This window comes from Helicoverpa armigera, chromosome 21 (assembly GCF_030705265.1).
Source record: "Helicoverpa armigera isolate CAAS_96S chromosome 21, ASM3070526v1, whole genome shotgun sequence".
NCBI classification, from domain to species: domain Eukaryota; kingdom Metazoa; phylum Arthropoda; class Insecta; order Lepidoptera; family Noctuidae; genus Helicoverpa; species Helicoverpa armigera.
Window position 1 is genome coordinate 2,221,657 of NC_087140.1, and position 72,089 is coordinate 2,293,745.

At 34.0% G+C, this 72,089-nt stretch overlaps 5 protein-coding genes across 5 annotated transcripts; 4 read left to right on the forward strand and 1 right to left on the reverse strand.

Moving 5' to 3' along the window:
• The first annotated feature begins 443 nt into the window (after positions 1 to 443).
• On the forward strand, positions 444 to 8,856 carry LOC110375916 (uncharacterized). The gene is made up of 3 exons (XM_021334215.3): positions 444 to 653; positions 727 to 982; positions 7,723 to 8,856. The coding sequence occupies exons 1-3, from the start codon at positions 504 to 506 to the stop codon at positions 8,043 to 8,045; spliced, it is 729 nt and encodes a 242-aa protein (XP_021189890.1). The 5' UTR covers positions 444 to 503; the 3' UTR covers positions 8,046 to 8,856.
• A 7,174-nt stretch (positions 8,857 to 16,030) lies between these two features.
• LOC110375920 (uncharacterized) lies at positions 16,031 to 20,037 on the forward strand. Its single transcript, XM_021334220.3, has 3 exons — positions 16,031 to 16,200; positions 16,616 to 16,871; positions 19,232 to 20,037. The coding sequence occupies exons 1-3, from the start codon at positions 16,066 to 16,068 to the stop codon at positions 19,546 to 19,548; spliced, it is 708 nt and encodes a 235-aa protein (XP_021189895.1). The 5' UTR covers positions 16,031 to 16,065; the 3' UTR covers positions 19,549 to 20,037.
• An 11,568-nt stretch (positions 20,038 to 31,605) lies between these two features.
• On the forward strand, positions 31,606 to 33,714 carry LOC110375917 (uncharacterized). Its single transcript, XM_021334217.3, has 3 exons — positions 31,606 to 31,821; positions 32,226 to 32,478; positions 33,256 to 33,714. The coding sequence occupies exons 1-3, from the start codon at positions 31,687 to 31,689 to the stop codon at positions 33,588 to 33,590; spliced, it is 723 nt and encodes a 240-aa protein (XP_021189892.1). The 5' UTR covers positions 31,606 to 31,686; the 3' UTR covers positions 33,591 to 33,714.
• Positions 33,715 to 35,557: 1,843 nt separating this feature from the next.
• On the forward strand, positions 35,558 to 38,030 carry LOC110375915 (uncharacterized). Its single transcript, XM_021334214.3, has 3 exons — positions 35,558 to 35,749; positions 36,401 to 36,659; positions 37,024 to 38,030. The coding sequence occupies exons 1-3, from the start codon at positions 35,615 to 35,617 to the stop codon at positions 37,380 to 37,382; spliced, it is 753 nt and encodes a 250-aa protein (XP_021189889.3). The 5' UTR covers positions 35,558 to 35,614; the 3' UTR covers positions 37,383 to 38,030.
• An 8,407-nt stretch (positions 38,031 to 46,437) lies between these two features.
• Positions 46,438 to 48,048, reverse strand: LOC110375914 (uncharacterized). The gene is made up of 3 exons (XM_021334213.3): positions 47,838 to 48,048; positions 47,268 to 47,523; positions 46,438 to 46,940 (listed from the first exon to the last, which is right to left on the reverse strand). The coding sequence occupies exons 1-3, from the start codon at positions 47,961 to 47,963 to the stop codon at positions 46,567 to 46,569; spliced, it is 756 nt and encodes a 251-aa protein (XP_021189888.1). The 5' UTR covers positions 47,964 to 48,048; the 3' UTR covers positions 46,438 to 46,566.
• Between the last annotated feature and the right edge of the window lie 24,041 nt (positions 48,049 to 72,089).

Below are 72,089 nucleotides of genomic sequence, written 5' to 3' on the forward strand. Positions count from 1 at the left end.
AACATACCTGTTGATCACAAACAACAAGCCAATTAGGGACCACACAGAAGTGAAAGAATGAATGATACAATCTCGACACAAATACTGGCTTTGTTTTCCCAAAAAAACTAAGATGATATCATACTTTAGCAGGAATTTAGGACAAACAATCAATTAAATAGTTACACCATACAAAAAAATATCTGGAATTTCTGTCAATTTTAAACAATTTTGCATCACGAAAGTATCAAAACCACGAATACCCCATAAGAAACACGAAACTGATCAACTGTCACCATGATCGGCAACCACACCCACACTACAACAAAAAACCACGTGCGTTCCCCGAAAACTGTCCGTAGTTACAACAAAAATAATTTCGTAGTACCAGTTTAATCGACCGACATTGAGTTCACTTTTCTTGACCGCCGAGTAGTGGGGTGAGATGCTTAAAACAGGCCGTCATATACAACAACGCTACACTTAGTGCCAAGCTTTCTGTAGGGGTAGTTTGATTCGCAGCCATGATACGATACATCGCAGTCCTAGTTATTTTCGCGGCGGCGCGGGCCATGCCTGCGCTCGACAAGGAGCCCAACGAAATCGGAGTATTCGGGTCAATATTAGGAGTTGTCAAAGAATGCGTTGATGGAGATACTTCTTTGTGTATAAAGGTGGGAACAGTGAAGTGATTAACGTGAAGTGATTTGAGTGACGTGTTACTAAGTTGTTATCTTTTGGTTGCAGGAGAAGACGTTGAAATATGTGGAGGCTGTAAACTCCGCGCGGGAGTTGGACCTTGCTGATGGAGTGGCGATACTTAGCAATGGATCCCCTCGGTCTGCCAGGGCCTTGGAGCCATTGTCCGAAGAGCCTAAGGCGAGAGAGGCCCAGATTGAATCCAGGCTGGTAGATTCTGCTGCCGATTTCTTGGAAAACCATGTGATCCAGTTCAAACTGCCCTCATCGACCGTTGAGGGTATGAAGAGGTCCCTTGAGGAAGGTAAGAAACTAAATCATTTTATAAGCTTATAAAGTAAACTTAAATGCACGTATAAAATTGTATGCGTAAACGTAATTACACGTTAGATGTTAGATAAACACGATTTGAATGAACGAAACAATTACGATGATTCATTTAAACCAACACAGTTAACGTAACTAATTGCTCGGAACAAAAGAAGCATAAATCAAATAAAACTAGGTGAGCGTTTGTAAATCAAATCTAAATCGAATGCAAATTAAATGTTATAAAACTTATGCTAATCAAAAATTATATAATAAGAACGAGTTATGGTATGGCTTTCGTTTTCTAAGTCCGTGAACTCGCGAAGATCAAACATACGGAAATGTTATGAAACAGGATGGAAATAAAAGAAATTGAGATGAAGTGACTCATCGATCCGAGACTAAAGTACTAACAATTTGCGGTTTTTATAATGATTAAATAGAGCAAAACAATTGTCTGTGCTTCTCTTAGTCACGTTTTGTCTTTGAATTTCACCGTTTTATTTTGCTTCTTAATTATTTAATTTCGATTTTACTTTTTCAATTTCAATATTGAATTATTCAACAAATCTAGAAATATTATAATAAAGGATATCGATGATCAATTTGCATTCTTCAAGAGAAATTACATACTTGCCGAATTATAAATTCCTATGACGACAATCTGGGTCAATTTTAATAAGAAATTCTTTATTTGTTTCTCGCTTTTCTATATCTATCTAAATGCCTTTTAATAAAACACCAAGCCAGAATATCATTTCCTGAGTAATTACGTTTTGCTAGTTGATTATCAGTATAACTGATTTTACTCGATAGTTAAGCAGTGTAGACTTTAAGTCTTTCAGCATTTGTTGCCTCTTAAACATCTGTTTTAAAATCACTTATATGTATTCTTGTAAGCTGGTGTTATTTTTAATGGTATTTTCTAATTTCAAGCAATTTAATAGAATTTACTGAACATGACTGAAAAAAGTCAATAGGTATTTGAGTTTGCTCTCAGATTACATCATATTATCAAATCTATAGGTAAATGTCTACTTCCGAGCTCTGCTTTTTATATCATTTCCTCCATACTTTTTAACACAATTTTATTCACTTAAATCAATATTTAATTCTTCATTACTTTCCAATTTGAAGACAATTATCACTTTACTATATTGGTCAATAAAATTCCAGTATTTCTAACCCGCTGTGACATTATATTGGAAAGTTTCAAGTAATGCTTAAATTCCCATGAATATAAAGTGTGTACATAAAATGAAGGCGACTGTACTTAGTACCAGTTCAAGTTATAGCTCGACTGTACCGTTACATATTACAAATGCAAGGTGGTACCAACAGGTATCAGGGTTGTCGCAAAGAATACAACTATTTGAAATATATAATTGATCCATTTAATTGTTTTGTAGTTGGTAATTCATACCAAGTTAGGTTTCCATTTTATAAGATCCTAATAGAGCATTTGTCTAAAAATATGTCTTTATCTAAAAATTAAATTAACAACAATCATATCAATTAATAACAATCATAGCTTTAATATTTGATCCACAAATGATAATTTAATCCTGATGCTACTTTCTCGTAAAGCAAGTCAGTCTTCTTCTTCTTCTTCTTCTTAGCGTTTATCCCGTCTTATTTTTGAAAATTGTGAGCGAAAGCTCTAAAATCCTCTCTGCCTTGAGAGCAATAAAAAAAACTAAATAAAAAAAGACTGTAATAATGATAGTGCTCAGACTTCACGCTTTAGATTCACATAATACTCAAACAAACTAAATGATTTCAGACGTAACAATGATGCAACAACCCTAACCACATGCATGTTAACAGTTAAATTTTGTAGACCATTCAGTTAATCTAAGTTATTGATATAAATAGAAAGCCTAGCCGGCCCATTAGTTACCGATGTTAAATTTCATGCTTTGTATTGTACGCATGAATAAATCTATTTAATTATAAACATGCAATATTGCTATTTCCTCATTTATACGTAAATTCATAGCTAACTGTGAAACGGTATGGAAAGATGCTCCACTTACGTGCGGTAGTTCCGATTGTGATTCCTGATTAGTTAAGTAGAGTAACATTAGAGCTATACTACTTCCTGATCGTGATTTGTGAAAATTGATGATTATTTTGCAAGCATGTGCGATTAGTTTAACTAGATATCATTAAAACTGTAAGGCTGCTTGAATTGCACAGATATTATCTCTAACGACCTTGTTTATAGCTTCATATGAGGCATTTACTGAATTCTTTCACGGACTGTTAGCATATCTTCTTCTATCTTCATCTTAGCTTACATTACCTACACTGTTGACTTCTTATCAAAATAACTTGACTGCATTCTTTTGAGCTTTTAAAGCCGAGCTTTCAACTTCTTCAACCATTTTCCCAGTCACTTCATCTTTATCACTACAATCTATGACTTGAAAATTGTCTAGCACAAAAGCTTAACGTAAAATTTCTCTATCTATTCATCCAGTCCCCTCTATAACATTATAAGTCTATAAAGATAGGAAAGTCTTGGCCTTCACGGATGTTACATGAATGCTCCTACTTATTCTCATGAATGAAACTTGAAGCGGGTGTGTTAAGTACCTTGTACATCTTCCTATGGAGTGTTGCGGTTGTATTCTGGTTTTGATTTGGTTTTTCTCTTGATCGTTCACTTGATATAATTATTTTTTATGCTCTTTTCTTGATTATGGTGATCAGTCATCAAAATTAACTTCATGTTTATCATCCTCTATTTAAAAATTAAATAGTGTTGACCGAATTCAAGAAGAGAAGGTATCAGCTATATTTACACCACGCGCTTTAAACCAAATATCAAACAAAGTGTCAACTACCGAATCAATTTCTTCACACTTGTAGAAGTCAACAAGAGAAGTCATTACGAAATCAGGCCATCACCATTCAAGGCTACTTCCTTCTAGCAAAAACATCACCCTACAAAAAAGGCCTTTTGTCAACAACATGTAGAAACTCGAAAGCGGCGCATTCCCTCTACGGCAATGGCTCGAAGTCCTGTCTATAAACCAGTTTAACGAGTCATCGAGAAATCGTGTAACTGGCACTCTTTGGCTCTTCTCCGAAGAAAGTTGCCTTTCCAATATTATGATATATGTTCTTACGACTTCAATTGATACTAATATGGTGTTATTAGTCAGGTTCGTGTTTTTAATTGCACTATCTCGGAAAATGACCATAAAATGCCTACATGATGGTTCATCGAATGCGTGCTCATCATATGCAATGCAAGCTTTATCATCAAGATCTTCTAAATAGATCCTGTATAGAGCTACATTATCTTACAAAGCATTATTAGCCTTCGCACCACAACTCTCGATTTAAAAACAAACATTACACTTACTCAAATACTTAGTAGTTGGGTCATATTCAAAAAAATTGTATATTAAAACGTCCAACAGAGTTATTCTTTTTTAAAGAATAGCTACTAGCTAATTACTCTTAAAACAGAATAAACATTTATTTCAGCATTATGAAAAACAAAAATAACGCCCCATAATCCTCAATGAATGATTAATTTTAAAAGAAAACTACAACGTAGAACATTTGTTTTCATATAAGCAATGCGTGTCCACATTCTTGGCGCGACATTTAGAAAACATTTTATTATTCAATATTAGTATTTTAACTGACAAATAATTGATTTCTTAGCAGAGCATTGTGGAACCTGAAGGAATTTGCTAAAATTATCATGAAATATAACACGCAGAATTCAGGAATAATTAATTAAAGCAAGTCTTGATTTCACTTCATTTCTGTTATTCCTGTCTGTTACATTAGTAATTTTAATATTTTTGTAGTAGTTATCAAAATTATTTTACCTAAAACATTAGCAACTGAACTGTCAAAAGAATCGACGAATCAAAAATGTTCGGTAATTTTGTTAAGCGCGACAAGCACGAAATATTGTGGTGCAGTGATTATTCGACAATTAAAAGTTACTTATTACTGTGAGACTTTTAAAGTATCGGTAAGTACTTTTACTGTTTTATAACTCAGCTTAGAATAAATGTGTATTGACACTATCACTGTACTATACAAGTTTCGTATAAAGTAAGAATTAGCATTGAAAAGAGATTTTTAGATTAGACACAAGCAATTTATTCATATCGGTTATCATATCGATTACTTTTTTCTGTGACGTAACAGATATGAACGGTTAAGGTTTGTTCACAGTGTACGTACCGAGATAAAAACGTATTTAATCAAACCTACCACTTTTCTTTTTATTTTATAATTTTATAAAGGTATCTTTACGAAAAGTCGACATGAACAGAGTAAATAAAAATCAATCCACTAATAAAATATAAAACTCGAAAATGTTTTCTATCGATATACATTTTTACAATCGATATTTGCAGGTAACATCATGTATTATAATGGGATAAGTTTGGGATAGTTACCTACCTACGAATGGCTTTAGTTCGGGTATAAGAATTGCTGTGGGGTTTGTTTTAGAATATTTAGTATTTATGTATTAAGGTTTTCTCTTCTTCACAGGCAATATGCCACTAACACCAGGTGGACGACAGCAAAATTATAGAGAACAATTCGAATACTACTATCTACTTATTTTCTTTTAAAAGTGCGTCGTTATATACTGACCCTAATAATTCGTCTCTGTTACTTTTCCGTTATAACAATATAGCTTTCCTATCTGTTTCATATCTGTTTTTTACAAATTTTTTGAAAACGACCCAGTTGCAATTTGAGACTTAAAGGAATTGAACTTGCGACACGCAATATTTCACACTGCTGCTCAACCACAACACACCATAAATCAATTTTACATCGATGAAAGTATAACTCATATAAATTACATTTATTATAACAAGAACGTTTTCATAATTTTACTCGCGTCATTTCAAGATATTGGTAGTCTCAAACTGGAGACTAAATTGAGTGACAATGGCATAGCAATATTTCCTTTAGAACTAGTAGTGAGAATTACTTCCATAGATACTTGTGTAACATGGAAAACGCATTTAGGATCTCACACCTTTTCACTCAGTCCGTTTTGTACTTAAATCGGTCAACAGGACGTAAAAGTAAAAGGAAATAAATAAACATGAACCTATTAACACGTTTCAGCAAACAATGATGAAGCTATTTTCAATCTGCCTTTGAATGTTATTAAAGCTTAACTTTCAGACATAGATGCAATACTCATAGACGCAAAACCAAGTGTATTGAATTTACAATAATATTTTTTGCTAAATGCCGAGTCACGGTCAAAAAAGATTGCCTTTATAAAATATATTGAAATCTTCAAACTGATTAAAATAAATTATGACAAAGTAAATTCTTGATAAGGAAAGTGAGAAGTCAAAATTAAGTGAAAACGATACCTCATTGAGATAATTGAGTTGATGGACGAAATGGAGATAATTAATCAGATAAAGAAACACTCTTGGATGATTATAAAAAAGGCTTGAAAGCCCTACATGAGTGATTGAGGGAAGTAGGTTACATGGGTGTCCGTAAGCAATGGGCCGGCAAAGTCACTGTGTCAATCATAAACTTGTTTTAGAAAGATTGTGTTCATTTGTACCTATCTTGTTTTAAAAAGCCCATCTATTAACTTGTCATTGGTATTATTTCTTTGAATAGCGGCTCTTTAGGAGTAAATGATATGGTTAAAGGGATGAGGTCGTCTGAAAGTAATCTTTGATTTCAAATATTGATCAGACTACCTTGTCTAACGTTTCCATTTCTTTTTGACTCTATTTTGAGTTTTTGATTTGTAACTGCTATATTTATTTTTTTTTGTCGTCTTTGTTTAAAATAGAAAAATCAATATTTTCCTGTGAATCCAAAACCAAATCTTATTATAAAACGTATAATGCATCGTAACATTATTTCAAATATCCTCTATTTACAATTTCAGTAAATCTATTAAGAGAGCTTTTAAAAACAATACATCAAATGGAAAACGTCACTAATGAAACAAGCCTATCGTACGGTGAAGTTGTAAGAAAGCTCAAGGCTTGTTAGTTTACGGTCAATGTCAGAGATGGCGACACCGTTCAAGGCTGCACTTGTGTGCGCAAGCGCAGCGAGCGTGGTGTAACTGCTTTAGTAAACAAACTTGCTGAACTTGAAATTGTGACTAAATAAACTGATATTTTGATATTGGCAACTGATATCAATGTAAAAAAAGAAAATGTAACTGATTTAAATAAGAATGAAACACTGATCAGTATTAGAATAGTTACTTAAATAAATATCAACGCTAAATTAGGAATGACAGATACATAAATAATTACATATCGATTAAAATGTTCTGTGAGACATAATTAAATTAGAAATAGTGGAAAATTTTTCATAACTCAATAAGCTTGAATTCCCATCCGTCGAAAACATGTGGGCCATCCGAGCCAATGTTTACAAACTTTGTACTCATAGTTTGTGGGTAATGGACCTTGTAAACGATGCCAGCAATTTTGTTCAAATGTGAAAGCTGTTGTTTGTTTAATTTCAAGTATTTGAAGACGACTATTTTTATGCATCTTAATTTTTCTTACTATCTTTACTCTTTACGTTAGCTAGTTTTGACTCTAGTTCAATTGCTAATAATAATGCTACCAATAAAATATACGTCTAAGTATCTCTGTTTAAATCAAGTTACATGTAACATCTTTATGCAACTCGCCCAGTTCATGTCTTTAGCATCAAATACTAATTTAGTTCTATTGTTCATTCCAGCCCGTGGCAAGAAGAAGAAGATCAAGCAGCTCCTTCCCCTCCTCGCCCTCGCCAAGCTGAAGATCACCGCTCTCATCCCTCTGTTCTTGGGCATCATCGCCTTCGCTGCTGCCAAGGCTGTCCTCCTTGCCAAGATCTCACTCTTGGTAGCCGGTATCATTGCTCTCAAGAAGCTTTTGGCAAGCAAACACCATGAGACCAGCTATGAAGTAGTAGCCCACCCACACCATGAGGAACACTATGCCAGCAGTGGACATGGCTGGGGAAGATCCATCGATGATGGACAGGATCTAGCCTACTCAGCTCATGCTAAAACTGATTAAGTCTTTACACTTCCCCAAGGAGCAATTCTAAGTCCTTTGCGTTTTGTAACATAGTGTGAAATGGAATGTACTGAGTTTATTTATTGTAGTTTAAGGCGTATTTATTGATTTATTCTACGACGAATTTCCCTTTGTAAGGGATTTTTTTGATGCGATGTTTTGTTACTGTTTTCCCATAAAATGTTGTTCTAAGTTTGTATGGTCTTTTATGCTGTACTATATTAGTATTTTCACAACCTATACGGTATCCGTATTTGTGTATTTTGTACTTCAAAATGTTTTATTTTGTTCTATTTACTGTCTTAGATTTATTATCTAGTCCTTTCTTACTAAGTCCTTATATTTTAATTGTGTATAGATTTATTTGTTGACTCTTTATTTAATTAAGTATATTTAAGTTTATTTTGTGATATTATTTACTATATTTATCTACATTTGTTTGAGCCTCTTATCTTTATTCATATTATTATCTCATTTATTTATATATTTATTTATCTATGCAGCACTTACATACATATCACAGTATCATCTATTTACATAGTATCTACAAAATAGTATGTACAAAATGTATATATTTATCATACATATAATCGAGTATACCACCTTAAATATTATTATTAATTTAATGATTTATATCATCTAAATATATAATTATTCTGATATCGTCATTACGTATAACTTTGTGCCGCCTTGTCAGTACAAATACATACTTATTATATTCATTATATCTTCAGACATATTTTCATTATGACATAATAATATATTTTCTATTTCTCAAATGATTCGTACAAATAAAGAACTGAAAATGTTATTGTCTCCATCTATTTTCCTAACATATTATGTCCTTTCTTTCCTATTTCCTACCAAAAGCTGAAATAAGAACGTTAATAAGAAACGTCAACTTGACTTTTATAACATCAGTACGGCCAATGTCATGCTACATTCAGCTGTCTGGGTCTATCTGGTCAGCAATTAATATATTTGGGCTAACAACGTTGGATCCTTCATCATTAATTCATTTGAACTTAAATATTTATAATACTGTTATAGTACGTCAATGATTTCCTTATATTAGAAGTCCCACCTGAATATACTACAAATAAAATTGAATTAGGTACTGTAAATTGCAAACATAAACAGTCCAAAGTCCAATAAGAGCAGCAAACCAAAATAATTAAATTTTATAAAGAAACCAACGAAATAACAGTATAACGATGATAATCTTAACACAAAACATAATATTAAACAAAATACAAGCATCATTCCTAACCAATCTTCTCCCAGCAATCTTCAAATTAACCTTCGCTCTTTCCCATTAGATTATATCATAACCACTTATAACGCTAATAAACGAAAGAGAAATGACCATTAAACAGCAAGTAACTAACACTTTCATGCTATCCCTACTCAAATTAATTTCAATTTCTTTGAGTATGGTATCAATTTTACCAGTAATATGACTCTCAGTATCTCTAACAATGGGTGATTTTCTAACTATGGATTTCTATAACCCATCTCTACATGCGACTAGAGATTCGATTTTGACAACTGATCCATTACGTCTTTCAGTCTCTAGTCGCAAACTATCGATCGATAGGTTATAAAAATCGGCGAGAAACCTATCTCTATCTTCAACATGATTAATATCATCGTCACTTAAACTATGAGTATTTTGAAACAATACAAGTATAGGTATAATTATGTGTTCATGTGTAGCCAGTTACAAATTACTTAATAAATAAACTTTCTCTAATAGTTGCGTAATCGTTGGTAGATGGTGAAGATTTTTTTGATACATGTTTGGCATTATTATTAACTCCAAAGATGTTATTTAATTCGTGTTTATACTTAAACGTTTTTATGCTAGTTTTGCTGCTGTTATGATCTTTCATCTTTGATTTTAAGTTCTGCCTACTGAGATAATGGCTGCACTACCTACTGAAGTGTTATAAATAATTTTATATCAGGCTAAACCTTTTTGGTTTCAGGTAATTTAAATGTTTTATTATTAAAATTGATTGTGTCGACACAATAATAATCATATGGTTTTACAGTTATCATCTAGAATAAAATAAAAATAGTATTCAATTAAAACACTATAACAGACACTTTACATATCCAAGGAGCTGTGTCAGATAAAAATAATACGATAAACAAAAAAGTAAAAGTTGAGATCTCCATAGCAACAGCAAACAAATTACACAAAAACAAAATCCATTGATGAACTAAACACGCGAACAGATGAACCCAAAACAATACATAATATATCGCGTGAGAAGATCTTACATAAACAATTAAACGATTAGCTATAGGAGAAATTTCTATATTAATTAACGCAACGCTACATACAATACAAAAGGTTTTATAACTCCTGATAACTGTCCTGAATGGATCGATCGAAGACATGAATCCATCGTCATCATCCAACTTCTAATCGGCCGATAGTTTTGTCAGGCTCTTAAAGATATCATCCTCATCAACCTCCGAGCCTTTTTCCCAACTATGTTGGGGTCGGTTTCCAGTCTAACCGGATGTAGCTGAGTACCACTGCTTTACAAGGAGCGACTGCCCTATCTGACCCCCTCAACCCAGTTACGCGGGCAACCCAATACCCCTTGGTTAGACTGGTGTCAGACTTACTGGCTTCTGACTACCCGTAACGACTGCCAAGGATGTTCAATGACAGTCGAGACCTACAGTTTAACATGTCATCCGAAACACAGTCATTGGTGCCTAAGATATACTTAGAAAGTACATACAACCTTAGAAAAGTTGCATTGGTACTTGCCTGACCGGGAATCGAACCCACGCACTCATACTTGAGCAGGTGGTCCTTACCCATTAGGCCACCACGACTCCTACTTTAACCCATACAATTAATGTCAAATCATATCTGTAGTAAAAAATACTACAGATTAGAATATTGGGAGTGATCATAAATCAGTAGTTATAGATATCTTCCAGAACTAAAAAAGGGTTCCAAAAAATCAAAAATATTTTCAAAAAAGACACCATCAAAAGCCACTATTAAACACTTTTACTCGAACATCATAATAATGTAAATTTTCTTACGTAAGCATGGGTTTCGATTTAATTTATGCGAATGGGGAAAGAAAGTGGAGGCACGTGGTAGATGTGACTTGGTTAACTTGTATCTGTAGGGAATTACATGATATGGCAGACGTCGTGGCGATTTTGAGAATCACAATTAAATTACGTAAGATCGAAATTTTGATTCTATCGATCTTCGTTTGTTTCTCTCTTGCTTGTTTGTCGACGAAAACTCTTTTGACAGTTAACTTTAGGTCCACAGTATCTCCCTGATATAAAATATTCCATTAAAGACTAAGATCTAGTAATGACCTCCAAAAAATTTGAGAAACAATCTCTGGATCTAGAAGCATGATTTTTTTGTAAAAAATTTGATAGCTCATCGTCACCAACTACAATTCAGCTTTAAGTCAACTAGAAGTAAAGTTACTTACAGTAATTCATATCAATTGCAAATGCAAGTACGTATTTTAACGATAATCGTAAAAGTTTTACATAATCCATACTCACTAGACGGTGAGGCGTCTTACTACTTCCACACCCAAACAGGTCCTATAAAGCATAATTACCGAACATCCGACATAGATACAAGAAACGCCCGCGGCATCACTCGTTTAGAGCACACTGGGAACTAAACAGTCGGCCGACAGTTGAAGCCGATGATGGAACTTCTTTTAAAGAAAATCCTGATTCCAATCGAAGGTCTGATACCGGCTTAATACCTGATCCTTGTAATGTGCGTACTACTATTCATCTTCATACTGATTGATGAGACCAAACAAACTATCGGCCGACCAAAAGTTTGGAGTCTGAGCACGCTTACGCACAAACATTATTTATTGCAAATCCAACTATTGATTAGAAAGAAAGTTTGGGAAATAAAACGTGATTTAAACACGTGGGCCGATGAAGAAGTTAAGACGGTTGGACTATATTTTTTATGAATGAATGATGAAGTTAGTCAAGTAGAAGTTGGGTAACAGATGTGGGTAGTTTGCGTAACGTCAGTTCCGGTATGGTCAAGTGTGTAGCCTTTTATGGCGTAGATGACGGTGTGAATTTTAAAGCTCGGTTGCTGTTGTACGGCTTAATAGATTCCTTTGGAACTTAAGAGAAGTTTTATGTTAAGGAACTCAGGGTGAACACTGGACATATTCCATAAGCCACACACAAAGATATAATAATTCCACAAACGAATATAATAATTCAAAAGGAGTAAATTTAATATGAAGATAGACCACATAGGGGAATCGAAGGCAAAATTGTGGAAGAATTGTCATAAGAAATATAAATATTTAAATGTCCCCCGTTATACGGAAGCGAGATATCTGCTTATCATCATACAATGGCAGTAGCAATAAAAACTTGAAGAGAAAATGTTTTTATAACGTGTGAAACTAAACACTAGTCTAGCAGATTCATGGTTTTCACATATATGTACTGCTTTTTTGGGGTTCCGTATGATCCGTATCACAGATGGAAAATCATCAGGTGACCCATCTTTTTGTGACTCAGTCAGACTTTTATTGTCTAAAACCCCTTATGTTCCTTCTAAAGCTCTTTATGTACCACTGCCGTGTTAACTCTTTCGAACAGTCCTGTAATAAGTAAGCTAGAATCTACGTTTTTACAGTCACAAAATATACCATTGCATTCCCAGCTGCATATCAAAATAATTCACTTTTACTACTAAAAGGTAATTAAAACTCAGGAGGCTAGCTAGCTAGGCGCATCATAAATAGTCAATACCCTACGTGATATTGTGACAGTTTTAGCAAAAGGCTGGCAAACTGCCAGATAGGAAGGAAATGAATCCAATACTTCTTGCATCAATGATGCGGTCACATTTCTCTTTTATCATGTAGGTACTAAAGGTGTCGAATGGCAAGTTACATTATGCTTGAAAAATCATTTCATTAATCATCTTTAATTTCCATCATACAAAAGCTATGTTGAAGTGTTTCAATAATATTTTTAATAAATAGGCCTTCTTTTGAAACATGTATTGCTTGTAATTTTTCGGTAGTTCTGAATGTAACGCATAAAGCAAGCATTAATTTTCTTTCATCCCCATTTTTCTATTTGCTAAATCACTATACCTCAGTAGCAAGTAAACTATCTTTTGTATGATAGATATCATAGATTTAATCAAATATTAATCTTTATTAAAATCTATTATATTCAAAACCATAATGGTACAGAACCCAACAGGTTGGCGTGCGAAGACATAGGAGAACTTAACTCTTTTTATACGACACAACTTCAGTTCCCACCAGATACAGTAAAGTAAGTTCATGACCACGAAGCTATATTTAACGTCACAGCAACGGTGTTTGAGTGAAAAGAAAATTGTAAAGCAAATGTGGATATTTCAGAGTAATGTGATGATGATGATGATCCATAGCATTTGACATAAACTGTAGATATTATAATAAAGTGTTATAAAAACACAGGCGAACATTTAGATAAGGAGTTAGTCAAATAAAATCATAAAGCATTAAATAATTTAAGAAGCAATGTTCAAAACTCATAAAACCACAAAAAAATCGTTTAGTATATAATTCAAGCTAAAACATGAAAACTATAGCGTACCTATCTCTTACCCAAAATATGTCTAATCATCATAAAATAGTAGGTATACATTTCTCTCAGTAACACTAACAACTATTGCACACAACTACCTACATAACCCATACCATTGTTTCATTAGTACTGTCAACATCTATTAAAATACTCGCTAACGCATCAATGGATGATAAAGTATGTCCAACAACGGCCAACAAACATAGAATGACATGCACTTGATACACTTTCGTTTTTTTTCTCTCTATTCGAGACAACGTGACTTTGACATTCGAGACACCGTCGGAGATTTTTAATATACCTGAGAATAAAGAATAAAACTAGAATAGAAAAAGAAATTGTAAGGGATGAAACAGAATTAAATAAATAAAAACTAGTATAAGAATAATACTAATTTAATTTACAAATGCTAGTTAATTGATTAAATGATCTTACTTTAAAGGCTCATTAGAACAAAAATATTGAAATAACTTTACCAAAGAAAACACATAAAATATTAAATACTGATACTACAACAGTCGTTAACCAAGCTAGTAAATACATAGAAAGACATACAGACGGACTACAAAGTACACTGGAACAGGACCCAGAACGTACAAAAACTCATACATCATTAACGTCACCTACAACGGAGAAATTTCCCTTTACTCATTCAGTATGTGAACAGAAGTGATTAAGTCATTCTTTGTCCTAGCCAATACAGTACCTAGATAACAGAAAACCTTTGACTAAAAGTCTAACATCATTTTGAAATTTAACACGCTCAGAATAAGGATCAATTTTGAATGGTCACTTGAAATGTATCAGTAGATTGGGACAATAGACTCTCTCCGATTTGAATGTGATTGAATAGTTTGTCAATTGTTTCCTTTTGAGGGTGTAATGTTGAATATATTATGCAGTATTGTATTGTATGGCATTTTGATATCCTAGCACAGCTATTTATTTTAATAACAATATGTTTAAGTTCCAATATTAAAATCAAATAAAATCGTTAATTTGTTTGAGTACAATTTTGTCAGATCCTTACAAATAACTAAAGTATATGCATAAAGCCCTTTGTAGGGCAGCCCTATATATAATTTAGTATTAAGACGGGAAAATAGTTATAAGTTCCAATAATTTCCCTTAATTAATAATGTCTATCTAAAACTACTAATAAAATAACTAAACCACTAATATAAATAAAACTATGCCTAAACGTAACAATTATCTACACGCAATCTGACACAATTAAACACAAGAAAATATAATGATTTTCAAAAATGCTACAACAGCAGCTGTCGTCAACGCGCTTCACCGAGATATGAGCCAAAATGAAAGGAAGATCGAATTTGTAATGAATTAAAAAAATCTCAATGACGTAATTATTCATGAATCAAAGAAAGTCTACGCATTACGCAATGGCCACGAAGTTCAACCTAAATGAAATTAAAAGTGTTTTAAACAAAAGACATGATGCCAATGACTATGAGTACGCAGCATAATTCCGCACTTTAAATTCCAAATAGACATATCACCTCTGTCTTGAAGTACGTACAAACTTTCGCCCGTACTCACAACTGTGCCTATAAATGGACTATTAAACAATTTACCGCAGAATACAAATGGTTAAAAATATAGAAAATCAGACGATGATATAAGTATATTGATGGGTTTTAGAAAGCGATTTTGCAAAACCTTCAAAAGAACCGGAAATACGCGAGGTATTCCAAACATTTTGGACGCGGTTATTATTGTTAAAGGATTTCCGAATGATTCAAAAGTTATGAAATTCATTCAACAGGTTACACGTAACACACTTTTTAATTCTGAAGTATCACGAACCAAACTAATGATAAATGATTTCCTGAACATTAAATCATCTTTTACACCTATGTAAAAACGTACAAATGCAACAAAACTAACTACGTACTGAAAGGCGTAAAAATTCCTTCCCGTAGTTGTCGATCATTTATATTAGGAGTATGCCCTTTGACAGCTAAAAGATAATTATCTAGCATTTACATCAACACATACAAAAATCTCAGAACTATCATTAAACACTACATTTAATACAACTTGATTGACCAAGAACATTCGCCAATAATTCAAATATCTAATTTCCCGCCCAAAAAATTCTAAATACCGCCGAGCCTACTAATAAAAATTTAATAAAAAAATTAACGCCTAAGCCTGACCGTATTACCATGCCACCATAACACACATTTCGATGTAACCTGCCGAATACTTGCTAAAACATCAAGGCGTATATTTGTATTTCATCATAGGCCTCGAGACGGCAGACGGAGTGCGTGCCATATGGAAATACAGGGAGGGGGAACACAAAATAAAACTGACGCCCATACACTGATCTTTAGCAATTTGTGTTTAGCCATCGAGCAAGATGAAGGTAGTTGTGCTATTGTGTGCTGTGGCAGTCGCCGGGGCATTGCCCATGGCCAAGGAGGATGGAGCCGCCGAGAGATTCATCTCCGCTCTAAAGGATTGTCTGGATACAGATACTTCTTTGTGTCTCAAGGTGTGTTGTGAAGTGCAGTGAAGTGTTTCAGTGATCTGTGAACTCCCAAGGGTTGTTCGGGTTTACCGTGTCTAGTTTTGATGTTAACTCATGGACTTTGAAAAATAATGCGGTTTTATTAGTGTCGAAACTCGATAAAAATCTTTTAGCAGTTTTTTCGTCAATCTTGATGAATTTATTAACTAGTTTAATTTGCCAATTTGCTGAATTAAACGTTTAACTTATTATAGCAATAAATCTTCGAAGATGTTCGTTTAAAAAGACATAAATATCACTTCTTTATTTTTCATTGGTACCACAGTGATTTATCATCAAAATTAATGATACAAGACCACGCAACAAAATTCTAAATCAGTCCAATCTCACAAAATGGGTCACTTCAAACAAAATTCTAAGTCCTCCTTTTGTTTTGCAGGAAAAGGCAATGAGATTCACAGACAAACTGGCAGCCTCCTCAAGCCTAGAAGTCCTGGATGGAGTCAGCTTCAAGAACACCGGTGGCAACACCAGATCAGCTCGCAGCTACGAACCCCTGCCTGAGGAACCCAAAGCCAGGGAACTGAAGGTTGAAGAAAGGATCATGGAGAATGTTGTGGACTTCCTCGACAGCCATGTTCTTCAGCTCAGAATGCCCAAAGCCTTGGAAGACGATAACACCCTTGATGAGGAAGGTATGTAAAAGTCATTGCTTAAAACTTCTGTCCAACCACTTGATAGTAAATATATTTGTCGCCTTCAATAATTTTCTCCTCAGTAAAAGTACTAAAAATAAGAATTAATGTAATATTGATGCAGGGCAAATTAAAAAAAAAAGTAAAAATACTATCAAGAACGCGAAAATTGCTTTAACTGGAGTAAAAGTAGTAGTAGTAAATACAGTCGTAAAAGTAACTGCTTATTACTAAACTCTTAACCTAGAATATAATTACTATGTAGAAGTCATTAAAAACTGCGGAAGAAATAACTGTTTCCTATAGGCAGTAATAAATTAGAATTAAATAGCATCTCCAAAGTTAAACACGAAATAGGCTTGAAAGATATTATCAACGCTCAAACAAACTCAAAAACAGCAGATAATCATCTACATCTTGATTCAGCAGCAAATATTTGTGATTCTTAAGATACAGTTAAATGCATAGCAACAATAAAAGTATTAGTTACGGTACAAAGCGTACAAAATCTAACACATGGAGTACAATGTATGAAAATGTTCCCACGAACCGAGATAACATTAAGAGCAAATAATGTGTTAATTTGATACAGCAGTTAGTGCACTTTCTTGAGAAAATATTACATTTCTTTGCTGCTGGGATCAGTAGAGTTGAAACCTACTTTGATTTCAAAGAAGATGCTAACATTCCAAGCAAAAATCGCATCAAAATGAACAAAGTATTTCCAGTAAGCATAAAACTCAAAATCCAGTAAGCACAAAATCTAATTGTTATAAGTTCCTAAGGTCCCAATCATAAACTATTCATAGATTGTAAGCAGTCAAAGTATACAAAAAGCACGCTTGAAAGAGCATTGAATTCAATGAATGAGCTAGACTTTATTATAGTCTAAGTTTTTAGATATTCTCATTCAAGTACGTCTCTAGTGTTTTGTCAATAGAAGCTTTGCACATAGACGAAAGAGAATAAACAACCATATGTTTGCACTTTCTTTAAAATGCTATTTGTAAAGTCAAAGTAAGCCAGCACGTAGTTAAAATACTTGATGCCTCATTAACAAACTGCATTTCACGACATCACGATAAAACATAAAATTTTCAAAAAGATCATTGTCAAAAGTTGTTCTGTTAACAGTCATTCCATTTTCTTTCCTAATCTCATAATCGTCCCACTAGCAAATTAGTGTCAACTCTAAAACTTTCACTTAGTATTTCAAGTTTGTATTAAATCTCCTTCGAAGCTGTGGCTTACATAAGAATTTGCAAACACGCCCAAATGACCCGGCTTACTCACAAAGATGCGTCAAAACGTTTATGTGCGGTTTCCGTTTAACCGACTCCTCCTTTCTATTTAAATCAGTCGTTTATTAATATTGCATTGTATTCTGACTTTAATGTATTTCCGAAAATTACTTCACCACATGATTTATCTCTTCCCTCTTTTAGAAAACTATCATAATAATCATTAACGTAATCGATTTAGGAAATGTCGAATAAACCTTTTCTGATATCATAATTTATCACACAATAGTAATTGATGAATATTTTAACATATTCAGTAAAGGCTTGATCGAATGACATAACACCATTATCACTTCGATTTCGTTTTCACTCCGACCTGTTTATTTATGTAAGAGCTTGCTAGACCAGTTTCAATGTACTGGATAAGTTCAGTGTCTTTAAGATTTCTATCTGCAAATCGGCGTGTAACTTGAGACTATTGATCTGTCTAAGCCTGTCACTTATTATGTAATCATAGTGCTAATGAACTTTAGCATTAGTACGCACTTTAACACCTGCATTATTGAAAGTATGACTTACTTAATTACAGTTGTAGGTACCTGCCAATACGCCAACCGAAAGTCCAAAATTTTGGGAACCGTCGAAAATATGGAAATCATTCTCGCTTTTGACCTTTAAGTTCGTGACATACATGCAGTGACTTTCTCAAAGAAATTATAATTTTATTCAACTATGAATGCCAAAAGTTAAAGCAGCTTTCTTTTAATTGTCGTATCTACGTTTACAAAGGCTTGGTACTTAATATGTGGTGGGAAAAGTTTTTTGTACACAAGATTCTTCTGAGTTCGCTATGTGAAATTAAACGGTCCGTAATTCCTTTGTTAGACGGATTTGTTTTTGATATAATTAGTGACTTATGTGTGACTTTAACGGGATTAGAGAGTTATCATTGATTGTCTATTTCTTAGGTAGCTTACTGAACGTTACTGAGAGTTCTTTCCTTTTATAATTTACGATTAGTTTTCATTCATCGTTTTCAGATTAGGCAACTGCTCATTACTGTCTTACGTATTGTGTACCTCAGACTGTTTTACTCAAAATTCTTCTCCTTGATTCCAGGCCGTGGCAAGAAGAAGAAGAAGCTGAAGAAGCTCCTCCCCATCCTGGCCCTCATCAAGCTGAAGCTTGCTGCCCTCATCCCTCTGTTCCTTGGTATCATCGCCTTCGCAGTCTTCAAAGCCTACCTCCTCGGTAAAATCGCCTTCATCGCCGCTGCCTTCGGCGCCCTCAAGAAACTCCTCGAATCCAAGAAGAGCAGTGGCTGGTCAGAACCCGCTCATGAGGAAAGCCATGGTGGCTGGGAGTCCAGCGGCGGTTGGGGCAGGTCCCAAGATGGCCAAGACTTGGCCTATGGCGCCCATGTCAAACAGGCGTGAAATTAAATTATTTATTTAATTTATTCTAGGTAATATTAACTTATTAATCTCTACGTAATTCTTCTTCCTCTTCCTTGTATATATTGACCACCGTTCTATACACATGCTAAGTTTTTTTTTCTGTATATATCTTTTTGTTTATTTTAAGTTTCATCAAGACTGACGCTTTTAGTCTCTTCTTGTATTGTATATAAGTATTTTTATTTATTATGTTTAAGTATTCACTTTTCTTTTAAGTGAAGGTTGATAGTACATTTTTATTTTAAGTTTTCAGTTCCAAAGATATTTTATATATTTACTTTAATATTTTCTATTTTTTGTTGAGTCATATGTTTTTGCTGTATGTGTATGGGTATGTTTCGAGTCATATTTATTGCAAACCAATGTGTATTTAATGCGAAGAATGTTATCTGTTTGATTGTTGCGATGTTTTAATTTATTTTACGATGGATCCGAGTGAAAAATAATAAAGACAACCTTTAAAAAATTGTACTTGATTTATTTTATTTGTGTTTACCTTGTTCAGAATTCACTCTACAAAAAGAAATTAAATTAGTATTGATTTATCCAAATCAAAAAAGCTCATTAAAATGTTTGCGAATAATATTACCATGTTTATATTACCACCTTTTTTATCAAAAATTGCTTACCTACATCAGCGATGTAACCCGCATTCAGTGGGACTTACTCATACCTGGATAAACAGGCCATTATCTTCCTCGAAAGATAGTATACCTATGGTTAGGTGCTATGAAGAATATAAATCCGTACTCCATGGGCTTACCCAACACTGAAAATATTTTTCAAACCACAGTAACGGAAATTAGCGCGTTTAAATAAATTCTACATCAATACAGAATTAGTACAAACTGTAAAACCGGTCTTTTATATTTGATCGAATTTAATTCTAACAGCAATTTTTTTTTAATTCTTCTTCTTTCGTGTCGATGACATGTCTTATAGTGAGACTACACTTTGTCAGCCCAATTTTTTTAATGAAAACGTATCAAATCAATCGTTTCAACAAAATAATTAGTATTCTACAATACTATAGGACTAACAGTATAGATAGATCTGTAGTAAATCAGTCATAGTATTAATGAAAGTTATCGATTAATTCCGGTTCTAATAAACTTTCGTTTTCCTATTCTATTAGCAAATTAAAGTTTTAGCGAAGTTGCTGGTTTTATGATAGTCCTACTTTTTTATGAAACATTATTAATAGGAAACTAAATTAGTTGTCATAATATTTTTCCTTATTGATAGCTTCAGATAGCTTGATATTTTAATTTGTTACAATGATTTTTAATGAATAATAAACTATTCTATTTCATGGAGTTGATTATATTTTTAAGTTTTATTGTTACAGCCTTTTTATCGTCCCACTGCTGGGCACAGGCCTCCTCTGACACGGAGAAGGATTTATTGTATCTTTATTGTATTATACTCTGAAAAACCGCATATTTAAAAGCATATTTAGTACATTTAGACTTATCAATGTTTCAAGTTTGATTAGTTCATTTATCAAGACTATTGTCGTGATGACCGATATTTTCATTAATTTACAGAAAAACATATTATTATTACTATAACCTCATATATCAAATTCAGTTGAAAACATAAGTTTCGAGTTCAAAGTGTAAAAACCGACCGTGACTTAACATAGGCTTAAAAAAAAACAGAAAGTGTAAACTGTAATTATTCAACAAAAATTGTATACCGCTAACTTTCTCAATAATATGTGGTAATTAAGTGAAAATGTATAGGCGTTATGAGAATTTTATTGAATAATCGTGAGAAACTATCGGAATTGATAACATAAGTTGAATGTAAGGTATTCAAGAAGCTTTTGAATTAATTATTGAGATGTTATAATAATTAGTAAATATTTCTGAGAGAGATTATATGAATAAAATTTGTAATAATTATACAAGTGACGATACTAGGAAAAATTATTTTAGTGCATACCTAAGAATACAATTTTTTTTCATTACAATATCATTTGAAAATATATTTGACATCATTAAAATCAGTCCGAAGCCAGAAAGTCAAATGGTTGTCCGGGTAACAAGGTTGAGGAGACCAGCTCAGATCAATCAGCTGCATTCAGTTAGACTGGAATCCGACCCCAACATATTTGGGAAAAGGTTGGGCAGATGATGATCTTTCATACATCATTAATGAGAAACTACTGGAACATTCACCAGGAATATTGCAAAATTACTGGAACGTTCTAGACTTTATCTCGAGATAAATAGTAGGTATGTATTTAACAGCATTTACCTATCATTATATAGTTATGAGGCCAGTATGTCGATATGTCGTACTGAACTAATAAGGTTTTCCCACCATAGGAAGTATTGAATGAAGGTATTAATTGTTTTAATTGGTGAAATTACATGACGTTTGCGTCAATGTTGCTTTATATTTTCAATAGTAACAGAAAGGACTAATATATTTCTTAAGAAGAAGTAGATAACCTGAAACCAATTTCATCTATTTTTCTTAGTTCAAAAATTTCCTGAGGTTCGTGGCTAAGTAATTGACAGCTCAGGCTTGAAAAGGTTGCCGCTTCATTATTTCTGGGGCATCAGGAATGGAATCTACTTTGATGAAAAGCTGATCGTGATATTGAAGATACAGGGAAATGGATAAATGAGAGCAGAAAAGCTGGGGTACATAAAGACCGATAATCATTTATAAGCTTTTATAACTAGACCAGTTTTAATATCATAGCAAATTCTTTAGCTTTGTCATAATAATTAGTATCGATAAGATTAAAATCATTATAACTTTTGTCTCATCTAGTAAATCAAAGTATTACTTTGTGTGTCTGCATAGTTTGTACAGTGTGCACTCAACCGGATGTCAAGTGCAGTGCAATGTGCAACTTATTTACCTTCACAACGGTACTATTCTGGATATGTTTGTGGGATCGCTACGTAGAATTGTTGAAAAGTGTTTATGGATAACTATATTATTGATTTTTGCAAATTCCCTTTTATTATTGAACTAGCAGCTGTTTCATGGAGTTTCCCCCGAATCTATACGAAATACTTATACTTACCGAACGTAAATAACCTATATGTATTTTTGATACAGGTAATGTTCAACACTGCCATATTTATCATGCATAATTTTGATACAATGATACAATTTCTAGATAAATTAATGAACAAATATTGGAAATGGTATTTAAGAGGGTGGAACGGGGGTTAGCTAGTAAAAAATAAATGAAGTACTTTGTTTAAAGTACTTATTCGAGAACGTGACTGAAAACAAAAAACAAAAAATGAGCTTTTATTCGTCTTTCAGTACTCAACAAATATCTATCAGAATAGGCCCTCGACGCACGCACGACATACGTTTAGGATGTCTGAGTGGAAAGCCACGCGGATGTGTTTGCTTGTAGAAATCCTTAGCTTTTCACACGTATCGAGAATAAATTGCTCGCCCGTTTGTGGTCTAATAACTTCTTTAGTGAAGCATTCTCAAGAACTATTAAGTTAAGAATTTGTACTGAATTTCCCATAGGTGATTGAAGAGCTTTTATATAAAAAAATGCTTAATGAATAGCTTAAGTGTTGAATGGGTGCTTTCATTCATAATTAAGGTCCCAGATGATCATAGAACCTACGGTATTTTCTTCTTCTGAATAAAACGCATATACCTCATTATGAATATGCACTATAACTAAACATCTATTTGTAAATTAAATCAAAGAACCTAGGCTTTTACTAAAATTAAATGACATATGATTTGAGCTTTGATGAAGCTTCAAGTAAAACTTAGCACATATGACTTCATATGTGCTAAGTTTGAAATATAATAAAAAATGTGATTTTCTTTATCCTAAAATTACCCAAACTCCTTACAAAGACCAAATTCAACTTTCCACCCACCATTCAAGCCTATCTATTACATAAAGCAACGTGTGACGATCATTGAAGCAGGTGATTATATGATCATTATGTCCGATAACTACCGGTTAGATGCTGCATCTAGTCTGATGGTCATGGGAATTCAATTTCGTAATAAACTGGTCTTGTACGTCATGTTAGTTTTCTAAAAGGGTGAACAGGTGTGCCAAAAGATACTACTGTTGTCTGAAACTAGCGTTTGCGGTTTCTCTCGCGTCCCCAGGGAACTACTAAATATTATAGATAAAAAGTGGCATTTCTAAGTATATCTTAGATACCAATGGCTGATAAAAAGGTGAAGAAAAACATCTTGAGGAAACCTGGACTATAGTCTGAAATCACTAACCCGCATTGGGCAAGCGTGGTGATTAATGCTCAATCCTTCTCCGTCTAAGAGGAGGATTGTGCCCAGCAGTGGGACAATAAATGGCTGTAACAGTAACAGTATTCCTCTATAATATTCTTCCCAAGCTGTTTGAGGTCGGCGCAATTTTTTTGTCTCAATAATGCGCTCTCTATTTCTGTAAGAATTAGAGACGAAATCAAACGAAATCGGACGAGTTAGACACCAATGCCCATTGCAAAGGCAAAGGAAAGCATCTTAAAGAAATCTGGATTTTAAAGTCTGAAATCGTCAATACGCCTAGTGCAATCATGGTGATTAATGCTCATTCTTTCTCAGTTTCAGAAGAGATCTGTGCCCTGCAGCGGGGCAGTAAATAAAGGCTGATGGATCACCATCAGCATCAAAATCTTGACTCATCAGAGTCAAGATTTAAAGATATCGCATCATAAATTCTAAAGTCGACATCTACCAAAGATATTCAGATGTCATTTGAACATCTGAAGCCAGTCCACCTTATTATAAAACATGGTTTTAAAAAGTACCAGCTTTTGTACCACCTTTAAACCACTGTCCCGAACAAAAAATGGTGGACTAAACCTATAACTAAGGCGGGTACTTCGCATTACCACGTTTTATAATAAGGTGGGATGAGTCTGACAACCAGTCTTACCTAGGGGTATCGGGTTGCCCGGGTAACTGGGCTGAGAAGTTCAGATAGGCAGTCGCTCCTTGTAAAGCACTGGTACTCAGCTACATTCGGTGAGACTAGAGACGACGCTAAAATTGTTTAATGATTATTTAGATACATTGAATCACCGTGAGAATAAACTGGCTTCATAGGCGGATCCTTATCACGTCACAAAGCTATTTCATAAAATTATGTATAAGAAACATCATATATACAATTTAATTAAACACACGTGTGTATTTTATTAGTCCACGCATTTCACTTTCACTTCAAAATCTAATTTATTGCTCTGATAATACGATGTAATTTAGTTATACATATTAATATGCCTAGTTTTGACTAATTAAGATTGAAAATTTAGAAACGCAGTCGGCTATTTTAGGAAGTGATATAAATTCTTTGCTTTGCTATAATTTTTAATTAATTAGATTTATTATATCAGTATATATTTTTGATATATGTGTTTCAGAATTTATTTTATAATTTTAGCAATCAAAGTAGGTACGATATCATAAAAGATTATGTAAGTGAAATTTAAAACACGTAAGTCTGCATATTGTTTCCTATTGCTACAGATTTTGAACACTAATTACCAGTTTGGTAATTATTTACTCTTTCCTACAAATTAGTTCTGTGATTAATTGCTACTTAACACACACGTGCAACTTTGAAATATGATTGTGACGTAACACCTTCATTTTTGCAATGTATCTGTTACGGGTAAAGCTAGAAGGTGGAGTAAACCTAGGTTTACCCGGGTTGACTTAGTATTACCCAAGCTTCTTGGGTAAACCCAGTACCCAGTACCCAGTCAGAGTTGGGTAGACCTAGGTGAGCATGGGTAAACCCCGAATTAAAATTTATTTTACTTATTATTCGGGCTTTACCCAAGAAGCTTGGGTAATACTAAGTCAACCCGGGTAAACCTAGGTTTACTCCACCTTCTAGCATTACCCGTAACATATCTAAATAAACTTGCTGTTTTATATTCTTTTCCAGGAACCATAATTGATGAACATTGTCATCATCTGCCTAGTCTTTTTCGAACAAAGTTTTGGTCTGGTTGTCTGGTTGACTTTCAGTATGCCTAAATGCAGCTGAGTGTCTGATCTCCTCAACCTAATTAAGCTGATAAAATTATTATACCACTAAGTAAGACTGCCTATTAAAGGTACCTATTTCTAATCTACAACAATTGCCAAAGATACACAAATTATAGACGGGACATACAAATAAGCATGCCTTCAGCATCTACGGCCCGACCACGAGCTCTGGTCATTCTACTCGGCTGTCACTAAGCCACAACGTCCTCAACTTTTTACTGCATATTTAATTCATTTTTGAGACTCACACACACTTAAGTATGTGCAACTTTGAAGTACCTGCGTGAAGTCACGCCTTTAAAAAAATGTTTTACGACATTCTTCAAATTACCTCTTTTTATTATTAATATCCTCTTCCGTCCAACGAGTATATGTGATGCGTATCACGTGTTGGTAATATGTAATCGTTACAAAGTTTCGGTTCACGCTTACATTTCCTGCGACAAGTCAGGTGGTACTCAAGGTGCGGCCGCGAAAGTGTGGCCGCGCCTTAATTTTGACGTCGATTCTCACTGGTGTGTTATTTTGTGCGATTTTTTTTTATTAATGTTGATGATATAGTAGTAATTTAAAAAATATTATTATATTGACATAAACTACTGCTACTGCGAACTACAGTAAATATCGTAATAGGAATATAGAAGTATATAAACAATATAAGCCCTCACATTTGCAACGCCTGAAAAAGGCCGTCAAGCTGTTCTTACCATCAATTATAAACCTCTGTTAAATTATGCGTTTTACGTAGGATTTTTATTAGTGTTATGCGATGTAATAGAAATTATATTAATATATTATGCTGTATTAAAATTAGACTAATGAATATTTCTGACGTCAAGGATCTATAGTAATTAATTAACACAGTAGATTAATTAATAAATTAAGAAAAGACGATTTTATTGTTAAAATTAGTATACAGACGTCATCAGACAAACTTTCTAATTAAGAAACATATTGTTATAAATACATCCGTTTTTCAAATTGGATAATATACATATTAATTATGTGATAGAAAACTTTCGATCCCTTTTACTAATACCATGAAGTCAGAGGTCTCACAAAGCATGCTAATGTGGCAAGTTAATTATATCACTGAAATAAAAAAGAAACTTGATAAATGGTTGAATAAAAATTAAGACACAATCATGTAATGTAGTAACTAATTCAGACTAATTTTTGCATACCATCCGGTTTGTCCATCCACGCTCAAAGTTAAGTTACACATTAGATCATACTTTTTAAAACCAGTATCTATTAGTGGATTGATTGAACATTCTTAAAACGGCTACTTGATCAATAAATTATTTGAACCACTAGGAATACATTAATTATATCCCAATCTATAGCATAGCCATGTATTATTGATTTTTTGGCACTATTAACACATGTTTTATATGTTCTATTGTACGTAAACTGTTGCGTCATATTTTCACGCTCAAATTAAATTCAAAATTATCTATATCATACATTAAGACTTCCTAATACTTCCGAACACAACACTATAATAACTCGCACAAAAACCTCAAAATTATTCCAGATTATTCGAAAGTCTCGACCAAAAATTTCGCTCCGTGTGGACCGAGGCTCTCAAAATACCGTTATTCTCAAGGTCGGGCGGTTCGGCCTGATCGCAAGTGCTTCTGAGTCACGGCACTTTCATCTTGATAGCTTGGTTAAGTAAGGATCTTCAGGAGTTTGTTACGTGAATTTATTGGAGTTTTTTGATAGTGGGTCATTCGTTTGAAATAATAGTGCATTTCCGTAGTTGTAGGGTGAATAGCTTCCAGATTTGTAGAAAAGTTAGAGTGAGTTAAAGTTCTGGAATGCAATGGCAATTGGAACACGTGAGGTTATATGTCTCTGCGGACTTATTTTCTGACTTTAAGGCACCTATTCGGAATTGATTTGAGGGCAGTCCAATAATGTTTTCTGCATCCATTTCTTTTAATCGGCCGCCATATTACCGTGCTTCCTTTGCAACTCTTTTCACCATTTATTCATAGTTAAAGCACTCTTTATTGTTTCACCCCTTTCTCATCTCATCCCAAAGGATCTTCAAATATTAGTTACCAAAAAGGTTTCCTTGAAGTATTTAAAAACTACTAGAGATTATTACTACTTGCAAGATTATTAAGCAAGTAAATTAATTGGTTGCTATCCGGATGGTTAAAATTACAAACAGGTGTTTTCGTGAGAATTCTCGAGTTAAGTTTTATTACTTCCGTTGCTACAACATGCAAGTAAGCAAAGTAAGAAAGATTACTTTAGGAATGTTGACAATGGTACTCACCATCACTACAATATTGTAATTGATAATATCTCAAATGTGTACAAGGATACTTATGTGGAAACATTTGAAAATATTATTAATTGCAGGATCCTTTACAATCTACCTGTGCATATATCAGTTAAAGTATTCAATTGTAATCTTATCCATCTCTTGTAATTAACAAACATGAATTTTCTCAGTGACCATATCAATAAATCATTCTTCACATCAGTCGGCACAAAGCATCATCATCAAAGGGAACTTTAACATTCTTTTCATTCACAATGAAATCAAAAGATTTGTCACCCGAGCTTACGCATAAGTTCCGTCGAGACATCTTATTATGTAGAAAGTGGCTATTGGACATATTGGAACTAAAGGGCGTTGGCACACATACTATGTGACCTCTTTGAGGCCTGTGACACTTTGTGTGATGTGGGTGTTCAGAAATAACTCATAACTACTATAGGTATAGAAACTTGACGGTCAGTGACGAATAAAGGTCTAGAAGATAAGTCTGATGATGTTGAAAATGGCAGCGAACGAGTACTTACAAAGAGTCAAATAATCATTGTGAAAACTACTGGAATATTTTTGTTCTCTTAAAAATTGATTTGGTATTAAGACCAGAAATTGAAAACAAAATACAAAATAATCGACACAAAACTAAATAATTCATGAAAAAAGTTTGATAGATTGAATACATGAGTTATAACTGGTAGGTACCCAAGATGGATGAGTAAAATCATGCCTATGTCAAGAATAAATAATAAAGGCCTAAGAATGACCACTGAGAGAGGATTGTCTAAAATAAACCAAGTTAGTACAAGAAAAATATTTCAAGAGCTATTCAGAAAGATGCTAACACTTAATACAGCAAAGGTATAAGGTAACGCTGAAGTCATTTTGGTAATTTTATCTGTTGAGTCACATGCAGGATCTGTCATTTACATCACAACAAAGGTTGGCACATCACATATATTTGAAACACTCCCCAGTTACCAATCGGGGAAGTATTTAGGACACTTTCTATTATCATACATGTCATTTACTGGTATGTACCTACGCATACCTATAAACTTAGCCAAGAATGTTTGTTTTGTTTTCTAAGAACGGTTTTAAGAAGAAACGAGGGCCATAAAAATTCCAGATCAAATAACGCTTGTACATAGACGCATTTTTAATTATGACTTACAGACTATAAGATCAGTTGTAACATACCTACATACTAGATAATATGAAACTTATTCGTGACAAAATACTTAGTACACGCCTGTTTTTGATAAAAACAGCTAGTAACAGATCTTTTCAACAAGGTATAGTCACTTGCTCAAGAGACTTTTCTTGAAATTATTACTATGTAAATGTTTGCCTTCCAAGAATGAAAATAATTCCAATTTTTTTTTTATAACCCTTGAACCACCAATCCTGATACCTTATCGGAGAAATCTAATTGACGACGATGATGATGATGAAATGAAATAAAACTAAGATAATGGTATGCAACTAACTCACAACTAGGTAGTAGAGGTACAATCAGAGTGCAGTTACAAATGTGAGGCCAGAACTAACATGTTTAACTGGTTATTCTTTGGGTGGCCTCAAATATCACCAACGGAATCTTGTGATAGTTCTTGAGGTATTTTGTTTACCCCCTTAAATTATGCTCTGACCTGCACACGTATATTATCATGAGTTTTATTTTGCTAGGGTACTAGTGAAGAATTAATATTTGCTTTTCATTTTATTTTTTGGTCAACCGAAGAAATAACTTGTGGATCATCTTCTTAGAAACAAGAAGTTTTTATGTATTCTGCCTTTTATCTCTATCTATCTCTGTCTCCAAGAGTGTCTTAGCAGTCACCTTTTTGCTTGCTAAAATATTGGAAGTTGATAAGCAACATAGGGTCAAATAATTTTAAATCCTACTAAAGCTTTCGATACAGTCGAACATTTTAAAAATAGGTACTAGATCACAAAACAATTTTGAAGTCACATTATAATATATCTAGACTCTAAACAAACTCATTATTCAATTGAACGTTCCATTGACCCCTTCCTTAACGGCAGTTAAAATACTGTCCATACAGAATTTGAATAAGATCATCGATGTATACATCACTTATCTTCATAAAACTTTGCTTAAATAAGAATCTTCTTCGTTATAAGCAACTTTAATTCTTAAACATTCTGCTTCCTCCTGCCCTGTTCCCAATTTTATTTGGGGTCGGCACAATATGTCATCCTCTTCCATTTTCCCTGTCACTCGTCATACTGACATTCACTCCCTTCCTATTCATGTCATCTTTCAGGCAATCCATCCATCTTTTCTTACTCTAAAAGATTGTGACGATGATAATACTGAATTATTAATACTCTCATCGTCATCTCCTTCAACTTCGCCTTACGGTATACTACAAATTTCATTCACATCACATACCATACATACATCCACCCATACATACACATTAGCAACTAGTAACACGACTTTTTCTCCGCAGGTCTTACAAGCGTCTCGTGAACCGTTGAATTTAAGAAATACTTCACATGTATGTACTTTCACTTGTGTAAAGATGTTACGTCATTAGTACACTTGAGCTCAATTATTTAATCGTTTTATAATAATTGTGACCTAGACATTTTGTTGCTATGCGTAGCTTCTTCCTTTGATTTTGCACTCTCGTCATCTTTTTATTTATTTTGATGTTTTTTCGTAACTTTAGCTTCATGCGTAACTTCATTTAACTCTCCAGTAACCTTATTAGTGTTTTCTTCTCTTATATCTTTTTTGGATTTTGTCTCATCATTGTTGATTGCCTTGATTTATTTATTGGCTCCTTTACATTCTATTTAACTCTTTGTGTTCGATAAATTACAGTGACAGCTAGTTATCAATATCCAATAAATTAAAATATTGTAAAGTATAATTCATTCATACATTTATCAATTTCTATTTTCATTCATGTAAATAAAAATGGTAATTTTGGCATTACTACGTCAGTCCAAGTGACATAAAAACCAATTTAAATTAACCAAGTTATTGCAAAATCGGTGTTTATTTTTAACACATCAATAAAATGCATAATTTTAATATTATTATCACACATGATTGGTTTCAGTTAAAACATGTCATCGGACGTAGAGCACGACAAAAATGCTTGTATGAAAAATAGTAAAAGTGGTCATTTATAATTCCATAAAATATACGAAAAGAGTAGAAAATTCGTAAATCTTAGGCCGGCCCCCAAAACGACAGAAAGTTTCTTGTCGGGTCTCTAAGCTTTCCGGTTTGTGATACGACCTCGAAAACTAAAGTATTAAAAAATAGCCACATATCAAATTAGATAGAGTTCATGCGAGAGCGAACAATGAATTTCACTTAAAACAATATTTTATTACAACATGATAAAATTTAACATTACAACGTGTTTTTAGAAATTACGACATTCATTTTCACCTACGCTTATGGACTTACGAAAAGTCAAACAATCACACTTTTTCTTTCGTTTTAATTTGCACTCCTCATAACGTATGAACGCGTATTTTAGATGTCGTAAACGCAAACTTCGCTTTCTAACATCCAATATTTATTTTTCTACTTATCCTGACGTCTGAGCTTAAACGATCTACGAGCCATCAGTTAGCACACGTCTTCAAACAGTACGCACACACTTTACGTCATATTGTCAAAAAATTGTAGTGGGGAGGCGAAGGATAAAATCCATCAGTTTTTTGGGAAATCATCATAAGTTTGCCAACGTTGGCACTTGAAGTACAAGCATCCAGTGAATTTGGAATTAAATAAATTAAATATGTGGAAGAAAATTGCTTTGTTAGCCATTTTGGCTTCAGTGAAGTGTAACCCAGTGCATGAAAATGGTATTGCGGAAAATTTAGTGGGTGCTGTCAAAGAGTGCATTGAAACCGATACTTCGTTATGTCTGAAGGTGAATATTGTGAACCAAGTGCTGTGCAGTGTCAGTGAGCTGAATCACAAATGAGTCTGGTCTTATAATCATGAGGCTCATTGAATTTTCAGTTAAAACCATTAACATAACGAGTGGTCATTCAACGTGGATCTGTAGTAAAATAATTTCTTTGGAACACAGGATTTTTAAGTGTTCAATTCAGTTAAAAAGCGACATCCATTGTATTCGTTGAATAATACTATAGATATTATTTTTCAAAATCGCCTCCATTTAAAAAAAATATTTCTCTCCCAAAGTAATAAACCTCATAGTGATTATAAAACACCACCCTTTAAAAATAGTGCCCTCAAAAAAAAACATTCTAAAAAATACAAAAAAATCTATTTCATATCAAAAATATTCAATCTACATTTCTTCCTCAGGAAAAAGCCCTGAAGTTCACCGAAAGGCTCTCCATCTTGAAAGACCTGGACATCTTCGAGGGTATGAGCCTGGTGAACACTGGGTCAGCCCGGTCAGCTCGTAGCTACGAGCCTCTAGCTGAAGAACCCAAAGCCAGGGAACTCCAGATTGACGAGAGGATCGCTGACAACGTTGGAGACTTCTTGGAGAACCACGTACTGCAGTTGCGTCTGACTTCTGATGATGGCGAATCTAGAGGACTCGATGAGGAAGGTAAGAAGAAAAACGATACAATATTTTCAGTTTTGTTTTTCCATAAGATAAAAATCTTGTACGACACCCTTACTCGATTGTTAAAAAATCCCAGAAAATTCTGGTGTCATAATCACGCTCATAAATTAAGGAAGAAACAAATCGATACAAAAAAAAAAACAAAACAAACATGATTAATCTTTTCCATGACCACAGCAAGGGTTAAAAGCTTACATAAACCCAAAACTGTCATTAGCAAGGCCATAAACATCCATTGTCAACTAGAAACTTTACCACTAAGTGCCAAACGAGTTTCAAACAATGCTTTGAAACCTAGGTACCTCAGCTTTCTCTTCTACACATATTTACATACACATACAGACAGACAAAGCCCTTTACTGTTGCTGGAAGGTGCTAAAAGAAATGTTTTGAATACAATTATACGGCTATTTCTCAAACTATTGTTACTACATTCTTTTATCCTATTATGCCGTCATCCGTCTTTAGTCTCCAAAGTGTTTTAAATAACGTCTTTTATATTTAGTCAAATCCAATCAATTTGAAATAGTTACTTGAACATCTTTTTCATAAACAACTCCTCAAATTAGATGCAACAAAAAATGCTTATGCAAAAAACTCTTTGCAACATTATCGTAATAAGCATCTATTAAATAAACTGAACGTGCAATCTAAAGACACTTAACAACATTTTTTACAAGACCATCTTGCTCCGGACTATCAATTCTACTTTTGAAAATGGATCCTTCAATATTTAACATGGCTATTCTTCTTTCACAGCCCGTGGCAAGAAGAAGAAGAAGATCAAGAAGCTGTTGCCCCTCCTTCTCCTGTTGAAGCTCAAGATGGCCGCTCTCATCCCTCTTTTCCTCGGAATCATCGCTTTCGTCGCCGTCAAGGCCGTGTTCTTGGGCAAGATCGCTTTCGCCATGAGCGCCTTCAGCCTTATCAGGAAACTGCTTGCCAAGAAGGGAGGTTCCTCATCCAGCATTTCGTACGCTGCCCCTGCTCATCATGAGGAACACCCAGGGTACTCCTACGAGCCTGCCAGCTCAGGTTGGAGCCGGTCAGCGACCGATGGAGCCTCAATGGCCTATGCCGGTCAACTGAACTGAATTAATCTAGAATGATTGCGTTATTTATTTGTGTGAATGTGTGCTATTTATTCATGTTTGTTGAAGCCATGTACAAGTACCTCAGTCTTAATTTATTTTAAATAAATATTTATGTTCAATTTTATTTGATTTGTTTTGTTTGAAACTCCTTATGAAACATTTCAACAGTAGCGACACTCTTTCCGAACACATAATGATACAAATGATGATGATGAAAATACTTATATTTTGCCAAATCAAGCTTTATAGAAAAGCAAAATCTGTAATGTTTTACACATAAAAGCATAGAAAATATCTCTTCTGGCCTTTTTGAGTACATATAACACTTCATCTAAAAGCTTCCGGTAAACAACATTACTATACACATTTAGGATTTACAAAGGCAAACAAAGTATGCACATTATTTATGTGAAACCTACAAAAGACCCTGATTTACATAAATTATTATCCCTTAGTAATGTACACAACTACACTTACATGACAATAACAAAGATAAAGAGCCTGCACCTACTACTTCTAATGGTAAAAATTCGTGATAAAATTAAAAAACGTATTTACTTAGCCTCTGTTAGCTTGCAAGATTGTAGTCAGTGTTATACAAGGATTATCTTGACTGAATATGAGAAATGGAAAATAAGCTATTTTCATCATAGTTAAAAAGCTGGACATATATGAACAAAAATGACAAAGTTATTTTCATTGTGATTGTTATGTAGTGGTCAGACAATCCGACAAACTACGGTCTAGGAACTAGCCGTAGAATGATCAATCGCTCTTTTCGCAATCAATAGGGGAGGTCTCTGTCCAGCAGTGGACGTTCTATGACCGAATTGATGATGATGATAATATTCCTGGTTTAAAGGATCTCCGACAAACAACTGAAGTTGTGCTTGATCAACTGGCAGCCAGAACTGGAAATGAGAAAGTTTTCTATGATTAGTAAGTAGTTCTGAAATTGGTGTACCATCGAGAGAGATCAATGGCTACAAGCGTAGTTGGCCCCTGATCAATTGACCCCGAAGGTATTTGTCAGCCAAGCTTGAGAGGATTATTGCGACTTGAATAGAAATGTGGAACAAATGGGAATTTTGGATATCTATGGAAAAGGCTTTAGTGTTTTTAGCAGTAGAGTTTCTATGACCAAAATTATGACGATACTGGGTTAAGTGCAAGATAATCTTTCGTTACAGGAGATTCTCTACTAGTAGAATGACTGCGTGAATGGTAATCGTAATAGTTGTGACTTCATAGATGATCTAATATCTAATTCATAGTATCATTAATGTAGGAAAAACGATTACTTGCGTATCAATTGTATTTGAGGAACAATTGTGTACATTTATCGCTCTTTACGCATCTATGCTGAAGTCAGCATTGATAATGTCAATTTCGACTAGATATTACAAAATCTGGTCGTATCTAATTAGACTATAAATGTTTGAGTTGGTTAACATGACCATTACAAATGTAATATGTGCATAATTATATCGTATTTAAAATGAGTTAGTCACACAGATCTGTTTACCTACTTTATTATACACTTAATTAAAATAAACATAATTATCAAAACGACTATATCTTAATTTATGCAATTCTACATAGTAATGCAAATAAAAAATGTTTATCAAGGACACATAAAAAATCTTAGGGATCTCACGACGGATCAGAAACACGACTTCTTAGCGAAATTTCTCATAGAACCATCCAAACCTATGAGAACATAATCCACGGGAATCCGGAGAAAGTGCCCAGACGCCCAAATATTCACTAAAACCATCAAAAAGAAATATAGAAAGAAACATAATCAAACGTGTCTTCCAAACAAATATAAATATTAATGAAAACAAAGTATGCCACGCACTTTTGCATAGCGTCGTCTAGTTTCCATATCGAAGGTATGGCATTAAAATGTTAATTTTATAAACATTCGAGTGGGGGGAGTTTGGATAAAAAATACTGATCCAATCGAATTATCATCACAGTTCGAACGATCTTGGATTAGTGGAGTCAGAGCAGAAGCAGCCATGAAGACCTTTGTAGTGTTTTTGAGTGTTGTGGCATTCGTGACCTGTGGTCCCGTGAAGTCTGAAGATTCAGTGTTACGTACAGTCCTTGGAAATATCGTCAACTGTAACAGTGATTTGGGTCTGTGCATGAAGGTATGGAGTGACAGTGAAGTGAACCTTAATAGAGCGTCGCATAATGATGAACATTTTGACAGGAAAGTGATTTTGATGAAGAGAAAGTGAAAATTATTGTTTTTGGATAAGGGTTAACTCACAGCCCATGTAACGTTGAAGTTAAATACAATTTGGATGCTGTAATAAGTGTTGATCATTATATAGACGCTCACACAATATAAGTGTTAAGTGCAAGTTCAGAGTAGTAATCAAAGGAAACACATAAGGACATAATATCCTTTTTAGAATCGACCTCGAAATTAAGAGAAAGGGAAAACCAAGTGGATCCTACCAAATTAGTATTTGTGGTGAAAGTGATTTTTAATTTGTAGGACATGTTTGATGCGGCAATAGGTATAGAATTATCGATAGGCCTGTAGTAAATTACAATCATTGATTACAAATGTTATGTGATATAATAATTGACAATGAAAATGTCATGAGTAATCAGGGGGCTTTGCACGCAAAGACAATTTTGATAACAATTAACTTTCAAAAGTCATAAAAGTATCAACTTATTCTCAGCTTATTTGATTGATCTTTCTTTATTCTATTATTGGCAAGACCACCATCTTATTAAAATCTTGAAGGATTACAACAAACAACATTAACAATTAAATTATCTTCCAGGAAAATGCACTGAAAGCCGGTGAGAGACTCGGCGCTGCCCGCAAGCTTAAGATCTTTGATGGCATCACTCTCTTGAACAACAATCCTAAAGAAGCCAAGAGCTTGGAAGCTCTCTCCACTGATCCTTCATTGAGGAACAAGCAGGTCACCGAGAGGCTTTGGGAGACAGCATCAGACCTCATCCAGTCTACTGAATTGGAACTCAGCTATGGTGGTACTGAGGAAGAGGAAGGTGAATCCAGGTCTATCAGCGATGAAGGTAAATTGAAAAATTTACAGTTATAAGAATTATGAACTTTGATTCCATAAAAGTTTATTTGAAAATTACTAACGCAATCAATTTTGTTTAATGGTCTAAAGTTATCTTTAACCAAAAAGCGAATTCTTTACCGTAGTATAAAATTGATGATTTGTTTCGAATGAAGACTGGTTCTTAATATTTCAAAAACGAATAATCTTCACTTAATATTTATAACTTCACATAAATCAATTTCATCCAATGTTTTACTGTGTTAATAATTTATTACTGTCATTCGACTAACATAGCTTGCTCATCTACATTCCACATTATAAACTTAACGGTTTCTTACACACTTAAGTACATAAGTTTATCTTCTTTACAGTTGAAGAAGGCCGTGGCAAGAAGAAGAAGGCTATCAAGAAGAAACTGAAGGTCCTGATCCCTCTCATCCTCCTTGCCAAGGCTAAGGCCATCGCCATTGCTGTCGCCGCTCTGGTCATCATTGCCGCTTCTCTCTTCAAGCTCGCTTTGATCGCCAAGATTGCCTTCATCATCAAACTTATTGCCATCATCAAGGCCTTGCTTGCCAAGAAGCACACTCAGGAAGAGTCTTGGGATTCTCATGGATGGGAGCCCCATGCTGAACACCATCCCGCTGAGCATGGCCACGGATGGGAAAGTGGTTGGTCTCGCTCAAGGAAAGAAGCCAACAACTTGGCTTATTCCGCCTACGCGAACTAAGTTTGTCACCAAATATTACGTCTGTATTTAACATTGTATGAATGTATTTAAGTGTGTGTGTAGCATTCTGTTCTTCGTTTTTTACGTCTTTTAAGTTACCATTCAATCCACCGTGTTTCTTTTCAGTCATTTTATATTTGTTTGTTTTATTATTTATTGTTTTAGTTTAATCTGACTGAAAAGGATTCTTTTCTTTTGTAGTTTATGTGATAGTATTATTAGTCTTTTTTTATAAATATTTATTTAAGTATTATCTATACGGGTATATTTTGTACGTATTTATGTATATCTATCTTTCTTTCTTTTATTATTGTTAGTGTTTATTATAGTACTTAGTAGTCTTTATTTATGAATATTCTACCAAAAAGAGGCTAAACTGTATATATTTGTGTATATAATTTGTTATGTTATGTATATTGCTATATGTATATTTATGTAAAGTACCTGCATAATGCTCATTATGTTATTGATGTATATTACTTTAAATATGATCTCTTATGTATTTATTATATTTTCAATCTTGTTTATATTTCTGGTATCGTGTATCACGAGATAACGTGTTTTTCTTTTTTATTCGAATGGATGAGTGTGAAATTGTTAATTTATTTTTATATTTATTGTTACAATAAACCAAACAGCAATTATTTATTTCGTTGTTTCACTGTAAAACCCTCTTCTTACTAGTTCTTCTTCGTATTTGATGAATATAACAATAGCTACAATTTCGGCAAGTAGAAAAATTACATTCAATCAACTCCTAACAAGTATATCATGGACTAATTATATTATGAAAAGAAAACTATTTAAAAGAAGGTAATATTGGAACCACAAAAACGTAGGTAAACTAATACGGGATATATACATAGGTACAATAAACACATAGGTACACTAAACAATAAATCGTAGAAGACACTAAACGCATAACAAAACACACAGAAATTATGCTCGTACCATTATAGTTCTTAAAGCACCAGTCTCCCAATTAATAGTGTGTGGATCCGAATACAAGTCAAAGCAATGCAACTTTTCAAAGTTATAGAACCAAACTTATATGTTCTTAGTATATTTTTAAACATAGATGGTTGAGCAAAGATAAAGGAAAATACTCGGGGAAACCGTTCAAGCCTGGAAACGCCAATTTGCCCTGAAGCCGCGTGGTGTTTTACGCTTATTCCTACTCTGTATGAAAAGAGCCCTGCAGTAGAACAGTAAAATTGCTGATGATGTACCGTATAAAAACTATGGCTCGCGGTTGACACACTGAATTAAATTATATCAATTAGCATTAGATTCACGTTTACACATGATATCAAATTATAACAGCGTATTATGTTAATGTGTTACATTACCTTGAATATTTATATTATTTATGTATTCAATTATTTAATGTATGTAAGTTAATGATAGTCACGTCTTTACACTTTTACTTTCTACCCGAGGGAACACTTCCTGCAACAGGGTAAAAAGCAGCTGCATGTCCTTGCTTAGACTAGACTATCTGTGTAATTACATTGAAATTGGTTAATCATCTGCCTACCCATTTTCTAACATGTCGGGGTCGGCTTGCAGTCTAATGCAGCTTAGTATCGGTGTTTTACATGAAGCTACTGCTAATCTGATCTCCTCAACCCGGCGCCACTTTCTGCCCTCTGACTACCCGTAACGGCGGCCAAAGATGACAAATAGCTGTTCCCTACAATATATCGACCTACTCATGCTGCTATTACTTAACCACGAGGTCCTCAAAGGCCAGGAGATAACGCCTACGGTTAGTTTGAACGCAAACTCTTCAATACGCGTTAAGGTAAAAGCTCTCTCCACTTTCTTTTGATAGCACGTCGCTATTTTGTAACATTGCTGTATATTTTTCTACAGGTTTTCAACCATGTTCTGTTCACTTTTATAACTATATTTTTGAAGAAAAAAGTACAATAGGGATACATACATAATGATTAACATTAATACTATAAAGTTAAAGAGTCTGTTTACTTGTTGAGTTGAGTTTTGCTAGAACGCGTCCGATCAGGGGGTGGGAGGTCGATTTGAAGTAGGTATTTGCTCAGTGTTAGCTAGCCCATTTATCGCGAAAAACTAGATTTTTATCCGGGAGCAGGAAGTGAACTTTTCTCGGAAACAGCGTTTGGAACAGCAGGGAACAGATAGTATTATTTATAAATGCAGAAACTAGCCTTGCACTTGATAACTATACCGACTGGTTACCGGCGCGCTCTTGCATAAAATCCTTGACAATGTAACACTTTGAATGTCGGTTCACGGACTAAACCTATTGCGATATACACTGAGTCACGACGTAATATAACAAGAAGTAGATTTTAGTATGGTTCCTAAGTAGTATTTAATTTGACATGAAAAAAGGTAAAATAACATAAGTAACTTCACTCATATAAGGTAAATCTTTGTGAAAAACGAAAACATATCAAAGTTAGTTTATTTGCTGTACGTAAAACTATTCACGAAAATGAAATAACCCTTTTAAAAAAATTAAAGATTTCGAAGTCGTAAACCAACTTTAAAAAAATAATAACCGCCATCTACCGCCCACTACGAGAACTTGAAGATGTAGTTGTTGCATCAGGCACATCTTAGTTCCATACTTTCACCTCTCATCTGGCGTTGTTGTGCTAAAGAAAGTGTTGTAGAGGGGTAAGCAGAGTACATAGCTAGTGCCGTCGTGGTTTTAAGTCACACAGGCAGGTATTATTCTCGCCGTATTGCTTGAGCTTTTAGTAAGCTCGAGGGAGATCTTATGAGTAATGGACATAGTTATTCCTGAAAGATATTTCGTGATAAAGAGGTTGTATACACATTTATTTCTAAAACATTGTTTATTAACTTTGAGGATCCCTAATTTTTTTAAAGGATTTCACCAAATCACCACATGTTCGACAAAAGACTGCAAATCGAACTTAGATACTCAAGCTGGGAATAGAGTGATATGCCATAAATATGTGCTATCGAATAAATTAGTCGCCTCCAACAGGTATTTGTGGAGATCTAAGGGGGAGGCCGATGTTCAGCAGTGGACGTCCTATGGCTGAGATGATGATGATGATGATGATTATGAATAAATACGGTGGAGGAACGTGTGTTAGGCCCAGAAATATCAAAGCATAGCGGGACCTGATGTTTTTTTTCTAATATAATTAATTTAATTTCTTCTTCAATGGATACCATGTATTCAGTAGTTTAAAATTAGTATCTGCCTAAATCTCTCGCTGTTGAAGTTAATTAAATTATGCTAATTATAGAAAGAAAGTGATTCCCTTACCAAAAAAAAGTAAAAAGCGTAAAGATAAAGATAATGATGGCGTCAAGATAATAAACATTTTGACTGTTTTAAAACTTCATGATGGTAGGTGGTTATGTAGGTCAATTTTACTACTTACACAGTCAAGGCAACGAATTAGGATTTTAGATTAAAGGAAATCTATAGCAGGAAATATACTTTATCAAACTAAAGATTATGTTTGTTTGAATGCACTAATCTCTCTAACTTTAAATTCTTTAATGTAAACCTCCGGAACGTCTAGATCTATTTGATTTATTTCACTATTCGACTTTTAGTTTAGGTTTGCAATATAATATGTATTTCCCACGGGACGTGGACAAAACTGCGGGCGAAAGCTTCTAAGAAACAATACTCATCTTTTCACAATTTCAGCTAAAATAATCTGCTACAATTACTTACACCAAAACATACAATTAAAATTATGAATGAAATACATAATTTGAAGTATCAAGTCTATTATTATAACACAGCTCCTATTATTTTTATGACTACTCAGATATTATCTTACATTGCTATTATTATTAAAGTGAAATGTACTATTGCATCATTTTATTTATATGGCTATTATGTATTGTTATAGGTAGGTTAGTGTTGGTAAATAAACATCATGTGCCTTATTTTTGGGGCGGGAAATCATAAAATGACCCTTCCCGCTGTGGGTGTAGCGTGAGGGAGTGTCAGACTCTTATGGACACACTCAGAGACATTTAATGGTTACTAAACCGTTCCTTAGTGCAGAATTTCTATGAGAATATGTCACTAAGGAGTGACTTAAGTAAAGGTGTCACCCGCAGGTGTTACTGACGAAAACCCACCATGTTCTTTCTGGAGCCCTTTCTGTGCTAGGGCCGCGGTAACTGTTTTAAACAATCAAGATTTGATTTGCCCGTATTTGTATATCCTAGAATTAGCAAAAGTGGTCACAATAAATTATGTAGTGATTAAATTAAATCCTACCTATAATGTGTTTTTTGTGAGTTAAGTGGCATTGAAATTGATAGTTTCCAGCCAAGAGATTGCTATCCCACCTACTACTGGCACGTGACTGTGCCACCTCCATAGGACGAGTAGCCAGCACCTTGAACAATGGCTTAAAGCTTAGTTTAGACTTGTACAGCAACGACAAATAATTACAGTTATAACTTTTATAGTTGCACTCATCATCTGCCTAGCTTTATCCCAATAGACTTATCTAAACAAATATTAGGAATTGGAATGCGCAATACTGATTTTTTAAACACTTGAATTTTTGGGCATTAGTAGTTATTTTATTAGCTAAATTCAGACGGGTAGTCTTATTTAAGGAGAGCAAAACGTATGTATTTAGAAACTTATGTTCTCTGACGTATGCAGTTTTGTAATGACTTTAAATCCCTGTAAATCTAATAAATAAATAAGGTCCTTTTCATCAAACATGTCAATATCTGACATAGTTCTTATTCTAACCTAAGCTGAATCACCCACACGCCTCGATAGCTAAAGGCAACCTCAAGCCATTACATAGACGCTGTGATTACACCGCATTATACACTGAATTTCTACTTAACATCACTTTCTCGACTGTCCGCTGTTATTGATACTCAATAATTAACTGGAAATGGTCAGAGATAAATGTGGCTGAAGTCTGTTTTAGATAGAAATTAGCTTCCGTCAGCGTTATCCGCGTCCCGTGTAAATTATGTTAAAGGAGCTTATAGTTTCTAATATAGGTATACCTTAGCACTTTAATAATTTTACAAATCAATCCATTCGTTTCTGAAATTAGCGCGTTGAAACAAAATAACTTTTCAGCTTCTCAATATTTTAATTCACTTCATCCCGTCTTTCTTCTATCTCCATATCTTTCATCTACATTTATTTAGCCGTTTTAGCGTAAAAGCATGATTTAAAAAAGCCTTTCCATTAATAAATGTTAATAAGTATAGCAAGCTACTCTTCTACAACAAAAATTATGATCATCACTTAAAGAGGATTTAAAATTTCAACAAGAAGAATTCAGAAAAGCGTAAAATGGAGGCAATAGTAGACAAATGATAGTAATAGATACCTATTTTCGGAAAGTCAGACTGAAATATAATAATACTTTCATTCGTCCAATAACCCGTAACAACAGCTAATACTTGCGATATAACACTCATTAATATTAATAACAATAACGTCATAAGTAAAAGTGTTGGCTAATATTGTAATGAATGCTATGATAATTATATACGTCTGCTTCTAGATATAGATAGGTGTAAGATCTGTTACAGTAATATGAAAATTTTGTATATTTTGGTGCCTTATAAAAATACTAGCTGTTCCCTGAAAAAAATAAAGATAAACTTTTTATCCGAGGGTAGAAAGTCATGCGGGTAAAACCGCGGGCAAAAACTAGTATCTTTGGTTGGTACTTATTGAATGTTTTTATAGTTTGTTTTTAACTGTTATCGTTGCCATAAAATCTGTAATGCAGTAGGCAAAACAATTTGGTTTTATAATTTCTTTGTTTTAAATTATAGTAATCCAGTAAAGTTTATATTGTTGGCAACTAATGACTGCGAAACAATAAAAGTTTAGATATAAAAGAACGCATTTTTCATCTGAAAACTGGTTCCAAACCAATTCATTACTTTAAGAACTACAGTGCCACGAACAGACACACATAGCAATCTAATAACACCCCTCTTTTTGCGTCGAGGGCTAAAAAGATATTGGAGATTTTTTGACCTCTAGGACGTATTTAATCTTGTAAAATGGGTAAGTAGATTCTTTTCCTATCTTTAATATTAAATAACGGCCCAAAATAAATATTTACCTAGGTAGGTACTTAACTTTTTTATCTTGTTGATTCACATTAACATAAAATGCTATAAATAATTCATATTTAGTTAAGAGAGGAAACTCAAACATTATTATATCCGGTTGTAAGCAAAGCCGGGTGACCTGTTTTTCATTGATTTCACTTTTAATGTTAGTATTGGTGGTTCTCGCTTTTTCTTTGTATAGTAGAATTATGTTGTTCTTGTATTTACTTAAAACCATTAATGGTAGTAATTCTGTATTAATACTTTAAAGTTTATATATGTTAGGTACCTATATAAAAATCTACCGGAACTTTATGAAAATTAGGCAACTACGGATATTTACAAATATTTTTTAGATATCCAATAAGTTTCATTAGCAATAATTAAAATTTTCTTGAAGTCGGCATTTTTTTATGCGAATACTATTCATTTAATTTAATACCTACCTATATTATGACAGAAGATTTGCAACCATTTATTGTTTAAAAATCAATTTAGATTTATAAAGATCATCACTTAACGAAAGTAGTTCACTTTATTGGTACGTGATAGATCGAACTGCAAGAAATCATATTAAACTACATAGGGTAATAGAGAATTATATTAGAAAGAATTATTTGTAAGCTCAATCATGATACTTGTAGAGTTGGACCAATTCATTTTCATTTCATAAAAAAACTAATCTGAATAAATATTACCTAGGTATCTGTAATTTTTTTCTTATTAAATTTTGTAAGTGTTCCATTAAAAGCAAGAAAAAGCTTGAATGAAAAAGAAAGTGCTTCAAGGCTAAATAAAATATTTCTCAAAACCAATAACCAACACTATTAAAGTAACCATGACCCATTTCCCTAAATCCATAAGATTTCATCAAAACGTACGCTTTCCAAGTTTCATAAATATACACACAAAGACGAGCAAATCTAACGCATAAGCTTCATTTACTGGGAGCCGGTTTTACTCCAACAGTGCAACAGACCGGCAACTTTTAGTTGCTGACTATGTAACTGATTTGTAGTAAATAGTAGCTATGAATTTTATGATACTCAAGAATGCTAGAAATTATTTATTGTATGTTGCAGATATTAATTTACAAGAATGTAAATATTGTTGGTTATAACTGGTTTTGAAGCTATGATTTATAAGGGAGCAAAAATAACTGAACTGGTATTTTAACAGCCGATTCTCGATTCTCTTTTTCTTCTTCTTCTTGCCCTGTTCCCAGGTTATTTGGGGTCGGCGCAATATGTTTCTCCGTTCATTTATCTCTGTCATCATACTAATATCCACTCCTTTCTTGTTCATGTCCTATTTCAGGCAGTCAATCCATCTTTCCTTCAGTCTACCTCTGCCTCCATCGTTTCTCATTCATACTTAACACTCTTGGTTCTCTTAATGAAATCGAATGCGAATGGTTAAAATGTGGGCGTATTATAACTTCTACTTTTACCAAAGCCAAATAAGGAAACACACTCGAGACGCGTGGTTATGTTCTAATGACATGCAATAATGTTATTCTATAAGGAAAAAGCTGGTACAATTTTAACACTCAATTAATCAAAGTCAATAAACTATTGGGCATTGAGGCAGAAAATGAATGATAGAACTTACTAGATGTAACCAATACATCACTTTTATTGAAACATAAGGAAAATGACATATCTATCAAAAAAACATTCGTAAAGATCAAACGTCAAAAGAGATCGTGATTCATACTGATACAAATCTAACTCTCGACCCACATAGATACAAAATACTATAGCAATTATATAACACAATGGATGTCAATAACAATAATGATATCCCAACACTGCATGTCAATCAACTATCTAGAGAACAAATAGTTTTCTAGTCCATAATTATTCAACAAACAACCATTACACTCGCATATGATTAAAAACCATTTAAATAAAAATAGTAGAAGAAAACTTTAAAGGGAGCACTTATCTTGTTGAAACACAAAGGCCTTAAATAAATGAAACGTTCATAATAGCTATTATAGTGCACACAAAAAATAAGCTTACTCATATTGATGCAATGCAAGTCATAATTCATAAGCCATTACACAGCAACTTTCTAGAGATCCTCAAGTAAAAGTTGCTTAGATTGTACAGGTTAATCGTAGCTTTTGAAAAATTCTGACCACTCTTGATTAGACTCAAAACTGCTACGTCAGATAAAAGTTGATCAGAAACAGTTACAACATCGTGACAACCAGTGACAAAAAAAATGCCATATCATGTGAAAGACAAAAACGTGGTCCGTCTACTTGATGTGGTCTCGCCAACCTCACTCTCAATGAAGATGAAATTGGACTAAAACACGTGAAACTCCATCTATAGAAAGTGGAGGCTCCAATGTATATACTTTTAACCTGTTTTATCATTTACCAGTTTCGAGAATCCACTATGTCCATTCGCTTTTTAATATGTGGAACATACAATAAAAATAAGCATATTAATATCGGAGAGAGTTGAATCTCCTCTTTCTATGTTGATTTAGATATCTTGAAATACTTCCGGATACATGGGAAAACATCTTTTAATTTATGTATGACTGTTTAAATAATCAGTGTTGACTTAAAGATAATATCTTTAGAAACTGCACAAACTACCGTGGTGCGTTTAATTTTATTAAGGAAACGCCACACCTTCGGATGTAAGATGTAATAAAATACTCAGCTTTGCATGCAAATGAGATTTTTCAAATTCCTTCTGAGCACGAACTAAATGTATCATGTTATTTAAGAAACCGTTTTTATGGCTCGAGCTTGCGGCCAACTGTCTGCTATAAATAATATCAATCACCAAATGAAAGTAACACGTAACAAACTTGTTTAGCGTGTTCGTAAACCATGCGACCAAGATTTGACTCCGGATAATTCGATTTCCGTTTCAAATCAATCGGACATCTAATCTCTAATGACACCTTGCAATCCAATAAAAAAAAACAAACGAAGTAATTGGTAATAATAAATAAGATTTATTCAACAATAAATTAATGGCAATAAATTAAGATAATAAATAAATTCTTTGTACAACAGAGGTTCTTACGACGGCTGTCGATTTAAACTACAAGTCTTTTTTTTCTAAGATGAATGAGAGTATGCGCTGTATGCTAGGTTTTGGGCTTCGTCGAGGTTCTTGTTCCAGTCAGCGCCGTAGCTGGAGTATCCTCCGTGACCACCGTGGCCAGAGTCGTGGGAGACATGCTCCACGTGGACGGGGTGGTGAGTCTCATGGTGGTGAGCGTGGGGGATGACCTCGTAAGTCGTTTTCGTCTGGTCGCCCTTCAAGCAGTAGGCGACGAGGAGGATGGCGGCGAGGACGAGGGCAATCTTGGCGGTGGCGAGGGCCTTGATGGCGATGAGCTTGACGATGAAGAGTTTGCCGAGCAACAGTTTGGCGCCGAGGAGACCGATGATACCGCCCATACCGCCGCCTCCCTTCTTCTTGCCACGACCTGAGAAGAAAAAAATAAGATTAGTTTATCATAGCATGATCAAGAAATTACGATAGATTTAAAGATGAAAGAACGTGAAGATTTATCTGATGAAAGACGTTTCCTCAACGCTTATCTTTCTAAGAAATAATCGATCAATCAATTAATGCGGGCTGTCCGTAATGCTACTTTAACACTCCAACTAAGCGTTAAAGATTACAAGTCAATTAGCTTTTTTCTCGATTCTATAATTACTGCATTCATTTCAAGTCACTGGCTTAACTGACTCACATTTCTATTAATAAGCTGTATGAATATCTATTTATAGATGAGTGATTTTGAATTTACCTTCTTCGAGTGAGCGCTGGATGGTGTCTTTGTCAGCTTGGTTCATTTTGACCTCAAGGGCATGGGTTTCGAACAGGCTCACGACTCCATCCACGAGTCTGTAGTTGACCTCAGCGTCCCTAGCCGTGGGGTCAACGGGAAGAGCGTCCATCTTCTTAGCGGACCTTGGTTCGGGTTCACCTTTGAAGACCACTCCATCTACAATTGTAATGCTTCTCGATGCTCTCAAATTGTCGACAATTCTGAGCATTTTTTCCTGTGAAAGAAAATTTTTATTAGAATTTTGGAATTTAGGGCTTGAGTTTTTGGGATTAAACTATCTTGAATTAATTTTTATTTCGAAGCCAAGATTGTTATTTTAAAAAAGACACTGCGAGCATTTTTCGACCACAAAAAAAAATTGTCCAAGTCAAAAGTTTCGAGTTAACAATGTTAACATTAATTGCTTCAGTTGGCCGTTGTAATTTAGATCGCAGAACACTGGGGCAAGTGAAACGAGAAATCCTCTTAACCACTGCAAAACCTGATCCCGCACACACTTCACTTTCACTTATTAATAAAATTATTAACCTTCACACATAATATGTAGTCTCCTTTGCAGTCCTTAATGAAGTTAATCGCCGATTCCAAGGTATTGTCACTGTCTTCAGCCGAAACGAAGGCCGTAGCCGCCAAAATAACTAGGAAGATCTTCATTTTGAATTTACGTTTTTTTACTATTTAATTATTTTTTTATATATTTTTTTCCGACATCTAGGGATGTCAAGCAATGTTTGGCGTGGCGATTGGTCTGCTATACAGTTTTATCATATGCCCCCCCACTTGGTTTCTGTACGAAGCACGTTGGACCATCTAGGTTAAGATGAGGATTTTCGGATTTTCGACTTTAAACTAAGTCAGGTTAGATTTGTTTTTGAGTGATGGGTTATTACTAGGGTTTGTTATGAATTCTTAAGGTCGGGTTTGTTGAATGATCAGTTGTAAGATATTTGTATATTTTGATAGTAATTTACGTGAAATGAATAATTATCTAAGTGGGTTATTGGAGGCCTTTGTACGCATATTATTAAGATTTTTCCGTAGATATGTGCTTTGGAAAGGAGCTTTTGAATTTTGGATGAACCAGGTCGAATTGTTTTTATGAATGAAATTCTTACTTCGGTAAGTTTTGCGGAAATAATTGAGTTTTGTATTCAAAATAATTTCTCTTTAACAACGTAATATTAAAACTGTTACGTTTTTTTTTCTGAATATTCATTGAAGCTTTTATTCATATTAGATGCAGTCTTAATTATTTAAAATACATAAGTTTATGTTACTCAGTATTGTTACCTGGTTCTGTCTTATGGTAACTTACATAGATAGAAAAGTGAAAACGTTTGATTATTACACCTAGTCTTGTCCAATTTAGTACAGATTTATTACTTTTCAGGTTCAAGGGAATCAAGTCACTAAGAAGGATTAACTTCAGCGATATGAAAAATACTCAATACTCAATTCTTTATTTGCGTAAAAACTTTAAACTTATTTGACACTTGCAGTTTTTAATAGAAATAGGTTTAGCAAGTTTTCGATTTAAGAGCTTATGGAAAATTCATGAAAGCTAAGCCAAGTAAAAAAATCATTAATAGTTTATTGGTAGATTTATGTTTATATTTAATTTACTTTATCATTCACAGATTATTTCTTTCTGTAGGCTGTATAGGTAATTAAACCGGAATAATACATAGGTTTATAGACTTTTTATCAATGAGTTGAAAAGAGTTCAACGCGTAGCATTTTCAGTCTATAGTTAAATAAAATTTTGAATTCTCAAAGTGTATCCTACCTACAACTCCGCCTAACCTCTTTCGAAAACTAGGCGTGATATTATATGTAAGTGTCAAAGTATTACGAGTTCAGAAACTAAAGTAAATAGCTCCTTTGTTTGTTCGGTAATTAAAAGCGATTTTTAATACCTACTTACGAGTTAAGAATTTCTCTTGTTAGGTGCGTTTACAAACACACATCTCGTGAACAAACAGACAAGACTGTCTGTTGAATACATAATTCTTTGTGGTTAGAAGACCATTATCCTCCAAACCCTTTTTCCCAACTGTGTTGGGGTCAGCTTCCAGTCTAACCGAATGTAGCTGAGTAGGGACTGTGGTTAGAAGACCATTAGATCGTAACTTTGAGAATGTTTTTAAGTATGGCTTAGTTAACTTAATTTATAATTATTACATTTAAGAGCAATTAACTATCTTATTTTTGTCGAATTCTAACTCATATTTCACTAACGTTTCAATCCGGCAATATAGGTATCTGAACCGTCATTATGAGTTCATCCGTCTATTAAGAACACTGTAAAAAGATTCAGTCAGCAATTTTAAAGCTAATCACTAAACTAATAACTCAGTAATAAAAGTCCATAAACTTAGTAGTCTAGACTATAGTAAAAAAATACAAAATTATATTCAACTAGCTTCCGCCTTCGGTGTCACCCGCTTCCCCAGGAAACACAGATATTATATTATGTTTAAAGTCTTTGTCAGGAAACTACTTCCCGCATCCTTTCTGCATACAAATAAATAGTAACCTATTAATTATTCTAGTGTATAGGCTAGGTATATTACTGTGAATTAAGTTTTTTCAAAATCCGTTGAGTAGTTTTTGCTTAAAAGAGGAACAAACATCCATACCCTACAATATTTCGCTTTTATTACATTAGTAGCATCTATCAATTATCAATAATAAAGTTGAATAATAAACCGTCCATTTCCTCATATCATATTCATAAGTCTAGCTTCCTTTTATTATAAAATGCATTTCAAATATTGCATAAAAATATATTCTAAAACAAATAAATTAGAAATCGAACGGAACTCGACATGCAACTGTTTTACATAAAATTACATATTAAGTATATTGGTTATTTAATTCAGATGCAACTTTAACTTTTCTATTCAAATAAAATAAAAAGAAATACAAAATATTAAGTCTGTCTCACATGGTAAGTAATTCTTACTTCATATTATAAGAGCGAAAGTGTTTTTGCACTTTCGGAAAAATAGCTGAATCGATTGAGATGGAATTAGGTATGGAGATATTCTGTAGATGTTTATTAAAATAGGCCACCGGGGGCTACCACAAATCGTGGTTGAAAGTTCAAGCGAAACTTATTATGCCAGTAGTAGGTTTCACTCGCGTTACCTTGGCACTATTCAACAAAAGGTAACCTATATCCCTCAGTAAATGGGCTAAACACTTAAAATATGACAAAAAGGTTCTAAGACTAGCATGTTCAAGCAAACAAACAAACTCTGAAGCTTTATAATATTACAACGATAACATAGGTAACATAAAATTATAGGCAACCTACTACATTTAAACAGGTACAGCTAGAAGTAGTTCCCCTAGGAATAGTAGTTCAGTTGGGTGAAACTGCGCAAAACATTATTTACCTGAAATGGTACTAGTGCAATAACTTCCAGACTAGCGGTATACCTACCACGGCTCCGCTCGGCTTGTGTTCAATCTATCGTATCTTCACCTACCGTACGAATTTCCTATATGTTTATTGGGGTATTAAGGATAAACAGTTAAAATCTGTCTGAGTTGATTTATCTTAGAAAACTGTTCAAGTTAAGATTAAGTTCTTTCTTAATGGTCGTGATTTATTGGTGAAAATCTTTGGGTTAAGATATCCGGTTGAGTTGGTTCGTGTTTGGTTAAAATAGACTAATGGCTCTAACATATTCCTGAAACAGAAGTATTCATTAAATGTGGAAGATAAAATGGTAAGTACCTTCTAACTAACTACTTATCCGTTAGTCCCAAGGTAAGCTATTGATAAATTAAATACTATATTTTAATTAACACTTAGACCATAGCCAATAAAGATGCTCATAAAACAAAATGTTGACCACATCGGGAATAAATGGCAGTTCAGTATAATGACCATCCACGTCAGAACTTATCCTGAAGTGAAATAAAAGGAAGATACATGTTATTTACGTTTATGGTATTTACAAATCATCATTAAACTATTTTAATATTAGCAGAAATAATCATTCATCTTAAAACAAACCTCGGCAAGCAACTCGCATTCAAAATGAAGAGGTGTTTATTATTTCATTGTAAATCAATCACCTCATATTATGTAAATTCGAATAGGTATAAAGATATAAATCTAGCCATTCCTATAAGCAATCATTTCTTATGTCTGCGTCATAATATTTGAGAGAGATACTAGAGGTATATGTTTTAGAAGCACTTATTTATGACCGTTATTATCTTAGCATAAACTTTATTTATTTTCCTGTTCTGATATATTCTTGTGAATAGGACACAGAAATCATCGGCCTCTTCTCATATAGAGAAGAAATGATAATATTCACCATGGCCACCATTTAACTACAGCAATAACTATAACCAGCCAAGAAATTGCCGACCATTAGTTAAATCGTCGATTTGACGACTTGTAACGCTTTGGTTATACATGAATAAGGTTAAATAGTTCAACCCACCCTAAAATTCTCTTGGTCTTGAGCATCGTAAAAATAGTTGAATGGTCTCAGGACCTTGAAAACCTTTCTACTAAATCTAAACAGACAATAATAGTTAGACGTAAAATTAGAAACTGCACAAAACCAGTTTCCAGTCTGTTATGGGGGATATAATTCTAAAATGCCTACTTTGAAACCTGCTTATCTTAGAGCTACCCCAGACGGACAATATGGAAAACGCTCGATTTCTTATTGCAAAAATGTGTAATAAGAACATTAGTCGAACTATAAGGAGTAATGTATATTGTGTTGTCACAGAATAATGGCTGAAACAGTTGAGATGGCCGTGGAAACTCTCGATATAAGTACCTATTTCAGGTTACGGGAAAAATTCGTGGAAATCGGTAAGAAAAGAATGATTTATACATAGTGTAGATAAATATTCTGACGTACCAGACTGCTATACTGCTAAAGGAATATTAATTCATTCATATTATGCAAATTATAGAGATAGTGAGTAGGAAAATAGGAACCAATGATAATTTTATACAGTTTTAACTTTCGGTTATGAAATGAGGTGCTTAGGTTAAAAATAACTGAATTTACAAATTAAGACATTATTGTGTCTGGTTATTTTCTGTAAATACATTTGGGTTTCTACCATCAATTTTACTGTTAGTTTCTTTTATGCATATCAGCTTTGCACTAAGGTGGTATTTTATATTAAAAAAAAAACGAATAAAAAGAAAAGTAACGTTAAACATCAATATAAATTGAATATGTATAACATATTATCCTGCCCAACTAAAATCATGATAAGAAATCGCAGATCGTGTGAAAGGCCTTAACATTTAACCTACTGCAACAAGGTACTCAGGCAGTTATCTTCCACAAACATCGGCCAAGGATTGTGGATATTGATGTTTTCCTACTTATTACTAGAAAACGCTTTGTCTATACTTAAGTAGGTATTGATTACTTACAGTATGATCAGGAGCTTAATTCTCATTAAACTAGTTTTCGCCAGCGGTTTCACTTGCCTCCTGATGGAACTATTCCGAGTACGTACTCGTGTAAAATGTAGTTCCTCCTAACATTGAACTATGGCATTATTAACTAACATTGCAATCATTTTTCAAATAGGTCCACTTTCTGATTCGTTCAAACAACCAAACTTTATCTGTATAATATTAGTAGGTATACATACATTGTATACTTAACTATAGAATTATTGATAGCTAATAATATTATATAGAACAGAACAGTTAAGAGCGTGTACGTCAACCGCGCGCCATTTGGCCTAAAATGGTACTTTTCAAACCACTGTTTCTCAGTAACTACTTATCCTATAACTATGTTATTTTTAATAACGCAAGGTAATTTCACTGTCTATATAGTTAATTGAACATAAATTTCAATTTGTGTAGTTTAAATACTTAAAACCCCTATAACGTAACAGATGTTTTATAAAATTCCCGTTCAGCGTCTATTTCGAAGCTTAAATTCATGTGAAAACAGTGGCAAATCTAATCATATTTATTTTTTTACTCATAGACGAAATCCCCATGCCTATAGTTAGTTGAAAACATTTTTTGATTTAGGTCTCTATCTTTCAGAAAAAAATATTTTAACAATGAGAAAAATTGTGAATTTCAAATGCTTTTTTTACCTATCTATCTTACTTAATTTAATATAACAATTATTTACTATAGTAATATAACTCTTTCTTTAAAACATAAACTTTATATTATAATTTAATCTCTCGTTTTTATTTTTTTATAAATTATTTAAAAACTACTATAAAACGCTGCACGCGAGTCAACTCAAACCAGACCGCCGCAAGGCTTCACAGAGAGAGGACGTGTCGCTCCGTCACATCGCGTAGGGTGAATAACCTCTGCCGTGGATACCGAGAATAGAGTACATTTCAAGGGCGACCAACAAATCTTGATATATTACCTACTATTTTATTTAAAGCTCAATTTTGAAGCATATTTTTTTTATCGATTGAGTTGAAATTTTGTTTGAATGTTCAGTTTTAATGACAATGTATGATTCTATATCCAATATGGCGGTATACCCAAGATGGAGAAAAAAATGTTTTTAATGCATTCCTACGATATGGGTATCAAATGAAAGGGCTTGCTATGAATAACTCGAAAAAAAATGTGTCGTGAGTCTAAATCCAATATGGCGGACTCCTTAGGCTAGAAATCACTTATTGCAGATGTCTGTTACCAATCGAGCTATAATTTTTTTTTTTCATTTTGGATGTACCCAAATTTTGACTTTTGATCTCGAATAACTTTTGAAGCATATAGGATAGATAACTTAAAACTTTATTTGCAATGGTAAACCCAAGCTCTTCACCAATATTTGGCTTTCCGGCAATTGTTGTTATTATTAACACAATTTTTCGGTCTGGATGGACTGGACCATTCATATAAACAATCAATTTTTCAAATCGGTCCAGGCGTCTTTGAGAAATCGAGAACAATCAAATTGAGAACAATCACAAAACAATCTAATTGAAACCCCCTCCTTTCTTTTTTTGAAATCGGTTAAAATACAGAAACTCTTAACATTGTCATTAATCATCAGTCGACTATTTAGTACTGTTGAAAATTGTATGAAATATACAGAAAGTCCTCAAAACCAAGGTTTTCATAGGTGCCCGATTTTTTTGCAAAAGAGTGTAAGTATTAACGACTTATTTTCATGCTTTTATATCTTAGACATCCATAGACTTACACTATTTTCCCGCTATTAACTATTTACTAAATAATATTATTTTTTGTTCTACCAATTTTACTCGAAAGGATCAAAATGGTTTGTGTGACTATACGTGAAGTATGATAGGCACGCACACAGCCGCGACGCTAGTCTGCGCGGTTTTTTGCGTTGAATTACCTAAAGTTGACATCGCGCGCCGAGCGTACACGCTCTTAAGAAGTTAAATAAACCTTATTTTCATACCCTTAAGATAGATTGAAGATGTTAACTTTTTCCGCTCAATTATTAATTTTACTTAAAATAATAACATTTCAACAACATTATGTATTTTTTGACGTCATATAGACCGTTATTGACAGATGTTAATCTATTCACAATTATAATAATTATCTTGACGGTTGGAAATTGTAAGATAAATTAGTATTCACATGCACATCGTATGCGCATCGCTAGACATACATAAAATTATTTTTCGGTCTTATCTGTCGAGCAGTTTTTCTTGTATCAGCATAATTTACTGTCTCGGCGGTCATTTGAACATATTCTTCAGTAATTACGAGTATTCAAAAGCGTTAGCGGTTACCGCGGCCCTGGTACATAAAAGGCCTATGACGGAACACGGCGGTTTTTAGTCAGTAAGAGTCTGACACTCCCTCATCGCTGCTAACCCACAGCGGGAACAGTCATTTAATGATATCCCATAAAAAAGGGGTATAGAGATGTTCCATGCAGAGCACTGGTAGTCAGCTACATCTAGCTAGTCTAGAAGTCGACCTCAACATAGTTGGGAAAAAGCTAGGCAAATGATTAATAAACAACGCGAGAAAACTATTTCTGTTTGATAAAGATTTATTACAAGAGACACGTTCCATATGATTTCTAATGATACTGGAACTAAAAGCGTTTGTTTTGGTTTCATTTTCAACCTGATTTAAGTTTAATAAGTAGGTGTGTTCTTTATTTTACAGCTTATTGGATCTGACTTACGTAATAGTAATGCATACCTGTTATTTTAAGGAGTAGTCAAAGATAGCTGTTTCTCGCTAATCTGTACAGGCAAACCAATATATTATACTAAGATATTTATCAGAAAGATTACATATTTTAACTCAAAACCAATCATTTTGATCCCTTCAGCCGCTAAAAAAAAGCATAGGTAACCTACCAACATTTGCATGTACCCTATTAGTCAGGCAAATTAATATAAGATCGTGTTACCACAATAATAATACTAGTCTGTAACGCGTAACAGCGCATAACGATTACATAATCGGTAAAGAGACGATGGTAATCGATTACTCGCTTATTGACTACCGTCTGACCTCCACTCGATACGGAACTAAGTGATTTTTTTATTTTGTTTTGTTTGTGTAACAGGTGGTGAGAATATGTATGTTGTTTTGCATAGCTCTAGTCTAGGATGAAGAGAAAAGTTTTGTATGTTTATTAAGGATTCCTGGTTAGTACCTACTGTCTATTGGATGCAGATTGAATTGGATTGGATGTCGGAAAGAAAAGAAAGATGTAATAGGAAGGTAGGTACAGTATACCTACCTATTACCAGACCTTTTTAATTTATCTGGCCAAATATAAAGTAGTAATATTTTATTACCCTACAAAAACACATATCTCAGTCAGTTCAAGGGTGTGATGCACGTACTGGTAGAATTAGTTTTATAGTAACTAAGTAACAGCCACTCGCCGTTCGAGTCGATCATAAGGTTAAAGAGTGCTTACGAACGTTTCTCCGTTCAGAAGGCAGGTTAAGCTGTGGGGTCCGCCTGCTATTTGCACTTCTTTGGCAGTCGTCGCTCAGAAGCCAGGAATCCGATAAATCCGGTGACCCGGGTTACAGAGTTGAATAGTTTAGATAGGCAGTTGCTCTTTCTACAACGTTGTAAAACGCTGGTACTCAACTCATTCATTTTGAATGGAAGTCGACGACAACGCAGCTGGTAAAAAACTTAATCAGATGATGATACAAAGCCTAGACCTTAACATGCAAATATGTAGGTTTTTCTGCCATTATGTGAAGAAGCAAACAATATAATTTGCATAACAACACATTGTCAAGTGGTATCATTGCTTGCGAGCTGCTTACTGACATACTTCTCATAGTTTAGGTTTAATATTCAGTTCATAAGTCAGCACTAAAAGTAGCTGAATAAACTAAGCACTGTGTCGTCGATAACTTACCAAAGTATTCGTAAGTTTAGGATGTAGGATAAATTTTGGCGTTCCTGTTGTTCAGAAAGTCCTTAGTAAAAGTACGAACTATTGAAAATTTCGATTTTTTCACGGACGAAAATTTTCATTTTGGTTTTTTAACGCTAAACGTACCAACAGAGGTAAAGGTTTGTGAAGTTCTACGGAGTTCTATATAGATCTACTGAACAGATTTAAAAAAGATAGAAAGTCATACCTACTATTTGTGTGTGTCATAAGCTCTATCTAATCGGGTACGGCAAGTAGTTCCTTGCTCATAAAATATTCTCATTCATCTTTAGCTTACCCAATATGACATACAACACCGGAACTCGACACTAAATTAACGTTTACCCAATCTGACTTTCTTATGACAACCAAATGACGTGGGTGGTCACCGATACACTTCTAACAACGTCTTAACATGTTAGAAAGCTTTTAAAACAATTAGAAGATCAGTGAAATACCGAATATGAGGGAAAGGGATGGAAGATAGTTTGTGTGAAGTTAGAAAGGGATGGCAGAACCTTAATCGATAGATATCGAAAGTTAAGATGTGGATGACAGCGGACCGTTAGAAGCGTTTTAGAGTGGACGATTTACCTATGTCGTGTCGTTTGAACGATCGTGTCATTAAAACATCCACAATACGTAATATTAATTGCCTTTGACAATATTTTTTTTTTTACGCTTTGTCTTTTTTAATTTTAGTTTCATCATAAAATCAACAAAAAATCATCCAAGAACAAACTATTAGATTATGATTTACTTATGCAGAGCTGTCTATTTCTAATAGCTTTTCGATGACTATATCAATACCATTTTAGACTGGAGGCATTTTTTACAAAGTAAATAAGTTGTTACATTTTCTGTCACGCAATACTAACACGCAATGTTGTTTAAGCTTAAGTATTTTTCCTTATGTAAAGTTCATACTTAGACTTTTGAATTACCAAATATGATACTAGTTGCAAGGAAAGGGAAAGGCAAAGGGTAGCATCAGTCTTCCAAGCTTAAGAATATACCACAATACGATTACCAACACACATTGCCCAGCGTGGTGAGTATGGAAAACCGCTCCAGATTGGGGAAGGCAGCAGTCCAGCAGTGAAAGTCTTTCCTCTGTGACCATGGTGAAGATTATTTTACCCACCCTTGTTTCTCAAAATAAATAAACGTTTTTTTTTATTATAAAAATAAACTAAAATTACCAGTCTTACCATGGAGTATTAGGTTGTCCGGGTTACTGGGTTAAGGAGGCAAGATAGGCAATCACTCCTTGCAAAACTCTGGCACTAACCTGCATGTTGGACTGGACGCCCGCCGCCCCAACGTACATAGTTGGGAAAAGGCTCGGCAAATTTAAAAAATAACTTTAACAAACGACTAACGGTCGTCAAGTGTAAACATCTCTCGATCAATATGGTTAATTTTTGAAACTCATCTTGTACGACAGAGGATAGAACTTTCGATTTCGTCCACACCTCGCTTTCTTAGTTAGAATGAATTCTTTGCATATTTCGCTTTCCAATGACCGGGTCATAGGGCGCGGTGTTCAATGGGTTATGTAGGACGGAACTTAGTGATGAAGTTATAGTTTTTATAGGTCATCAATATGATCAGTCGATGTATAAAATGGTGTATAAACTGGTCGGGCTGTGATTGTGTAGGTAGTGTAAGATGTACCTAGCTGTCGTGTTCAAGGATTAAAAGCTCTTTTCATGTATTGAAAGAGAGCTGAAGACGTTTAATTTATTATTTGATACTTCTAATCGAGGTTGAGGAGGTCAGATAGGCAGTCGCTTCTTGTAAAGCACTGGTACTCAGCTGAATCCGGTTAGACTGGAAGCCGAACCCAACATGGTTGGGAAAAAGGCTCGGAGGATGACTTCCAATCGTAATTTTAGTGAGATAGTAAAATGTGATATGCTCTGAGTATTTAGAAGAATTATTAGGCATGCTTTTGACTAATAAATCAACTGATGAAAAGCAAGATGTTTTGGTTGATTTATAAGAAATAATAAATAGACATAAAATTTAGCCTTCTATTTAAATAAAGACAAAAACTAAATGCGGACCATACTATCGGAAGCTACCGGTAGGCTTGCCCGGTTCAAACTGTGTGAAATCATACTTTACAACATACATAATTAAAAAAACAATACAATTACAGATTATTCTCAAATTCAGAGTTTACACCCTATAATAAAGACTAATTAAAATCCCATAAGACATGGCAAATCAAATGTTTTCACCTCTTACAATGAAAGTTAATCTCTTGAAACAATAGGTGATATGGGAACGAAATACAATGGTTTGTTTACAAGATATTTTAATGTTATTCTCACAATGTGTAATTTTTTATATTTACTATAAAGAAATAGCTATGAAATAGCTGATGGTACAGTCAATCTAAAAACGTTGAATTGAAAACTATATTTTTATTTACAGTGGAGTGACTAAAATCATAACTTTATTTATATTCCACTAGCCGTTTTCCCGCGGTTTCATCCGTGTCCCGTGAGAGCTACTGCCCGCAACGGGATAAAATATAGCCTATGTTACTCGCAGATAGTATAGCTTTCTAATGGTGAAAGAATATTTAAAATCGGTCAATCGACAATTTTAAACGGATTTTATGAATTCGTCCCAATAATTCTTTTTACACGTTAACCACCAACGCCGAAAACTTGAAAAAGTCACTCATGGAAAACAAATACAATAAAACATAATGTAACTTTATGGGCTCTTTAATGTTTGTGTGCCTAATTACATTAAAAAAAAACGCTTCTGAAGCCAGACATAATATTAGTAAGGAAAACCCATGTAAACTACTGAATAAACTGTAAAATAATCTTATTTTCAGTCACCACAAATTCTTTTGTTAACGCTACACAATAAGCTGAACATCACAGTCTAAGTTACTTTTTTTCTAACTTTTTTGTTTGTTTATATTGCGTCAGAGTTCGTGAATGAGTCTGTGCGTAAGTTGTAGACGGCTATTAAGTAATTTGCTGTGTAACTCATGATTCATGGTAGAAAAAGAAATTTATGTCTGCCTAGTTGTTTTTCGTAGTTTCACCAGCGTCTCGGGGGAACATCTTCACGTAACAGGATAGGTATAAGATAGGTATATATCACCCGAAGATAGGGAAGCTTCCTAACAAGTGCAGAATTTTAAAAAAAGACAACGATGAAAAAGGGTTATAGAGATAGATATGAGATAGAGACTGATTTTACCAACGGGTTGTGTTGCCCAGTTCAGATAAATAGTCAGTCCTGAAAGGTACACAAATAGTCTAGCCTAGAGCCTCAAAAAGGAGATAAATTACTTTTATCCGGGTGCGGCAATTGGTTTCTACTGTACACAAGTGGAATATTATGTGGAACGGCTAGTTAATAATATACTTCTTTGGAGTTACACAACTTTACTCACGGCTACACGACTATATCAAAAATTTACTCACGTCTATATCCAAAATAACAATGCAAAACTATGATATAACAATACCAAAAATTTAAATATTCATAATTATGCATATTACATAGTAAGAGCTTACTTTCGGCATTATTTATTAATATTCAAGAGAAGTGTACGCAAATGCAAGAAACTAATTAATATGTGATATGACACTTATGTCTTTTTCTGTGGCGTTATGCGGAAAAATGAAAGTCATGTTATGAGGAAGGTTTAGGCCGTGAACATGGACGGATATAGTGGAAGAGAACGACCAAAGAAACGATGGATGGATTGTGTGAAGGCGATAGGTATGGTTAGAAAGAATGTTATTTGTGTGATGACGGCAGATAGGAGAGTATGGAAGGAGAAAACATCCTGTGCCGACCCCAAATAAAAATGGCAGAAAGATGATGACGATGATGTCCTTTTGTCTCTATGTAGGTTTATTTATATGTGTGTGTATGCAGGGCCGCGCCGACCCCCCAAAGAGCCTGTGAGCGAAACCTATGAAGGAGGGTAATATTTTTATCATAACGTTCTTCGTTTCGGAAATCACGTTGAACTGTTGGTCCCTGCTGTCATTTCAACAGTTTGGCAGTCGTTACTCGTAGTTAAAAGACAGAAAGTCTGACAACCAGTCTTACCAAGGGTTACCCGGGTAACTGGGTTGAGAGTGTCATCTAGGCAGTCGCTCCTTGTAAAGCACTGTTATTCAGCTGCATGCGGGTTGACTGGAAGCCGGCCCAACTTGATGTGTTCCAGGATGAAAATACTGGCATCCCTGAGAGGACATTGACCTCGACATTGCCATCTACAACTATAGCGCCATCTATGAGAAAGTGAAGTTATTACGAAGCCGCGGAGAAAGGCAATTTCAAGAACATGTGTTGTGCAAGATAACTTTCTTTACAAGGTCAATGCTGCTTGGGTATTGAACTTGAATCTTAGATCTCATGTGTGTGTTGTTAGTTCTTGTAATTGCCGCTAGATAGAGCTTTTTAGGGTTTTAAAAGCGATTAAGACTTAAAGATTTACATTGAAATCAGTATCTGAGATAATACTTAATTTTAACTTTACTTACTTACTTTATACAATATAGTGAATAACATTACTTTGTAAGGCAAGTGATTCAGTTTCAAAAATACTTGTACCCATAATGACCTAAATAACAGACACAATAAATAAATTACCACTACTACTACAATAAACTACCATGTCATTAAATCATTTACCTCTATGCAGTACACAGGTCAAAATAAAATGTGTAGTAATAGTGATAATTATGTTTTTTATTTTATGGTTGAATGTAAGCTATAATTGAAACAATAACTCAGTTTTTAAATCCTTCTCAATAATGTGAAATCTAAACTTCAATTAATCGTATTTCTAGTTTTGGGAAATACAATACCTACATACTTTACCTAAAGATTAATTATTAACTTAATATCAATATTTGCTTCTAAGAATGAGACGGCTGTAAAATAAGACTAGATTTTTAGTGAAAGTGTAACTTAAGAGGTAAAACTTAGTTAAGGAGTACAAAATGTTCAATCATCATTGCTGGTTATGTAATGCTGACATGAGATATATAAAGCGTAGTAGCGACGCTACACTTGATAGTAGAAGTGGAATATACTGTTAGGTAGTTGGTTGAGCATGTTGGATGAACTTGTTGCCTGAGCATATTCGGAGGTGGATGCTTGTTGGATAACTTTGACAAGGGAGACGATACGGAGACGTTTTATTTGCGACGTTGTCGTCAAATGTAGAATTTCATAGCTGTTTTGTAAAATAGATCAGATTTCATTGAAATTCGTAATCTGATAACATATTGGTAATTATTTAGTATTCACGTTTGCGCAGACGAATGCATAATCTAGGCTTATGGTCACTTTCTGAGCACACTTATATTGTTTGATTTATCCAGAAAAATAATAGATAAAAACTATCGATGAAGCCACTCAGCAACCAGCAATCAATCAATTGCCTTCGTAAATCTTTCAGTAGATACCTAAGTGCTCAATTTTTTTTCTCCACCAGAACCACAGAAACACACTCCCCACAAAATCCCTCTAAACAGTTACCTTAGTAGTTACTACCAGCTGTCTTATTTAACCTAATTCTGATATGTAGATACCTGAATGAAAATTTGATCATCAGCTTCTTGGTCTCACAAAGCTCGGCACAGTACTCTCTCGTGTGTCCTCAACGTAAAGCTTTGCGCACGCGCGTCGATTCACTTTCACAACACTAACGCATAACTATCATATTTTAAACATGCGTATTATCATATCAAAGTATTTTCACAGTAGCTTAACTTGACGCAATGTTTCAAATCTTTGTCAGTATACTTTCAAGCTTTTTTATTGTTTTCGCCTACTACATAATATACATTACGTTTTGTTGTGGACAATTCTGGCACTGTTGGTTAATATTTTCTAGTCCAAATTATTATTTCACCTACTGGTATTATTTGAATTCGAAATTATGGCTGAAATCTGATGACATGTCGACGACATGATTCTAGTGTATTTTTCCTGTAAAATGATTACGTTGCAATAACCAACCACTTTCAGTTAACAATAGGTAGGCGTCCTTAATCTAAATGAATTATAAATCAGACTATGCATGACTACTGCTTATCGAAATAAAGTGGTCAACAAAGAATAAGACAAGTTTAGCCTTCTGTGTCCCCTGCTTTGTGGCTATGACAATGAACATAGAGGTCGGTGAAGATAGAAACAAGATAAAATCGTTAGCATTTAAAATTAGTTAATTAAAGTTAACAATTTAAAAGGGTTTTAAACAATGTTCGGATAGAAATGGAAACTATTTTGGGTAACAAAATGGAAAGCATTGTTTTCAAGATGCTGATTTGTATCTCTTTCTAAGTAGTTTTCCTTATAGAAACACGATTTATAAAGATAAGGAAGTACTATAAAAATCTTGCTTTTAGTTAAAGAGGCGAATAATCATACAATGTGTCCCGGGGATAAGTGACCGCCAGAAATTTTTTGAATATTTGTACAAAATTAAGGATAATTTCCTTTATATTTGGGACTTACCGCCTTTGGTTTTTTTTTAATGATTTTTAGTAAATACTGTGACGTGCTGCAGTTTTTTTAAGATATTTCCTAAGTTTTTACATCTTTTTAAATTCTTTTTTCTTTATTGACTAGCCGACATCATAGTTTATCAATTAAAATTATAAAACATAACAAAAATGTAATAAAACATTTATTAGAAAAAAAAGAAAATAAAAATTCAAAGAAAATAACGCCTTTTTTTCAGTTTTTTCAAAATAAGTCCAATAAATGCCCTCTTAATATCACTTTATTTTAATTTATTAATAAACTACATGATATTTCTTACAATAGCTCACAACAATGTTTGCTGCTATTTCAAACAAATGCAAAAATACAGTCAGTTGAAATTTGAAAAAAAAGAGCAAAGCCTGTTATTAACAGGCCTGACAATAAAAAAATTTTAATGATTTTTTTCAAAAATATAAAAGAAATTATCCTTAATTTTGTACAAATATTCAAAAAATTTCGGGCGGTCACTTATCCCCGGGACACATTGTATACCTAAGGTTCAATCATCGGATCTTCATACCCAATAGGTACCAGCCATCAGGATGAAGAAAGAAATAAAGAAAACACTTTTATTTGCAAAAACATGATAGTGATATATCATGGCCATGACACACATGATGAAGTGTTTTTCGAAGCATGAAGAATAGGCCTTCTTCATCCGTCAATGAACTAGCTAAGTAGGTAATCAGACTTTGCACAAAGTTTGCTTAAAGCTCGTAGGTACTTATGAAACTTATAAATTATAGTAAAATAGGTTCAACTTTTGCTCCAAACTGGCTCAATTTCAAGGCTCTGTTACACTAGAGTTTGTGTTTTTCCCACCTCCGCATAGTTTTTATAAAATGCACTTCTAATATTAAATAAAGACAACACAAAACTTTCCTACTAATTAAACGATTACTGACGCATATTTCCCCTACAAAAAGTCCCAATCTGTAATCGAATACGCGACCTCCCACTAACATTCCGGGCCAGAACCACTGAACCACTTTGACCACTACTAAATGACGTAAATGCAACCAATTATAAATCTGCTAACTATAACGAATTAGTATAGTTAGTTAACGGGCTAGCATTTATGCAAAATTGACTGTGAATATACATATGTATGTATGTATTATGACGTGGGTAATCTGCATATTAATACGAGCATTAAGGAAAGTGGTGAGAAAATAACTTATATGTTAGGTTGTTAAAATTATGTTGGTTCGTTTGTGTGTTAAACGTGAACTTTAAGGAAATAGGTAAATAGGAACTCTTTTTTTTACAGGCCGGAAACTTGCGAATCCTTTCATGTTGCGTAGGTCTATGAACTTTGTAAATCACTTTTCGTAGTAGTGTAGTAGGTGATCCGTCTACTCGCTAGCTCCAAATCATATAACAAAAACTACAGCAAGCCCTTATCCCAATTAGCTTCAACCCCAACAAAACAATAATTTTAATAATTGTCCTACAAAATAAAGATCTCAAAAGTAAAGCACAGAACAAGGAGATCTCTTTCCTTTACGCAATGGATATCTATGCTTAAAAATAAGTATTTGTAGACAATAAATTTCAGTTCCATCACGATATTTTCTTTCAATTAGACGTTGGTATACTTTAATTACTACGTGCACAACCAATCTGAAAGATAGATTTCACTGAAAAAATTATATATTTCGAAAATCGGAATTGAAATAAAACGGTACCGTCTAGCAACGGTCATCCGATTGCAATTCAAATCGATTCATTAAAGCCCACATCGAAGTCGTCCGTCGAAAGTCGATTATGCGAATAATCGAATAATCGCATGATATGTATTCGAGTTACGAGTGTTAAGACGTGAGAGAAAATTTGTCACAATGATGTAATTAGAATTGGATGTCCGGTATCAAGGAATTTGATAGTCTTTCGAAGAATGATGCGTTGAAGAATGTTGGTTGTTTTGTCGAAAAAAAATTGGCGAATAGTGAATCACTTATGTAGTGTAGGTCATGTATTTTCTGCCTTAACTTAATTTGATTTATTTAAATTATATTTTTACACAACTACAATACAAGAATACTGTTTCTAATTTACAAGTATGCTTTTTGCATGATTTAAGAAGTTTTAGATGACGCCTAACACAAATCGACAAAGCTGAAACTTGCGGTTCCGGTCGCATCCAATAAACTACTTCCTATAGCTGGATAAAAAAAAAAATCTATGTCACCCAAAGGTAGTGTATGTACCTTCCTAACAGTGAAATAATATTTGAAATTGTTTCAGTGGTTTCGGAGCCTTTGTGGCCAAAAAAAAAAAACAAACATTCCTCATTGTAATAATAGCACAAATGCAAAATATAACCTAGCTTAGATCTACATTTTGACCTACAATCAAGCCAAGTAACCATTACACCAAATAACTCAATACAAAAAAAATCGAGCGTACCTCAAGAAAAAAAATCGGATCAAACTTTCGTACGTCGAAATTACAGCTGTACGTTGCATCACTATCGACACTCGATGTCGATGAAAGTTTTATTACGAGGCAGAATCGACGATGTATCGATATTTCGCGTGATGACGCTCATTGTGACACGTGCGCGCGGGTGAGGTAGTTTGTGGAGCTTTTTTGGATGCGGCTCTTTTGATGAACATTTAACAAAAAAAAAATGCTTTTATTTTGATAGTAGTTTTTGATCCTCAGTTATATTGGGATGACAAAATTATTAAAAGGGGCAAATGTTTCAGGTGACTTATCTTGTACAGTAAAATAAATTGCAAAGAAAAGCTATTGGAAAAATAATCATAGAATTTTGTCTTTATCTTTGAATGTATCTTTAAGGAAATCAATAGATAATAATGAAAAATCTTAGTAGGTACTAAAAACTTTATGCTAGAATAGGATTAGAAAATGGATATGATACATGATCTAATTTCTAATTTAATTTGGTCTGTTTACTACTATTATTACAAACCATTATTACTCTTGTACCCAACGCATTCATTTTGATCTTACATGAAGTTAAATAAAAAAGGCACTTTAATAAAACAAGTGTTGCGGTTTTCCTTACAGTTGTGCATTCAAAACTTGAATGTCATTCAGTCTTCATTTTCATTCACTCTCTTTTCTTTACGTATATTTTAGCAACTTGGTCATTTCTGTTCTCATCAAACTTTACTGCTCCGAAGTATATCATTTGTGTTCCATAATTTGACTGTATGTCTCGGGTTCGATTCCAGGGTCGGGCCGAAATCACTTTGTGGCTTTTTAAAACTTGCACGAAGCAGCCCGTAGTCTGGAAGTTGGTGATTGATTCACCCGTCTCTTTCCGGTGTCGGATTGCCGTCCCATCGGGTTATGAGAGTGAAGGAATAGTGAGTGCACTCGTATCTGTGCAAATGCTCGTGTACTATAATATGTCCTGCGCAGCTGGCTGATCTCCTTATATGAGAACAGCCGCCATTATATTCATAAGTAGTTATCGTGAAGTCAATAGTAGACAACTTCGGACTGTTATAGTTAAAGTATTTGTTGGTATTCTCACTTTTCTTCTTGTTTAATAACTAATCTCAGCAATAACATAATTAAAGAGAAGACCAGTACCTACTTATTAGCCTATTTTCCCCCGGTCCTTTCGTAGTTTTCCAGCTCTTCAAAAATGCAGATGCCTTAAAACTATTGCAAAAAACCCGCAGCCCTCGAAAGTTCGATTCCTAACATACAAAATGACAGACTTTTTGATGCAACTTCTAAAGCAAAACACAACCGACTGCAGAAAGGTAACTGCACTCGATGACACACTGAACTTGCACTAGCTAACGAGCCTAGAATACAAACTCTGAGCTAGATCTTTATTCAGTAATCTATATCTAACTTGCTAATCTTTGAGGATTGGAACGTGCAGTGGCGCCCAGGAAATTCCTGAGGATTTTTTATAGGTCCATTTGCATTTTTCTTCCGTCTATAAGTGCAGGAAATTCCTTTGTCTTTCGTTACACAAATATCTATAATTTTCTTCATTCTATTAGGCACTTATACGTATAGCTGAAGAGTTTGTTTATTTGAACGAGATAATCTAATCTACATAAATGAACCGCCTATATTTCAGTATGTAGACATGGTCATTAAGTAATTACAGCTAGTTCTCTGCTATCAAATACTAAAACAATCAGTAGTTCCTGAAATTAGCACCATCAAACAAACATCATCGTCATCATCTTCCTGCCCTGTTCCCAAATCATTTGGGGTCGGCGCAACATGTCTTTTTCTTCAAACAAACTCATATTATAAATATGGATACCTGGATTATGTTGATATCTAGTCGATTTTAGTATAGAAAAAAACTGGCTTAAACTAGTAAATAAACAGATTATATCTTAATGATGCATACAGAAAAAACTTAGACATACACAGGTCATTGAACTGTCACAGAAACTATAATTGCGCTATAAAAATCCACTTTTACTTTTTATTTAAGTTTTCCTAGAAAAAAATTGTCTATGACGCACATTACTCGTGTAAGCTAAAGAAAGTTGAATAATTTCATGATAAGCCGGAATTCGTATAAAATAAAACAATTTCTAGTCATAATGTTAAGAAACTAGATCTGTTTCACTTTTGCTTATTTTTACGGTAGGTGACCTTGAGGATTTTTAGAGAAAAGAGTTCCCGTTATGAATATTTTGTATTAAGTATGCAAGCTTTAATTTCCGATATAAAATGTAACCTATTCCTGATAAAGGTAAGCTATATAACAGCCCAGTTTCATAAAAATCTATCAAGTAGTTTAAGCGTGAAAGAGTTACAAATGAACAACAGACTTACAAACGTGCTATTATGTGTAGGTATATGTAGGATATCATTATTTTTGGGTGTTTGTATTAAAACTATGATCGACAATGATCTCATGAATTTTCCAGATTTTTTAATTCTTGGAATACTTGCGAGATTGGCTAAGTTCTTATGTCATTAAAAAAAGCTCTCCATGTTGCCACTGTCAAGTCAGCTATTAGTTGCGAACTCAAACTCAAAATCATTTAACCTACACAAAGTTGGCTGCAAATCAGCACTTTTTGAAATTAATTAACAAAAGACAGCCCCCAAAACGCCCTTCACTTCCTATGTGATTTTGGTGGGAAGAAGAAGTGGCGCAACAAACCCCTAGTCCGTGGCGTGACAAATAATAGTTATCCATTTATCATAAATAGGTATAACGTATTCAGTAAAAGTATTTAACAAAAAGACATACTATTGAAAAACTAATTAAATCTACATTCATGCTTAACTCAATAACGAACACTAACTTGTATACACGATAACAATTACCGTGCTATATAATTGGCGAACATGTATTACGTTTTTCATTCATTTGTAACAATAGCATGAAGTTGTTACAAAAAGTTTAGTCTTCACTTTACGAGATATACATTGTAGTTATATCGTGAATATTGCATCTGAGAAATTATTTAAATGAGAACAGCTCCTAAGGAAACATGGAAGATTTGTCCCCAAAAGCCAACTCATTTATAGTCAATTCCAAAAAATGATAACAGTTTTTTTTAGGGTTCCGGAAATAGTAATAGTAACGAATGGGAAAAACGGGACTCTATTACTAAGTCCGTCCATCCGTCTGTCACCAGGTTGTCTCATGAACCGTGATAGCTATTTAGAAATTTTAAAATGTTAAAATCGTCATGGCCATGGAGCTGGAGGCTGCGGGAATCCAAATTCTTCCGCTGGCCAGCGCTATTGTTGGCAGCATCATCTAGATGGGGAATTGAGGTGTTAGCCTACCCCGTGCATCGCTCCAGGGGCTCGCGCCACCACCTTGTGTCCGATGGTAGGGGTAGGGATAGGGAACGGTGACTTCCCCGAGTCCCCTACGTCGGTTAATGGGGGCGGAAGACGGCGTTGTCCGGTGTTCTTCTGCAGCTGGAGTTGAGAATCAAGATCAGCAGTTTTCTTTTGCAGAACAAAAACAACTTATCCCAAACTATAAACACTACTTACAATAACAGAACAAACCTCACTCTAATATAAAATGCTCACGTAATGACTATGTGTGTGGCTACCTTGTTATTACAGATGGCGACCGCGTTTGTATCGGAATTTTATTCGCCTACTTAATTGTTATGCCGCCGGATGCAGACACTCCCTTCTTTTATATTTGCGGATATACAGGGTTACTGGTAAGTAGACCGCATCCTTTCAGGAGGTGATAGTATAGGTCAATACGGACAAATTTGACCCTGGGATACACTGGGCAAAAGTTAACTCGTTTCAAGATAATCGAATTTCAAGATCTTTTCTTTACAAGTCGTCTAGGTACACGTATACATTTTTATTCCTAGTTAAAGTGTCGGTTTTGCGGATTTTTGCGTGTTTTGTGGCTTTTTGGATAGCTAGATAAATGTAGATGTTTTTAAAGTATTCTGCACAAAAAAATGAAGAGTAATATTTTTGAGAAAATATCTACTAAAAAAGTAATTGCTGTTCGCTATAATTTCCTCTGTGATTTGTACAGTTTTATGGTTTGTTAATATGAAATGATTCATCTTCTATCCAAAAACACACAAAAATCCACAAAAACGAGACTTTTGACTAATAATGAAAATTTATACGTGTACCTACGACGACTAGACGACTGATCTTGAAATTCGATTATCTTGAAACGGGTTAACTTTTGCCCAGTGTATCCCAGGGTCAAATTTGTCCGTATTGACCTATACTATCACCTCCTGAAAGGATGCGGTCTACTTACCAGTAACCCTGTATAGGTAGGTTTTTGAAGACGTATTTATATGTTAATTTGACCTCAGAATGTGTCATTATGTTATCAAACCACGACTCAAAAAGAGCACCCCTCTTTTTGAGTCGTGGTTTTTAAGTTTGATCAATATGTCTTTCTACTGTAACTAAGTGTCGTTTTTTGGCACTGTAACTCTTAAATGGATAAAGCGATTTGGACTTGGTTCTGTAAACATAGCCGCTTAAAGTTATAAGCAGTGTTGTCGACAATGAAAGTTATGCAGGGAAAAATAAATACATATGTTAACTAATTCACTTATTTACTGCTATTAAAATGGCTGGTTAGGTAAATAGTATTTAAAAAATAAATAATCACACAGCTTAATTAAAATAAGATATACAACAGACGCAAACATTACATTTCCTAAACAAAATTTAATAAACTCATAGAACAGCAACGAAAAAAAAATAGGAAATGATATTCGCAGTACTATACCGGACATTACATAAAAAATTGTGTTCACGCGAGAGCATAATACGAATTAAAATATACCGTCTGAACACCTGCACGATTATGCAATTTTAGAAATCATACAAAAGTACGTATTTCTATAACTTCACGACTTATAGCCTAAGGGGGTAATCATAGTAATTTGAGTGCCGAGTTTCAAGTTTAGGGTCTTAATTTTGAAATGATAGGCTTTCTTTTGAATGTGGTCAACCTTGTTAGAAAAGACGAACATAATAATCTGTAAAAATTGAAAGAACTTGAAATGATTGTTAGAATTGAAGAAATTGAAGAATAACTGAAAGAAGGAATTGGGAACCTAATGATAAAAGAAAATGGACTGATTTCAATAAAGTATCGGTCATTTCTAATCAAGCTATGCTAGAACATCTAACTATTCTGAATACCTTAAGACAGGAGAAAGATCAATATTAGCATTCGTACACTTAAAAGAAGCTTGGGGTACAAAGTCCAAAATCTTTGGCAACGATCGATTGTGCAACATAAGTGTGATTCATTCAGATAGGTATTTTGTGTTGAGGTTCATCTGTTGCTAAGAACCAATTCCTGGCTTTGAAAGTAGTTAATTTTTAATGTGACGAAGACATTAAAGAATAAACTAAAGAAAAATCGCTGTCAATTAGTTGAACTGATGAAGGCAAACCTAATCATGACAATTTCATTTAACTTGAAAATTGAACTCTACAAAATAACTATTGAGTAATCCTACTACTACTATTGAGTATTGTTACAACGAAATGAAAACAAGAGTAACAGAAAGTTACAAACCGACACCAATTTGTTCCCCAAAATACAACAGTACAAAGTCTTCTGTTTACTTCCATTAACAGTATACTAACCACACATCTTCATCGTTCTATAAATAAACCAGCAATCAAGTAACTTGCTCTTGTTTTACATAACACAATAATTCTTAAACTTCAATCATCATTTACAACGTACTGACCATTAGCGAAACCACTCATAATTCGACCAAAAACGATTCACACGCACCACTATCACTTTTTTTTAGAAACCATCTACATAAATATGAAATTGGTGAAAAGTTCATTGAGATGGCAACAACCAGTCTTACTTGAGATGCAGGCATGTTTGGAAATGAATTGGGAGGTATCAAAATTGATGGATTGGTAACTATAGATGAAGAAGATAAAGCTATCGAAGCGAGTCAAGTTATGGTAGACGATGTAAATGAATGAATAGCAGTGACCAATTGAAGAGCACCCAGAGCCCTCAATGTAAGTATCTGTGCACACGTTCAGACTGACCGTTTCGCCCTACATATGGAAACGGAAGTTTCTAACAAGACGATTACTCAAATTATGTTAATCATGTGCTTTTTTGTTATTTGATACTGTACTTTAGAAATTGAAATGTGCATGATTGCTGTTTTCAATTTTTTGAGGATGTAGTAGGTAATTTGATATGGAATTGTAGAAAATACTTTTTGTTTTCATAAGCTTCTATAGTTTGATCGTAACCTTTTAGGATATTGGTTATTGTATGTTTAATGAAAAAATTTCAATGATAATGACTATTTCATTAATGAGTAGGTAATAAATGAACTTGCACTAAACTCAAGTACATACAAATTCTGAATAA

Coding starts and splice junctions, on each gene's coding strand:
- LOC110375914 (XM_021334213.3), bottom strand. CDS start 47,963: ATGAAGATCTTCCTAGTTATTTTGGCGGCTACGGCCTTCGTTTCGGCT. Junction 47,524..47,837: donor ACTACATATTATGTGTGAAG/GTTAATAATTTT, acceptor TTTCTTTCACAG/GAAAAAATGCTCAGAATTGT. Junction 46,941..47,267: donor CCAGCGCTCACTCGAAGAAG/GTAAATTCAAAA, acceptor TTTTCTTCTCAG/GTCGTGGCAAGAAGAAGGGA.
- LOC110375920 (XM_021334220.3), top strand. CDS start 16,066: ATGAAGGTAGTTGTGCTATTGTGTGCTGTGGCAGTCGCCGGGGCATTG. Junction 16,201..16,615: donor ATACTTCTTTGTGTCTCAAG/GTGTGTTGTGAA, acceptor TTTGTTTTGCAG/GAAAAGGCAATGAGATTCAC. Junction 16,872..19,231: donor TAACACCCTTGATGAGGAAG/GTATGTAAAAGT, acceptor CCTTGATTCCAG/GCCGTGGCAAGAAGAAGAAG.
- LOC110375915 (XM_021334214.3), top strand. CDS start 35,615: ATGAAGACCTTTGTAGTGTTTTTGAGTGTTGTGGCATTCGTGACCTGT. Junction 35,750..36,400: donor ATTTGGGTCTGTGCATGAAG/GTATGGAGTGAC, acceptor ATTATCTTCCAG/GAAAATGCACTGAAAGCCGG. Junction 36,660..37,023: donor CAGGTCTATCAGCGATGAAG/GTAAATTGAAAA, acceptor TCTTCTTTACAG/TTGAAGAAGGCCGTGGCAAG.
- LOC110375917 (XM_021334217.3), top strand. CDS start 31,687: ATGTGGAAGAAAATTGCTTTGTTAGCCATTTTGGCTTCAGTGAAGTGT. Junction 31,822..32,225: donor ATACTTCGTTATGTCTGAAG/GTGAATATTGTG, acceptor TTTCTTCCTCAG/GAAAAAGCCCTGAAGTTCAC. Junction 32,479..33,255: donor TAGAGGACTCGATGAGGAAG/GTAAGAAGAAAA, acceptor CTTCTTTCACAG/CCCGTGGCAAGAAGAAGAAG.
- LOC110375916 (XM_021334215.3), top strand. CDS start 504: ATGATACGATACATCGCAGTCCTAGTTATTTTCGCGGCGGCGCGGGCC. Junction 654..726: donor ATACTTCTTTGTGTATAAAG/GTGGGAACAGTG, acceptor TTTTGGTTGCAG/GAGAAGACGTTGAAATATGT. Junction 983..7,722: donor GAAGAGGTCCCTTGAGGAAG/GTAAGAAACTAA, acceptor TGTTCATTCCAG/CCCGTGGCAAGAAGAAGAAG.